The 60948-nt window shown below is 35.0% G+C and overlaps 2 protein-coding genes and 1 long non-coding RNA gene across 3 annotated transcripts; 2 read left to right on the forward strand and 1 right to left on the reverse strand.

Annotated features, from left to right (window-relative positions):
• The first annotated feature begins 21458 nt into the window (after positions 1–21458).
• Positions 21459–31435, forward strand: LOC132280970 (probable leucine-rich repeat receptor-like protein kinase At1g35710). Its single transcript, XM_059782715.1, has 2 exons — positions 21459–21528; positions 29547–31435. Exons 1-2 carry the CDS (start codon positions 21459–21461, stop codon positions 31433–31435), a joined length of 1959 nt encoding a protein of 652 aa, XP_059638698.1.
• A 433-nt stretch (positions 31436–31868) lies between these two features.
• On the forward strand, positions 31869–33378 carry LOC132280971 (MDIS1-interacting receptor like kinase 2-like). The gene is made up of 3 exons (XM_059782716.1): positions 31869–31892; positions 32009–32798; positions 32915–33378. The coding sequence occupies exons 1-3, from the start codon at positions 31869–31871 to the stop codon at positions 33283–33285; spliced, it is 1185 nt and encodes a 394-aa protein (XP_059638699.1). The 3' UTR covers positions 33286–33378.
• A 4610-nt stretch (positions 33379–37988) lies between these two features.
• On the reverse strand, positions 37989–48281 carry LOC132281547 (uncharacterized). The gene is made up of 2 exons (XR_009471727.1): positions 40753–48281; positions 37989–39303 (listed from the first exon to the last, which is right to left on the reverse strand). It is a non-coding gene; the product is annotated as an uncharacterized LOC132281547 (long non-coding RNA).
• Between the last annotated feature and the right edge of the window lie 12667 nt (positions 48282–60948).

The following is a 60948-nucleotide window of genomic DNA, read 5'->3' on the forward strand; positions in this document are numbered from 1 at the left end:
AATCAACAAGTGACACCATAGGAATGTGACACTTATCACATTTTTCAAAAATTGCAAAAAGGTACTTTTTGAAAATATCTTGGTCCCTAAGATGAAAAATAATTACTTTACTTAATTACCCAAAAACCCCTCGAGTTATGGATAATTACAAAAAATCTTGTTTTCATGCCTTTTACAAAGAAAGTAAGCATTTAAAATGCATTTCTACAAAAGTAAAAATGTAGATGTCATGGAATTTAAATATCATGGATGTATGCAAAACCGGAATCAAATCCGAGCACAAAAAATGAGGTTATGCAAGTAAAAGTGAAAAACGAGAAGAGGACGAAATAAGGAAAAGACGAAAAAATGAATAGTGTCAAAAAAATAAAAATAAAATGTGGAAATGACTCGGTCCTCAAAAGAAGTTGTCAATCCAAAGGAAAGAGTCTCAGAAACTATTTTCGAGTACTTGAGACGACACTAAGAGGCAGGAAATCGAACCCGAAAAGGAAAAGACAATGAAAAAAAATTTATCCACAAAATTTGAAGAAAGGGAAAGAAATGAAAATGACCGGGTCATTATAACCTTCCCACCTTAAAGGGATTTCGTCCCCGAAATCCAGCCCCAAGAAACTAAAGGTGAGACCAGGATAACTACGGAGTACATCTCCGAGTACCCCACACAACATGCTATAAAAGCAATCCCAAAGCTGAAAGACAACATACAAACTAATGTCATTCGCACCCACGTGCTTACGACAGGACAACCTCTCAAAAGGAAATTGACCACACGGTCACACGATAAGTCAAAAGTCACACACAAATAACCCAATGTTGGACAAAGGAACGGAAGACAACAACCATAAGCATTCCTCCTGATGAACTATCATACCGATCCAAAAATAACCACCAAAAGAACTCCAAGATAACCACGTATCAAATCAGGGTACAGAATAAAGACAATGTGGCAGTACGAATAGCGACCATAACCCGCCCACACTTACTCGTCAGTAAGGTAGCATGACGGTACTGGGTACTAATTCATGACCTACCTCCCACTAGGTCTACCCATGAAACCTCTCGATACAAATGACATTAATGTCGGGAAAAGATCATCATCAAATGCACTCGGAAACCAGGCATCGTGTGAGAGTTGGGGTAGCCAATCCAAAAACTCTAACAACAATGTCATAGGCACCACTACGCTTAAGGTCTTAAATCCTCAATACAACAAAACCAACAACTCCAATGTCTCAAAACACTCATATTAACAACATCAATCAAAAATTTAAAGCCTGCCAGATAAATCAACACCACCATGAATCAAAACGAACCTCAATACAAGACATTTCAATTAAAGTCCCACATATCTCCCTGAAACAGATTAACTACAAAACTACACCGAAATCAAACATCAGATCCACATCCCTATCATGGATAACTAAGTCCTCGAAAAACAAGTCCACCACGTGGCTTACACATCAAAATTATCACAGCCATGGTCATAAAAAAAAGAGTATCTCAAAACCGTGCTTGGCAATACTAGGCTAAATCAAAATTCCTCAATTTCATTCCATACCCAATCACTGGAATTACAATTCCTCAAAATGATGCCTAGCCATAACTAGGACGAGAAAACTTCACAAACAAGCCAAATCCAACCGCGATCCTTCAAAACCTCTCCTAAGGGTCAACCACATCCAGGTCTCCAAAATCGAAACAAGTCTCCAAAAGACATCCTCAAAAGAGCATCAAGCTCCCCTCACGAATCAAAAAGATCTTCAATAATATGGACACAAGTCCTCGTAAAATGATCTCACACAAATCAACTCACCCTGAGCACCATAACTCCATCAACAAACACGGTAAAAACTCCCCAAGGGAAGACATGAAAGAAAGAAAACCACTAGTCCTAAGAAGGACAACACCACGACTCCACCTCTGAAACAAAAGACAACAAGGTCAAAGACTTCACCCCCTTCTTGGAAGTAAGTCGACCAAAATCCCCAAACCCTCAGCAAGGACTCAAGACAACCACGGTGATCCTCACGGACCAACCAACCCCAAAACTGTGCACGAGGCGATGAAGAAAAGAGACAACTAAGAAAAGAGGAGGAACCCTATCCCCCCACTAGCGTTAACACAACGAACACAAAAAATGGAGCGTTCTTCCCACCATAGGGAAGCGAATAGCTCAAAACAAAACAAATGTGAAAACTCCTCCACAAGGAATCTCACAATGGAACCATTAAAAAAACCCACATACACACTAAGTGCGACCGGAGGAAGCAAAAGGGAAAACTAAACATGAAAGTCATGCATATGATAAGGAATGCAACTAAGTAAGCAAATCTACTCACATAGATAAAATCAAATGTACATGCAGCATGTCTCCAAGTAACGCAAAAGCATATTATTAAAGCATAGTAACAATATGGCATCTCTAAGCATGTAAATAAGGCATGCTAATGTCATACAACAAGAAAAAAATTTTGGATAGACCTCCACCTACTCATGCATCGCAATAACATAAATCATACTACTAACATGGTAGTAAACGAAACTGTAAAAGATAAGATGATGCAACAATGAACCCCTATGGACATCATGTCCTAGAGTGTCTAGGTAAAAGGAAAACAAGTCCTAGCTATAATCTGACTCCAAAAACCAATATAACAACAACCTGTCTCAAAACAAACGTGATCCCTCACCACATTGGTAAGACTCTAACAATCCATCTCTAAATCTAAAGGTGACACTATGAGCGACACTAACAATGCAATGCTCTCACTAACCTAAAACATTGATCAATCGACTCGACCACAAAAGCGTCATCATGCAAGGAGAACTCAAAGTAAATGGCAACTATAGCCATACCATCAACAACCAAATCAATCTCAAGAATCGTCCTTAAAACAACCATCAAACACTGACCAAAAGGTCTACGTCTATCAGAACAAAAACCAACGCTGATCCCATCCGAACTGTACTCGTAGCTAACTAGTACGGTAGCATGACAGTGCCATGCACCCGCCCGCAAACGTACTCGCCCATGAAAATTGCAATCTTAGAGGAAACTTCCTAAACAACCAAGGATCCTAAGAGGTCCACAACTTCATCATGGCCCAAAACCAACAAATCTAGCACTACGGCTATGCCTAATGGCTCACTCTATGAGAGCCTAAACAAAAGGTGACCATCCATCTATCCAAAGCCAACGCTAGGTCAACAACAACCTAAACTACCATGAAACCAAACTGAAAATTGCTAACAACATCTAAGAAGAGTGCCTAAAAATAACCAAAACACACCAAACATTGCACTAAGTGCAAACTCACCAAACAATCTAACCTCGAGTCAAACATCCGTGACTAATCCCAAGTCCTATCAAATACGCAAAACAATATGCATATACAAATCTAACCTAGCATACATCATATGTCATGCTTCTTATACTAGAATAAAATCAGGCTTTAACCAAACGATATACTACATATAGCACCTAGGCACATAAACGTGTTATCAAACCAAAACATGTTATCATAAAGCATATAAACAAATAGGGCATGGCAACACAAGCATGATATGCGCCCAAAACCCGTCGTCCAAGGTATTCAAACCTAGGAGCTCTGATACCACTTGTGACAGCCCAAGTTTTGTAAACCCGGTGCGACCAAAAGATAACCCGATAACGGATCCGAAATGTGGAAGCGAAAGGTGAAACAACGATCTCTAATGATACAATACGTCTCTAAGACACCAATGTGACCCTCAATGAGGTCATGGAACCCAAAGGAAAACAAATGCGGAAGTGTCGTTTCAAAAACGGACAAAAAGGAACCTAGGGGTAAAATGGTCATTTTACAAAAAAAAATGGATTCAAATGCTATCGAGCACACCACTGGGAAGACAATGAAAAACTAATCAATTTCAAAAAAAAAAATTCACTTGATTTGGAGTCCGGATGAGGGAGAAAGGTTAAAAACAAAATCGACGCCGCGGCGGCCCGACGAAGGCCGTGACAGCTACAGTGTCATCAACCCACTACTGTTGCAACTGAGAGTAAAAACGGGCATCTAAAGGGACTTTTCTGGAAAAACTCAAAGAAGAAACCCCCCCTAAAATCAAGTTTCCTACCCCGATTGCAGATGGAAACAAAAAAAAAATGCATTGTAAAATATCCAAAATACCCTCAAGAAAATCAGGTCTAGAGGTCAAAAATCGTTCCAAGCTACTGCCCAAAGAAAGGAAATGGGGCTTCGGAAGGTTTTTAAATTGCCTAAATTGAAATTGCAATCTTAAAATACACCCACAAGACCCCCGGAAGTTTCGGATTGGTCGTCACACTTTTCAAAAAAAAGTCGATGAATAGTATAAGTACATTTGCACTAAAGTCGGCAAAAACCTGGCAGCAATGATTTTTTGGAAAAAAAAAAAAAAAAAAAAAAAAAAAAAAAGATTTTTGAGGGCCAAGATGGAATTTTCTGGAAAAACACAAAGAAGAAACCCCCCTCAAAATTGAGCTTTCAACATGACTCGTGAAGAAAAATGAAAAAAATGCATTTTAAAATACTTGAAATGCCCCTAGAACAGAATAGGGTAAAACTCCCTAAAAATGCTACTTAGAGTCTTTGTTTCATCAAGGATGGTGTTGTTTGCCAAAGTGAGCATGCAAGCATATGTAATATGATAAAATAAATGTGTTGTAATAGCCTATGGCCTCATGTCATATGCAAAATAGAACCCTTCAATGCATTAATCCATATATCTTCCATAGGCAACAATGAAGTTTAAAGTTAGCATACATTTCACATAAGTGTCTTTGACCCTTGGCCTCATTACAACCACATTCTAAGAGTGTCAAAAGGTGCACTTAAGTACACATTACATAACTTAGACAATAAGTACAAGTTTTATCAAAATAAGCAAAAGTAGGACAAGATATGCTAACATATGCATATTCTATGTCATCAAAATACTTCAAAAACTCTAGTAAGTCTAAGAATGTTGTGCATCCCACACTAAGGCTTCTTTACCTGCAAAACACCCATTAACTTAGGGGTGAGTAAATAAGTTTACTCCTAGGGAATGCATGGGTTTATCTTTGTACCAAGTTACAATCCAATACCATTTAATTCATGCTATCAAGTGATAATAGAACTTTCAACATGATACAATGGGATGTAATTTCACAAAGTTAACAACTTGGAATTTAAATGCGAAATCAAACCAAAGTGGTTACTTGGACGTCACGCTGGATCAAACCGACAATGTGGTTACTTTAGGGTTACTAGCCCATGGGTAACTTCCCTATGTGCGCATTAGACTATATAGAGGGACAATCCCCCGTACTAGAACCAAGTCCTAGCCGTAACCAAACAACGACATCCCCAAGTTTCCAAAATCAACAAATTGTGCAACAACATATATATATCAACATGTATATACAAGATATCAACTATTTACCAAGCACAATCCAATTTTGGAAACTTATACAATACATGCTCAAAGTCTACAACTACTATGGCATAAAAGATGTCAAATACAAAGTATGCAATTCCTTACACATAGCAACAATATATTCAATAAGGAAAAACATATTCTCATGAATATAAAAGTAACAACTATGTTATCCAATACTCAAAAGTAATCAAGTGAACATACACCAAATCCAAATCCATGATTTAAATATAAAAACAACTTCCAAAATGCAATTAAATCCATGAAGTAATAAAATAGAATTTAATTAAATATAAATAGTTAAATTCTCTAAATTCCAAGTTAACCCCAAATAACCTCAATTTAATATATATTGAAGGACATGTCATGGTCATCACATATATAACATCAAATGACAAGTTAAGTGATTAAAACACTTAACACAAAATTAATCAAACTAATTAATTAATTCACTCTAAATTTTTAAACAATTCCAAATCCCCTCAATTTAATCTATGTTAGAGAGCATGCCAAGACCTATCCAAATATCACATTATATCATGATTTCATGCTTGCTATCACCATGTGAATTAAACTTTCACAAAAGATCAATATTAAATAAATTTTGCAATTCTTATCCAAATGCCCCAAATTTAATATATGTTGTAGTACATGTCATGGTTATTATATAAATCACTTCAAAACTTGATTTAAGTCATAGGAGCATATAAATAAAAATTAATTAAATTAATTCATTAATCCCTCTAGATTTTAAAACAACTCTAAATGACCTCAAATTAACATAAGTTATAAATCAAACCATGGTCATGTTATTTATCAAGTCTAAAGTGAATTACATACAAGTTACAATTAATCATTTATTTCTCATTTTAATACAAGACAAACATATAACCTAGATATCACTATAGGAACAAATAAAATCACTTGGAAGATAAATGATAACACCCCCTACCTCACAAGAGGATTGTTCCTCTTGAATCCAAGGGAAACAAGCTTAAAAATGGAAAACCAAACAAGGGTTTTGTAGAAGAAGAGGAGAGGAATAAAAAATATTCCAAGGTCAATGATCTAAGGTGAGTGGAAGGGCCTCAAAATTTAAAATCAAAGCTTAAGGTTTTAAGCTTTCTTCAATGGAGTCTAGGGTTCTTATGTGTAGGATAATGCGAAAATGAAAAAGATGAAATGTGAGTGGAGGATTTAGAGGTCCTCCACTCACTAGGTGAACCTACACCATGGTCAACACACACACAAAATGCAAGACTAATTGTGAGCCCTACATTTGTCATCATCCTAAGGTTCCCTTCTAGAATTAATCCTAAGCCTACACTTGTCAACCATCCAAGCCAACTAGTGTCCAATCCTAGGTCAACACGTGGATGAATCTCCACCCTCCATGTGTCATGAGATTAAGCCTTCAAGTGGTTCCCCCACAAAATCAACAAGTGACACCATAGGAATGTGACACTTGTCACATTTTCTGGAAATTGTAAAAAGGTCCTTTTTGAAAATATCTTCCAATTTAATTTGAAAAATGGTCCCTAAGACGAAAAATAATACTTTACTTAATTACCCAAAAACCCCTCAAGTTATGGATAATTACAAAAAGTCTTGTTTTCATGACTTTTACAAAGAAAGTAAGCATTTAATTCGCATTTCTACAAAAGTAAAAATGTAGATGTCATGGAATTTAAATATCATGAATGTATGCAAAACCGGAATCAAATCCAAGCACAAAAAATGAGGTTATGCAAGTAAAAGTGAAAAACGAAAAGAGGACGAAATAAGGAAAAGACGAAAAAATGGATAGTGTCAAAAAAAAAAAAACAAAAAAAATGTGAAAATGAGTCGGTCCTCAAAGGAAGTTATCAATCCAGAAGAAAGAGTCTCAAAAACCATTTCCGAGTACTCGAGACGACACTAAGACGCGGGAAATCGAACTCGAAAAGGAAAAGACAATGAAAAAAAAATTTATCCACAAAATTTGGAGAAAGGGAAAGAAATGAAAATGACCGGGTCATTACAGCCATGGACCGCCAAAACTCCTTTTGGATCTTCTTCTTCAAAACCCTAAAAGCTGCCGTGAGAGAGAGGAATAATAACTAGAAAATAGATGATTTTCTGTGGCCTTCTCCTCTTCTATTATAGTGGAGAACAAGTCCCAATCCCTTTTGGATTGATTTTATAGCTTTTGGTAACAATTGGGCCCATATGAAAATAAAGAGAGGTGAAAATATATAATTCCCGCATGTATTTTTTAACTTCCAGGATGTCAAGGCTCGAGCTCTAGAGTCCCAGGCATGAGCTTCAGGTACAAGGCTTGAGCTTTCAAGAACATACCTTGAGCCTAAGCGATTTTGACCCATTTAGAATGCGAATCTCGAGATGGCTATTAGAGATAAAAATATCGAGCTTCGTGTCTTCTTTCTAGAGTCATTGTATTTACTCAATTTGGAGTTCCGAGTCAAAAGTTATACCGAAAATACTAAAGTGGGTTCAGAGTTTTCAGCAATGCTCGAGCCCAGAGTGGTTGTGCTCGAGCTTTCTGAGTCAAGCTCGAGCTTTAAAGCTCAGGTTCGAGCTCTAAGAGCAAAATTGTTCCGAAACGTCTTTTTATTGATGGTGCTCGATCCTCTCTTCATGGTGCTCGATCCCAAGGTGTTGGGCTCGAGCTTTGGAGCTATAGGCTCGAGCTTTAGGTGTTAGTGCTCGATCCCTGAGGCTTGGCATGAGATCTTGGGAGCTTGGATCTAATTTTCATATTCCGACACATCATGTGCTCAAGTTCTTAGGCAAAGGCACGAACACCCTGTGGTTAGGCTCGAGCTCTGAAGGTCAGGGCTCAAGCTTTCTTGCCTTTGGAATTTTTTGTCTTTTTCTGCGGAGCTTGAGCCAAAGAACTGAGGCTCGAGCTTTTAAACTTGAAACTCCCCAAAATTCACCATTTTGACTCTCGGCTTGATTTGGATGACTGGCAACGACGCGGTAAACTTCATTATCAATCTTTTCAACATAAAAGCTCGGTTTTAACTACTTCTTTGGGAAAACACCTAAAAACATGAAATAAACATAAATCTATTGGAAACAGGGCATTAAAAACATAAACTTTGGATGAGATTTGGAATAGATTCTGCTAATAATTTTTTGCGGATCTCTAGACGAGCGCGTTTCTCTCCGTAAGGAGATGAACTTGGTATATTTACTTTCTCAAATCCGTTTCCGGGTAAATGAGAAATTAGCTCTAAATTGTGGTATTTTGATAAGCCTAAATAGGTATGCAAAATGTGGGAAGTGTTTGTCCCACATGGGAAAAATGTTGAAACCAATTGAAATTTAAATAAGCCAAATTTGGGCTTAGGCTTGGGCTTGGGCTTAGGCTTAGGCCTAATTGTAAAGTCTAATTATTCTTTTTACTAAATGGAATCTTGGATTGGGCCATTAATTTGGTTGGTTTTTGAATTTAAATTAAAAGTTAGTTCTTTTTCCAAAGGGTTGCATATATTTCTAAAGGGTTGCATATGTTTTTCAAAGAGTTGCATCTATTTCTAAAGGGTTACAACTCAAAACCAACAGACATAACTATTCATGTGAACCATTGCAACCTATTAGAGTGGATGTATCTATTGGTGAACAGACACCATGTGAACCATTGCAACCAATTGGAGTAGATGTGTCCAGTGTGAAGAGACATATATATATATGATTGTGTCCAATAATGAAGAGACACACCCACCCGAAAAGGCACCTTGTTGCCTATAAATACCCCCCTTTGGATCATTTGCAAATCATTCATTTCATTTTCTTCTATCTCCCTCTCTAGACTTGAACCCAACCCAAGTGGGTTCAAACCATAGGTTAAGTGATCTGAACCACTTAGACCCTAATCCAATTTCATCGAGCCATAGTAAGATTGGTCCAAACCATTTGGTTCGGATTACAACCAATTCAGCATTTATATAGTATAGATGTATTTTTGAGTTAGATAGAGTATTACATAGAGGAGGTGTGCCGTATCCAAGAATTTGTAGTGCTACTACTGGTGGATGTAGACCATTATATCCTGGGAGATAGACGCCACTGAGTCCGTTAACACCATAGCAGGGCGAATCTGTCTTAAGGACATAATATCCAATACTAGCCTCGGTCCAGGTTCTTTATTTATTATTATTATTTTATTACTTTAATTTGCATGTTTAGTTAAATATCTAGTTGAATATTTAATTAGTTATTTTTAGTATATTATAAATATCTTATGGCATATTAGTATATGGTTAGTTATATCTTAAATGTCGCATGAAACATATTATATTTACCAACAATCTTAAGACAGATTCTTCCTTGCGTAGAATTTATTATATGCTTCTATTTTAGATATAAAAAAGTAGATATTATACTAATAATTAAGATATAATAAAATAATGTTATATACATTATTATTTGATAATATGCTAAATATTGATGTGTTCAATATTATATGAAATTGAAGCATGTTATATAAGATAATTCAATATTGGTTGAATTATTTTAATTTTGTAATATGATGTAGTATATTATATTATCTTAAATTTGTATCAATAAGAGGTCGAAAAGGGTATTTTGTTAGTTTTATTAGTGATTGCATATGATATTGTTATGTATATTTGCTACGAAGCAAAAATAAAACCTTAGAAATGTTTTAAACATTACAAAAATGAGGTTAAGAATCAACTTAGCAAAAAGATCAAAACACTTGTGCTAATATTGGTTTAGAACATGATATCATGATGAATGCTATATTAATAAATTTTGGTTTAACTCAGAATTTGTGGGGGGAAGTTTTGCTTTCCACAAATTATTTTCTCAATAAAATACCTTAAACTAGTGTGACACCATATGAATTATGGAAAGGTCAAAAACATTCCTATAAATTCTTAAAAGTGTAGGGGGGTCTAGCTAAGATTGCAGTTCCTACTCCTAAGAAAGTTAAAGTAGAACCTAAAATGTGGCAACCTTGTGGGTGGGTGTGTCATGGGTGAGTGCAAGAGGCACTAGGCTACCACACTGGGCGAACTATAGGTGTACAGTCCCACATCACTTAGGGAAGGAAAATGTGAAGTACTTTTATGTGGTAATGTTATCTCCAATTGGTATGAGGCCTTCTGGGATAAAACCCAAGAATAAAACCATGCAGGCTCGAGCCCAAACCGGATAATATTATACAATGTGGTGGAGTGAATCGTTACATAAAATATTTGATAGGTTATGCTCATAACAGTATTGCATATCATTTTCTTGTGCATACAATGAAAATAAGGATGAGCTTAGACGTAGCAAGAGGGCTAGAACGTCTAAATCTTTTGGTCCTAGTTTTCTAGCATGTTTATTAGAGAATGAGCCACAAATCTTTTTTCTTAAATTAATCATGTGATATAATATGAAACTATATTGTTATGCAATTTCAATATTATTTTTATAAATGTTTACTTTTATTTGATATTATAATATTGACTATGTAGTTGAATTACTTAATGTGCATTGTAATTCAAATTTACAACATAATTTATTTAATATGTGATATTATTGAATTTGTATGAATTCATAACTGGTTTGTGTATGTAATACAACAAATAAAAATTGACTAGTCCAACTATGTCAATTCTCCCGATAGTCAAAGGAAAAAGATCTATACTGGTGTTTAAGACACGTATAAATGGGCTGAATAAGAGAAGATTTTCCAATAACTCGAAAGAGTTTAATGAAAAATATTATGAATACACTAAACAAGTGCACCGAGACAAGCTAAATCAAACTAGTTAGCTATAATGTACAATTTAGGTAAAAGCTAAAATATTATTGAGTTGCAAACTAGTTAGCTTAGCTATAAGCTAAAATGATTAATGAGGTGTACAGAACCTTAGAGGAAGATGAAAAACTATTAGTTGGTTTTAGCTCTCAATTTCATAGTAAAAAACATGAGGGTGATGAGTAGCCATTTTAGCTATAAGCTATTTGAGCTATACATCATATCTGCTCATGTAAGAGGGAATAATACTACTTATAAAGTAGTAGTTTTTGAAGAATATTCTTCAAAACAAATTACTCTACTACCAAGCTACTTAGATAAGTGTGTACTAAAGTTATAAGCTACTAGAATTGATAGCTAAACAAACTTAACTTCAAGCTAGCCGTAATAGCTGAGAAGTGGGTCCTCATCATAACCTAGTAGTGAGATATGAGAAGAGCGTACTTAATCTAAGCTAGTAATAATAGCTATGAACTCACTTTTAACTAGGAACTATAGCTAAGAAGTGAGTGCTCACTCTGTGGTGATTGTATCCAAAGCTTAAATAATAAGATAATTATTTGCTGAAATGATTAATGAGGTGTACAGAACCTTAGAGGAAGATGAAAAACTATTAGTTGGTTTTAGCTCTCAATTTCATAGTAAAAAACATGAGGGTAATGAGTAGTCATTTTAGCTATAAGCTATTTGAGCTATACATCATATCTGCTCATGTAAGAGGGAATAATACTACTTATAAAGTAGTAGTTTTTGAAGAATATTCTTCAAAACAAATTACTCTAATACCAAGCTACTTAGATAAGTGATACTAAAGTTATGAGCTACTAGAATTGATAGCTAAACAAACTTAACTTCAAGCTAGCCGTAATAACTGAGAAGTGGGTCCTCATCATAACCTAGTAGTGAGATATGAGAAGAGCGTACTTAATCTAAGCTAGTAATAATAGCTATGAACTCACTTTTAACTAGGAACTATAGCTAAGAAGTGAGTGCTCACTCTGTGGTGATTGTATCCAAAGCTTAAATAATAAGATAATTATTTGCTGAAATGACTGACTTAACATGAACCTAAACATGAATAACTCAATTCATAAATACAAGAGATGTAGAAGCAAATATTAATTAAAGCCCATTGCAATTAATATCTCTAGCATTAATTCACAGTAATGTTAGTGACATATTATAAGAATAAGTTAGAGATAAAGTGAATACATATGCACTAGAGACTGTTATACATGCTTGTTGAGAAGCGAATATAGAACCTTGGAAAGGTAGATGAGGTGAAATATTTAATATATAGTATTTCAAGAGTTGGAAAACCATAAAAAATACTCCCTTTGTCCCAAAATAAGTGTCATACTTTCCTTTTTTGTCTGTCCCAAAATAAGTGTCCACCTTCCTTTTTTAAACAATATATTTTACATCTTTCCATATATGCCCTTTGAGTTTTAAATTTCAAACTTGAACATTCAAAACTTAAAAGGGAAATTTAGTAACTTTCTAGGGAGACAATGCATGTCCCACATGTCCCCTTAAAAATTACTACTCCCCAAATATGATACTAAAATTGGGACGGAGGGAGTATATCATATAAAAAATTTTAGGATTATCCCAAAGTTGTGGGAGGATATTGTCCATAGATGAAATTTGTTATTAGTTACCTCACCAGATAAAAAAAATTATAAATGTATGGTTCTTAATCCTAAGAGATTTTGGAAAGAACCAAAAATCATTTATAGTATTATAACAATAATGCATGTTGTTTCCTATGAGGAAAATATTATGGAACAACTAGAATAGTTCTTTTTCCAGCGGAAGAGCTATGTTATTAGTTCTAGTTGAAGAGTAAAGTGTGCAAGCTTATAAGTCCTTGAGTGGATTAAAACTGGTACCAAAACAATGACATAAATGTGAAGTATAATTCATTGTATGCCTTAAAAAAAATTAATGATATTCTAATTAGTATATTTGATATGAAAAATTTAACATCTGATAACATAGTATATTCTCAATAGAGTGATATTGAGATAATACTAGTTATGATAACAAAAGCCTAACTAACTTTTGTAGATGTAAATCTCAAATATAAATACTAGTCAAAGTATATCATTTGTTGAGATTGCAAGGCATCTTAATAACTGTGTTTAATTGCACATTTTCAATCCAGGATCGGATCATTGAAAAACAATAAATTGGGTAGTTGAGATACACCCTAAATCCAATATTTCATAGATCGAGGTATCTAACTAAATTGGAGGTGTAACAGTGATGCAATCTAGATATGAGATATTAAAGACTTCAAATCCAAGATTGGATATGTCTTTTATCTTAATGGTGTAATTGTATGTTCTTAATATAACTCAAAGTTAGAAACTTTGAATAAATCAAATAGGAAAGTCAATAGACTTCACCTAGAGGACATTTCAAAGTAAGTCTACACCTGTGCAACTAAAAAAAAAGATATTGCTAACAATAAGCAATTTTAGGGCATAAAGTATACAGTTACTCTCACCTGGAGAAATCTCTGCAGAGTGTAATATTTCTAAACACAACCTTGCTGCCACATATAAAATTGAGGGTTGTACTAGAGAACAATTATACAGATCATCGAGGGGAATGGGATTAAAAGTGGAAAGCTAATGAGTCATCTTAATGGAAACCCAACCTAGTTGACTGGAGATCCCAAGATTTAGGTTCAAAGGGACAACAAAAATTCTGAATGACTCACCAGAAGCACTGGGAAGATATAAATCTTCTGCCCATTTCTATAATGAGATAGTGCTACCTACAGCGAGAATTAGGATAAGCTACACTTTTAATGACTCTTATACCTTGAAAATTTAAATGGGGTATGGTAGGATACTCTTAATAAGAAGTCACCTATATGAGTGTGAAGTGGGGCCTATTCTATGAGAACTATAAAGGCTAAGTTTCTGGAGCACTCATTGAATACCAGGACTTGTTCAGGGCCAAAATAAATACAACAATGAGAACCAACTTTGTGAGGAAAGGTACTGTGTGTTTGTTATTGTCTTGGTTTACACAAACTGCTGAACAGTTGAAGACATCGCGTTCACTGGTTAGCCAGTAAATCCAATAGCAATACACTAAGGAAGGTTCAAAGCCAAAAGCTACCTATCCTGATGCAGTAACTTTTCGACTATACTCTCTCTAGTGTCTGCACGATCATCTTTTGCATTTTACGCAAATTTCCATTCATGTGGGGGATTGTTGGAAACGGGGGCATTAAAAACATAAACTTTGAATGAGATTTGGAATAGATTCCGCTAATAATTTTTTGCGGATCTCTAGACGAGCGCATTTCTTTCCGCAAGGAGATGAACGTAATACATTTACTTTCTCAAATCCGTTTCCGGGTTAATAAGAAATTAGCTCCAAAGTGTGGTGTTTTGATAAGCCTAAATGAGTATGCAAAATGTGGGAAGTGTTTGTTCCACATGGAAAAAATGTTGAAACCAATTGAAATTTAAATAAGCCAAATTTGGGCTTGGGCTTAGGCCTAATTGTAAAGTCCAATTATTCTTTTTACTAAATGGAATCTTGGATTGGGCCTTTAATTTTGGGCTAGGCTTATTTAAATGGGTGGTTAATTTTTGAATTTAAATTAAAAGTTAGTTTTTTTTCCAAAGGGTTGCATCTATTTCTAAAGGGTTGCATCTATTTTTCAAAGGGTTGCATCTATTTCTAAAGGGTTGTAACTCAAAACCAACAGATATAACTATTCATGTGAACCATTGCAACCTATTAGAGTGGATGTGTCTATTGGTGAACAAGCACCATGTGAACCATTGCAATCAATTGGAGTGGATGTGTCCAGTGTGAAGAGACACATATATATATGGTTGTGTCCAATGATGAAGAGACACACCCACCCGAAAAGGCACCTTGTTGCCAATAAATACCCCCCTTTGGATCATTTGCAAATCATTCATTTCATTTTCCTCTATCTCCCTCTCTAGACTTGAACCCAACTCAAGTGGGTTCAAACCATAGGTTAAGTGGTTCGAACCACTTAGACCCTAATCCAATTTTATCGAGCCATATTAAGATTGGTCAAAACCATTTGGTTCGAATTGCAACCAATTCAGCATTTATATAGTATAGATGCATTTTTGAGTTAGAAAGAGTATTACACGGAGGAGGTTCGCCATATCCAGGAGTTTGTAGTGCTGCTACTGGTGGATGTAGACCGTTGTATCTTGGGAGATAGACGCCACTGAGTCCGTTAGCACCATAGGGGAACGAATCTGTCTTAAAGACATAGTACCCAATACTAGCCTCGGTCCAGGTTCTTTATTTATTATTATTATTTTATTACTTTAATTTGCATGTTTAGTTAAATATCTAGTTGAATATGGAATTTGTGAGGTGTTCTGGATTAATAGACTATTAGAAGCTTAAAGGTCTCTAGTCCGTTGCCTATGAAATTGTACTGTGACAATAAAGCTGCTATTTCGATCGCTCACAATCCAGTGCTTCATGACAAAACAAAGCACGTGGAGGTAGACAAACACTTTATCAAGGAAAAGCTCGAAAACAGATTGATCTGTATGCCGTACATTCCTACTACCAAACAAGTTGCAGATGTGCTTACAAAGGGACTTCCTACAAGACAGTTCGACAGACTAATTGGCAAGCTGGCTATGGAGGATATCTTCAAACTAGCTTGAGGGGAAGTGTTGAAAAAGAAAGATTCAGTAGTAATACTACCAAATATTATTAGCTATAAATATAATACTTGGGGGATATTTGCTGTAAATTAGGAAATTATTAATCGGGCCAGCTAGCTATTATAATCAGTTTTCTGATTTTGTGCTTGTATTCTCTCCTATAAAGAGAACCCGTATAAACTTGTGAATATTATGAGCTACTACAGAAAAAGATTTATTCCATATTTCTTTCCCTTTCAAGTTTATAATAAGAAAGGCAAAAAAGAGACGGTGAAACAATGAGGAGAGGGACAAGGAGAATAGCATACAAATAAAAAGGTTTTCATTTTTTCCTGTGATGGGGTGAGGTGCAATTGTTTTCAATAATTTGATCATATCATAATTAATTTGATGAAATTAGTTAGCCATATTGATAGAAATTGTTTTTAACAATATGTTATGGTCTATTCTCATTAAGTGGGCACACCAATAACCTTGATATGCACAACTCTAATATCAATCGACTCACAACCCCTAATATCTTATCAGTCCATGCAAAATCTCCTTTTGTTATTTTCTTTTTTTAAATAGACAGCACTAGAAGTGAACAACTTAATTCATCACCTTAAAAAATGATATGCACCTAGTGATATTGGAGTCCTCCAAAAAAAAAAAAAAACGTATAAGTAAATAGAGTTTATTGAAATTTCTGTTTTAAACGCCTTTTCTGGCACTAATCCTGATGAAGTGATGAGTAGTCACTTTATATAAATAATGACAAAGATTGAGCATGTATAAATTTACCATTAAATTGATATATCGTATAAATGACAGACACCCTTAAGTCTATAAATTTCTTTGATAAATTTCTGTAAAACTAATAGAGGGCTTTTAAAATATCTGTCTTTTTTCTTATTTATTTTCTGGTGTGGTGATATTACTTTTGGCTCAACGTGTATTAATGTTTCGTTTGATTCAATGCCCTTTCTTTTTTGTACACTCATAACCATCGTTGCATTTAGATCCCAATATCAATATTGGTTCACATAATATTGGTTTTTTTTTTTTGGTTTGAAGTTTATACAAATTGTATAAATGTAAGGTAAATACAGTGGTTATGTATCCAAAAAAAAAAAGAGAGTACAGTGGGTTATAGCTTGGACTGAAGAGCAAGGCCCAATAGGCATGGGCGGGGCCTTGCTAGGCCCAGTGAGGGCAATTGCTCCCATTGGACTTTTCCATTTTTGGTAAATTTCTTATTTAAATTTTAATAATTCTAAAAATGCCACAAATAGTCCTTTAAAAAACTTTTAAAATTAAAAAAATCCCTCAGTTTTTAACTCACTAGCCAACAAAATTTTTAAAAATTAAAAAATGATCAATTTTTTCCTCCTCAATTGAGTGTCACAAATGTTTTAAAATCAAAATTCAGAACATGGTCTCCTTTTTCTATGGCTTTTCAAACATCTACATCTATGCCTCTTAAGAATGCTCTCATTTTGATTTTCCAATAGTTGTAGTCACTTCCATCAAACCAAGGGGGTCTATTGTTAGATTGACCTTCTTGATGAAAGTTTGTATTGGCCATGATCGTTCTCTAAGATGATTAATCTTTTTCTAGAGATTAGGCTCTGATACCAATTGTTAACCACTAATTGACTCTAGAGGGGGGTGAATAGAGTCAATGGCCAATTTTCGCAATTTTATGAAATTTGTTTTACAACAACTATTATGCAATGATTAATTGGAAAAATTAAGCAATATATAGCACAAGTAAAGAAGAGATAGAGATAGGAAGATGCAAACAATGAACTCGGTGATTTAGCGAGGTTCAGAAACTCCTACTCCTCGGCTCAAGATCCCCCTTGAGACTTCCCAAATTCACTAGAGCTTCTCCTTAATGGTGGAGAGCAAACCTTCAAATTTGAAGCAAGACCTTGCTTCTTTTCCTTGCTAGGAGAATACCCTTCTCCTAAGCTTCTTTTGGGTCACACCAACCCTTACAAGATTGTAGCAAAGTTTGTAAATGAAATACAAGAATCTCTCTCAATAGATATACAAGTGTAAGCTCACAACTAGAGAATATCAGAATATTAATGAAGCTCAAGTTCTAGGATGAGAAAATGTAGTGATGGTTGAAAGTGAAAGCTCAGAGAAGAAATTGAATAGCTTATTTGAATGCTCTTGAATGCTCTCTTGAATGTATTATTCAGTGGTGTCACTACTTCAGTAAATGAGCCTTCCTTATATAGACAACCGTAGTTTAATATGTCTGTTAGAAGTAGTTGGAAGACTTAAATGCAGAAAAGTGCCGTTGTAGATTCAAATAACTTAGAAGAGCCGGCTCTACAAAAAATTGGAGGAGGCTCCAATAAATGGGAGGCGGCTCCAATAACTGGGAGGCGGCTCCAATTCACAAAATGCATTCTACGACACACAATTTGGCTACTGGAGTGCAAAGAGCAGGCTCCTACATTTGGGAGGCGGCTCCAATCCTTGTGTAAGACTAAGAATGAAACACATCTTGTTCTGTGCACTTCCTATTATGAGAGCATGCATAAGTAAAGTTCATGGAAAGATTTTAGGCCTTCTAAAAACTGATTTTTAAAGAAAATATGCATGAACCTAAAAACTTGAGCTTCAGAAGATATTCAAATATGCTTTAACATTTAAATCTAAAGCTCTCACCATCCTATCTACCCTTTTCTCCATTCCCTGACCATGATCTTTTGAGCTTGATGAAGACTTGCTTTCTTCCTTGAAATTGTTTGATTGATCTTTGAAGTTTGAGTCTTTCTTTGATTTCTTGCAATCTTTGAGGCTTCATTGAGTCCATAGCTTGAGTACTTGAATGCTTGAAATGACTCATCTAGCTCATCATATAAGATATGAACTATATATAACTCAATGAAAATATTAGTACATAAACATCATTAATGGTTTGTAATCATCAAAACCTTTAGATAAAAATCCTTAGGCCAACAATCTCCCCCTTTTTGATGATGACAAAACATTGATGTGTTTATTGACAAAGTAGAGTTGCATTTGAAAGAGAGCTCCCCCTATCAATAAGTATATCTAAAGTATCATATCATGCTTGATTTCATTTAACTTTTTACAGAAATTTTTATAAGTCTCCCCCTATCAATATGCATCAATCAAGATATATATAAAAAGTAGAGTAGACACATAGCATAGTAGACACATAGCATAATAACACATCTTTCTCCCCCTTTGTCATCTCAAAAAGTCTACTTCTATGAAAGAGAAAATACATGCCAATTCATGAACTATTAGAGAATGAGAATTTAAAGGGCAATAAAATAGGAAATATGTCATTTTATAGATGACAGAAGTCAAAACAGTAGATACAAAAAATATGAACATAACTAGCAGATGTTAGACAAAAGCATAGATCATGATAAAGACTTCAAAAGAAAAACGATATAAGTAAAAACATAGCTAAAAGAGGCTTCTTCAAAGCAGATAAAACAAGTGAGTGCACAAGAAGAGTTTTTAGACGAGGTGATATTGTTCTAAGTAGAAGGAGGAGGGGGTTCAAGGCCTTTTCAAAAGGCTTCAAAGTCTTCACTGATATGAGTGACAGTCATAAGCACTTCGTCAAGTTGTTGTTGTTGGTGTTCAAGAGTGGTTTGTTGTTCTTGAAGAGTGGCTTGATTTTAACGAGAAACAGTTAGAAGTTCCAATAAAATATCATGATTTGAGCGATGTGCAACTGGAACATCCTCATCTTCAGCACTGTCATTGCTTTCATGTTCTTCCTCATCCCCATCATCAACATCATCAATCTCTTCTCCACGAGCTCTAGCCTCTTTGAATCTTCTCTGCCTAGGATAAAACCACATACCATCGGGATCCCTTTTTAGCCCCATTGTGTCTAGATTGAAAGCATCAAGGATATCTCTTGGGCCTAGTTTGGCTGATTCTCTTTTGTCAAGTGGAATTTTGTTAGCCATGAAAATGTGAGTGAGAACCATGGCATAGTGGAGTGGAGTGTTTTTCTTTTTCTTGCATGCCAACATGTGATGAAAGATAATGTAGGCCAAGTCAAAATCTTTTCCATTTAAGACACACCAAATCAGAAAGATTTCCATGCGAGAGACTTTTGAGCAACTGCCGGTTTTAGGAAGAATGGAGTATGTAATAATCTTGTGGATCAATCGAGCTTCCATAGTCAATTGTTTGGATTTGACTTCTTTGATATTGGTAGTGCGGGAATCATAGCTCATTTGGCGAATGGCCGCTAGTTTGTCAAAATCTTTCCCAGTGAACCATTTTTTAGGAGAGTAAAATTGAATACCATCATCCATAAAATGAAAGATTTTGGAAATGCTTCTAACATCAAGATCGAATTCCACTCCAGCCACATAGCATTGTAACTTCTCTACACCAGGCACTTTCTCAAGGTGGGTGTAGAATAACTGAACAAGTCTTGGATAATACTTGTTTTTCATCCCAACAAATGACCCAAGGCCAATAGCATTAAAGAGTTTGTAGGTGTTGAGGTTGAGGTCATCACAAATTGTGTGTGACAGAACCTTTCCTTTGGCCACTTTCCTATGAAGAAATTCTTTCTCATATAGCCTCTTGTGAGTAGGAGTTCTATATAACTTTGTGGCAGAAATTTGAATTGCACTTGGAGGAGGAGTTTGTTCATTTGGGATAGAGTCATGAGATTGAGTGATCCTAGTTTTGCCACGAGAAGGATTCCTTCTACGGGAGGATGATGCCATGGAAACTCAGTAGGGACCTAAACAAGTCACAATTTAAAAACTAAACTTATATTAATTTTGAAAGATATGGAGGCATTTTCAAAAGACTTTGAAAAAAAAAATTTCATATCTAGACAATTTGGAGAACAAAACAATAAAATAAACTATGTTTGAAAACCCAAAAAAAATTGTGAGCAACAATGTGATTTTCGTTGGATTTTGAAAAATGAATTTTGAAATGTAGACTTAAAATGGAATTTTAATGGAATAAAATTAAAAAGAAATGAATTCACAAAGCAACCCCCCAAAAAAAATTTGCTGAAAGTATTAAATTTCTAGGGTTTGATAGAAAATTAAGTCTTGAGAAATGTTGAATCAATTATGACAATTCATGTGGAATTGGTAAAATATTATGGAAATGTAAACCCAAGAGGGAAATTCAACATAATCCACAAGAAAATGCTTAGATTCATGAAGCAAGACCAAAATTTTGGATCAAAATATGACATTTCTAGGGTTTGAACATGTAATGTAAAGGAGATTAAACCAAAATTTTGTTCAAAATTGAAAGGAATTCATGCAACAAAATTCAATTTAAGATGAGTTTAAAGCAATTCATCGAGTATTACATCAAAGCATGGATCAATACATAGATATGATAGACGAAATAATGAAGAAAGGAGAACAAATGAGGTTGAAGTTTTTACCTAAGATGGAGAAATTTTCGCACAACAGTGAGAGGAGAATAAATCAAGATGCAGAATAAAGGCCACTAGACATTTACATGATGGATGGAATCATTGTGAAACCTTATAAGTGGAAGCACCCATACTCATGGTGAAGAAGCTCTCACGGTTTATGCTCTCTGGAATGGTGGATTGTTTCAAAATGACTACTGCCCGAGGTAATAAAAAGAGAGACACTTGATTGGAGCTGGCTCATGGGAAATTGGAGCCGGCTCAAGAGCTTTTTGGAGCCGGCTCTTGATTTTTGGAGCCGGCTCTTGATTTTTTTGGAGCCGGCTCTTGATGAGTTTTGAGAGACCCCGAGAGTTTGGACATGGATGCAGGTTTTGGGGAGCCGGCTCATGAAATTTTGTGATCCGGCTCTAGAGATACCGAGAGTTAGGATTTGTGATTTTCTTGGATGCAGGTTGTAGAGGCGGCTCTTGAATGAGATGATCCGGCTCTTGTTTTCTATAGAGGCGACTCTTATTTAGATTGGAGCCGGCTCTGCTGCTGCTACTTCACTGCATGACATTCTGCTCTGTGATCATTCCAATTTCTCTTCTGAGTAGACAGAATCTCTCCTCTTGGAGTGGTTTTGTGAAGATGTCAGCTAATTGCTTTTCAGTAGTCACAAAAATAAGATCAATATCACCCTTAGAAACATGATCCCTAAGAAAATGGTATCTAATTTCTATATGCTTTGTTCTTGAATGCTGAATAGGATTTTTAGAGATGCATATTGCACTTGTATTATAACACATAATAGGAATGTGATCAAAATAGAGTCCAAAGTCTTCTAGTTGTTGTTTAAAGTAAAGTGTTTGAGCGCAACAACTACCGGCTACAATATACTCGGCTTCCGCCGTTGATAGAGCTATGGAATTTTGTTTCTTGCAAGACCAAGATACTAATGATTGTCCAATGAAGTGACAAGTCCCGCTAGTACTTTTTCTATCAACTTTGCATCCACCAAAATCAGCGTCCGAGTAACCAACAAGGTCAAATGATGTATGTCTAGGATACCAAAGTCCCAAGAATGTGGTATAGCTCAAATAGCGAAAGATTCGTTTAACGGCAGATAAATGAGATTCTTTAGGACAAGATTGAAAACAAGCACATAAACATACACTAAACATGATATCCGGTCTACTTGCGGTTAGATATAAGAGACTACCAATCATACCTCTGTATTTTTTAATATCTACATCAGTGCCTTTTTCATCTTTATCAAGTTTCAAAGATGAGCTCATTGGAGTATGGGCATGTTTGACTTCCTCCAAGCCAAATTTCTTTAGCAAATCTTTAACATACTTAGATTGGCAAACAAAAATGCCATCAAGTGTTTGTTTGATTTGCAATCCTAGGAAAAAAGTAAGTTCACCCATCATGCTCATTTCGAATTCATTCTGCATACTAGAAACAAACTTTTCACATATCACACTATTGGTTGATCCAAAGATAATATCATCAACGTAAATTTAAATGACCAATAAGTTGTTATCGATGGTTTTAGTGAAAAGAGTATTATCAATTTTACCTCTAATAAAACCATTAACGAGTATAAAACCACTTAGTCTTTCATACCAAGCTCTTGGAGCTTGTTTTAAACCATACAAGGCTTTTGATAATTTGAAAACATGGTTTGGGTAATTATAGCTTTCAAAGACCGATGGTTGATCAACATATACTTCTTCTTCGATGATACCATTTAAGAAAGCACTTTTTACATCCATTTGATATAACTTGAAGTTCTTATGGGATGCAAAAGCAAGGAGCATTCTTATAGCTTCAAGTCTAGCTATGGGGGCAAAGGATTCCTCATAATCAATTCCTTCTTCTTGATTATATCCTTGAGCAACAAGCCTTGCCTTGTTTCTTACTATGATTCCCGATTCATCCTTTTTATTCCTAAATACCCATTTTGGGCCAATGATAGTTTTGTCTTTAGGCCTTGGAACCAAAAACCAAACTTTCTTTCTTTTGAATTGGTTAAGTTCTTCTTGCATGGCCAAAAGCCAAGATTCATCATTTTCGGCTTCATGAATATTTTTTGGTTCAAGTTGGGAAACAAAAGTTACATAATTGCAAATATTACTTATTTGAGATCTAGTTCTTACACCTTTAGATGGATCACCGATAATTTGATTTATTGGATGATTAAGCACTTGCTTCCAAGCCTTAGGAGGAGTGTCTTCATGAGAGTGACTTTCTTTTGGAACATCTTTGGAGAGATCTTTATGAGAAGGACCATTTAAATCAAGATTTTCAACATTCTTTTCAATCTCAATCACATCTTCATTTTCATCCAATGAGCATCTAAGAGGGGATAATGGTGATTCATCAAATACAACATGTATTGATTCCACAACCACTCGTGTTCTTTTGTTAAACACTCTAAATGCTTTGCTACGAGAAGAGTATCCTAGGAAAATACCTTCATCTGATTTAGGTTCAAATTTTCCTAGATTATCTTTGTCATTTAACACGAAGCATTTACACCCAAAGACTTTAAAGTATCCAATATTTGGTTTCCTTTTATTCCAAAGATCATAAGGAGTCTTATTAAGGAGTTTTCTAATGATGACTCTATTTATGACATAGCATGAGGTACTAACAGCTTCGGCCCATAGAGATTTAGGAGAATTATGTTCATTTAACATAGTCCTAGCCATTTCTTGGAGAAACCTATTTTTCCTTTCAACAACTCCATTTTGTTGAGGAGTTCTAAGAGCCGAAAGATTATGATTGTATCCATTTTCATCACAAAATCTTTCCACATCTTGGTTGTCGAACTCTCTACCTCTATCACTTCTAATGGACTTGATCTTACATTCTTTTTCGTTTTCAACTCTTTTACAAAATTTAGTAAAGATTGTATGAACCTCATTTTTATGTGTAAGGAAAAATACCCAAGTGAATCTAGAGAAGTCATCCACAATGACAAATGCATAGAGTTTTCCACCAAGACTAGCAATTCTCTCCGGACCGAATAAGTCCATATGAATTAATTCTAGTGGTCTTGAAGTTGTTATATCCTTTTTCCTTTTAAATGATGACTTGATTTGCTTGCCTATTTGGCATGCGCTACAAGTTTTATCTTTAGAAAAATTAGTCTTTGGGAGGCCTTTGACCAATTCATTCTTAGATAGTTTTGAAATCAAATCCATACTAGCATGACCTAACCTTCTATGCCACAACCAACTATCCTCATTTGAGGATACAAGACACTTGACATCTTGATCGTGTAGTTCACATAAAAGCAAAGAATATACATTACCATTTCTTAGAGCATGGAAAACTTCAACATTATCCTTTTTGACAATGCATTTGTCCGATTTAAACAAAACATCATATCCTTTATCACATAATTGGCTAATACTAAATAGGTTATGTTTTAAGCCCTTAACAAGTAACACATCATCAATAGATAAGGAGGAGGAGATACCAATAGTTCCAATGCCAATGACCTTGCCTTTTGAGTTGTCACCGAATGTGACGCTTCCTCCTTTATGAGGTTTGATGGAGTGAAATTTTGATTGATCTCCCGTCATATGCCTTGAACATCCGCTATCAAGAAACCATTTGTCCTTGGATAAATATGGAGACTTCAAGCAAACCTACAAAAGGAATTTGAATAATCTTCTTTTGGTACCCACATTCTCTTGGGTCCATGAGAGTTAGGAAGAGGTGTATAAGTCCCTTTAATAACCCAAACTTCTTTTGTCCAACATGGCCTAATAGGACAATGATTGATCTTATGTCCTATTTTTTTACAATAATTACATTGTGGACTAAAAGAGGAATTTTTAACAAAGTAATTATTCAAAGGTTCTCTTTTTTTCAATAAACAAGAATTTTTGTTGTGAGGATCAAATCCAAGTCCATCCTTGGCATAAGCATTTCTTTGCTTTCCAAGTATGAGACCCAAATTTTCTCTACCTTTTGTGAATTTTGCTAAAGTCTCAATTTGATCTTCAATCATAATTTTTAATGATTTATTTTCAGAAATTAAATCTATTGAAATCGATTCTTTAGCTAATTCTTTTTCCTTTTTCAAAGCTTCATTTTTAAGTTGAAATTTTTCAAGGTTTTGAGAGATGATATTCTTTTCCCTTTTTAGAGTAGCACATTTTTGAACCATTTTGCCTAATTCATCATGCAATTCTCTAAAGGCATCTAGTAAGTAATTGTGTGCATCAACCAATTCATCATAAGTAGTTTCCAAATTAAATGAGTCATGATTAGAAATTACCTCATCGTCATCAGCCATGAGGCAAAGATTAACCAATTCATTGAGTTCATCGTCACTTTCAGATCCATTTGAATCATCATCCTCCCATGTAGCTTGCATGGCCTTTCCTTTCTTTTTCCTTTCCTTTTCATTTTTATAGGCATAGCAATCGGATTTGAAATGCCCCGGTTTTCCACAATGGAAGCAAGTAGGTGCTTCTCTTTTTCCTTGCTCACTAGATGACCCATTTCTTTTGAAGTTGTTGCTCTTTTGGAACTTCTTCATTTGAAGGATTCTTCTCACGATTTTGGTAATGAGAGCAACTTCTTCTTCTTCTTCATCATGAGGAGCCTTATCAATTGCAACTTCTTTGGTAGTAGCTTGTAGAGCTATATCCTTCTTTTGAGTTTCTTCATCTCTATCATTCATTTCTAGCTCGTAAGCCATTAATGAACCAATGAGTTCGTCAATGGGAAGTGTGTTAAGATCTTTGGCTTCTTGGATGGCGGTCTTCTTTGCTTCCCAATTCTTTGGCAAAGATCTAAGGATTTTTCTTACATTGTCGGATGATGTATATTTTCTTCCAAGAGCTTTCAAAGGATTAACAATGTTAGTAAAACGAGAGTACATTTCACTAATAGTTTCTTTGTTATTCATGGTAAAAAGTTCATATTTATAGACAAGCATATTCATTTTGGATTCCTTAACATGACTAGTACCTATATAGGTAACTTCAAGTTTATCCCAAATTTCTTTAGCCGTTTCGCAATCCGAAATTCTATTGAATTCGTCTTTGCTTAAGGCACAATAGAGATTAGTGATAGCCTTGACATTACATTGTATAAGCCTACGGTCATTTAGGGTCCATTCAATATCGGGTGTTGGAACATTTTCACCCTCTACTATCTTGGTTGGAACATGGTCTCCTTTTTCTATGGCTTTTCAAACATCTACATCTATGCCTCTTAAGAATGCTCTCATTTTGATTTTCCAATAGTTGTAGTCACTTCCATCAAACCAATGGGGTCTATTGTTAGATTGACCTTCTTGATAAAAGTTTGTATTAGCCATGATCGTTCTCTAAGATGATTAATCTTTTTCTAGAGATTAGGCTCTGATACCAATTGTTAACCACTAATTGACTCTAGAGGGGAGGTGAATAGAGTCAATGGCCAATTTTCGCAATTTTATGAAATTTGTTTTACAACAACTATTATGCAATGATTAATTGGAAAAATTAAGCAATATATAGCACAAGTAAAGAAGAGATAGAGATAGGAAGATGCAAACAATGAACTCGGTGATTTAGCGAGGTTCGGAAACTCCTACTCCTCGGCTCAAGATCCCCCTTGAGACTTCCCAAATTCACTAGAGCTTCTCCTTAATGGTGCAGAGCAAACCTTCAAATTTGAAGCAAGACCTTGCTTCTTTTCCTTGCTAGGAGAACACCCTTCTCCTAAGCTTCTTTTGGGTCACACCAACCCTTACAAGATTGTAGCAAAGTTTGAAATGAAATACAAGAATCTCTCTCAATAGATATACAAGTGTAAGCTCACAACTAGAGAATATCAGAATATTAATGAAGCTCAAGTTCTAGGATGAGAGAATGTAGTGATGGTTGAAAGTGAAAGCTCAGAGAAGAAATTGAATAGCTTATTTGAATGCTCTTGAATGCTCTCTTGAATGTATTATTCAGTGGTGTCACTACTTCAGTAAATGAGCCTTCCTTATATAGACAACCGTAGTTTAATATGTCTGTTAGAAGTAGTTGGAAGACTTAAATGCAGAAAAGTGCCGTTGTAGATTCAAATAACTTAGAAGAGCCGGCTCTACAAAAAATTGGAGGAGGCTCCAATAAATGGGAGGCGGCTCCAATAACTGGGAGGCGGCTCTAATTCACAAAATGCATTCTACGACACACAATTTGGCTACTGGAGTGCAAAGAGCAGGCTCCTACATTTGGGAGGCGGCTCCAATCCTTGTGTAAGACTAAGAATGAAACACATCTTGTTCTGTGCACTTCCTATTATGAGAGCATGCATAAGTAAAGTTCATGGAAAGATTTTAGGCCTTCTAAAAACTGATTTTTAGAGAAAATATGCATGAACCTAAAAACTTGAGCTTCAGAAGATATTCAAATATGCTTTAACATTTAAATCTAAAGCTCTCACCATCCTATCTACCCTTTTCTCCATTCCCTGACCATGATCTTTTGAGCTTGATGAAGACTTGCTTTCTTCCTTGAAATTGTTTGATTGATCTTTGAAGTTTGAGTCTTTCTTTGATTTCTTGCAATCTTTGAGGCTTCATTGAGTCCATAGCTTGAGTACTTGAATGCTTAGCTCATCATATAAGATATGAACTATATATAACTCAATGAAAATATTAGTACATAAAAATCATTAATGGTTTGTAATCATCAAAACCTTTAGATAAAAATCCTTAGGCCAACATATATATATAACCATCAAAGACCGCACTCCACAAGCGATTCACATTAACATTTTCTACAAATTCTTCACCCTACCTATATTACTACCAGCAAAGAAAGAATAGTCAAAAACTTTGAATGATGTCTTAAATTGGTGATGACAACATCTACGAAGTTTAGCATGAAACTTGGCAGAAGTTGCTGGGCTTGACTCCCTTTGACTGTGTCCGTGTGGACCTTAATTACAAGTCTCCTCAGCTTTGATCCTAGCCTTAAGTAAAATTAATATATATATTCTATATACAAGTATTTATTTTGTTTTAAATTTTCTTACTATAATCTTGAAAAAAAAAAAATTGTGTACATAAATGGATTAAATGCATAACACCTCCCTTTTCATTATAGAATATAGATATTCTACATGTAGCACTCTCAAATTTTCTATTTTACTTTGCTACTTTCAAAATTCCTTCTTTTTATTTTTATTTTTATTTTCTTTCTTTCTTTCTTTCTTTGGTATTTACTTAGAATTAAGTCTGTTAAATATATAACTCTAATACCAATTATAATCAATCGGTGCTTCATAATCCGAATTAAAATTTTAAGTTATTAGGTGTAATTTCAGCACCAAAAACCACACTCCACAGGGCTTTCACATTAGTGTTTTCTACAAATTCTTCTCCCACGAAGTTTCGCATTAATTCTATATTAGTACCAGGAAAGAAAGAATAGTCAAAAACTTTGAATGATGACTTAAATTGGTGATGACAACACCCACAAAGTTTAGCATGAAACTTGGCAGAAGTTTCTGGGCTTGACTCCCTTTGACTGTGTCCGAAATAGACCAAAAAAGACATGGCCAAAGGCAACATGGAGTTGTGTAACTTTTTGGTGCTCGCATGTGTACATAAATCTTGAAAATAAAATAAAATAAATAAATTATGTACATAAATGGATTAAATGCATAACACAACCCCTTTTTACTATAGATATTATACATATAACACTTTCAAAATTCCTATTTTACTTTGCTACTTTCAAAATTCTTTTTTTTTTTTTTTTTTTCTTTAGTATCTACTTAGAATTGAGTCTGTTAAATATATAACTCTGATACCAATTACAACCGATTGGATACTTAATAATCCGAATTAAAATTTTAAGTTATTAGGTGTAATTTCAGCACCAAAAACCACACTCCCATGGCATTCACATTAGTATTTTCTACAAACACCGGTGAACTACTTTTCAAACTTATTAAACATGAAGCTTCGCAGAAGTTTCTGGGCTTGACTTCCTTTGCCTGTGCCTGGTGTGGTTGTGGACCTTAATTACAAGTCTCCTAAGCTTTGATCCTAGCCTTTTTTAATATATATATTCTATATACAACCACCAAATGCATCCATCCATTGATCCATTTGTGAAAAATAAGCATGGTTTCCTTCAAATATTGTGCAGTTGTAGTCATCGTTTGGATAGCAACTAATATTATCTTAACGCATCACCTATTTTATCAAAATCTTCATCATCAACAGAGGAGGCAGAGGCTCTTCTCCGCACTGGTTGGTGGGGAAGCACTAGTATTCCAGTTTACAATTCCAGAAGTCACTATGAGTGGGTAGGAATATCTTGCAATGAGCTTGGAAATGTCATTGGGATACACCTTTCTTTGTACTACCTGCGGGGAGGGCTCGAGAAATTGAACATGTCTTCCTTTCCAAACTTACAAAGTCTCGCTCTTGGCAACTGTAGTCTCAATGGAAGCATCCCGCATGAAATCGGAAGGTTGTCGAAGCTCAAATACCTTCAACTTTCTTACAATGAGCTTAAAGGTATACTGCCTTTTTCCATGGTTAATCTCACCCAATTACTGGAGCTTGACATTTCTCACAATTCTATCAGCGGATCCATCCCCCCAGAAATTGGAAGGATGTGGAAGCTTACCACTCTCCGACTTTCTGAGAATAATCTTACAGGGATGCTGCCTCTTTCCATGGCTAATCTCACCCAACTACTCGAGCTTGACTTTTCTCACAATTCTATCAGCGGCTCTATCCCCACAGAAATTGGAAGGATGTGGAACCTTACCTCACTCCAACTTTATGAGAATAATCTTACAGGTATGCTGCCTCTTTCCATGGCTAATCTCACCCAACTACTCGAGCTTGACTTTTCTCACAATTCTATCAACGGCTCTATCCCCACAAAAATTGGAAGGATGTGGAAGCTTACCTCTCTCGGACTTTCTGAGAATAATCTTACAGGTAGGCTGCCTCCTTCCATTGGTAAGATCACCCAGCTATCCATCCTTAACATTGCTTCCAATCATATCAGCGGCTCCATCCCCCCAGAAATAAGGAATCTTGAAAATCTAGAGTACTTAGACCTAAGTGATAACAATTTCACTGGTCCCATTTTTTCATATATTGCTAATCTCACCAGGCTACGATTTATATACCTTAATTCAAATCATTTTGACGGTTCCATCTCAATTAGCATTGCTTATTTGAAGAGTCTTGTTGATCTAAAACTTGCTCGTAACAACTTCACCAGTGAAATCCCTTCAACATCAATGGACGAGGCAGAGGCTCTCCTCCGCACTCGTTGGTGGTTGAACCTTAGAATTCCAGTCGACATAGCAGTTGAATGGAATATCTGTGAGTGGGATGGAATATCTTGCAATAAGCTTGGAAATGTCATTGGAATACACCGGTACTACGTGGGGGGAGAGCTGGAGAAATTGAACATGTCTTCCTTTCCACACTTACTAAGTCTCGATCTCAGTTACTGTGGCCTCAATGGAAACATCCCATATGAAATCGGAAGGTTGTCGAAACTCAAATACCTTCGACTTTCTTACAATGAGCTTACAGGTATGCTGCCTCTTTCCATGGCTAATCTCACCCAACTACTGGAGCTTGACATTTCTCACAATTCTATCAGCGGCTCTATCCCCACAGAAATTGGAAGGATGTGGAACCTTACCTCTCTCCAACTTTCTTACAATTATCTTGCAGGTAGGCTGCCTCCTTGCATTTGTAAGATCACCCAGCTATCCCACCTTGACATTTCTTCCAATCATATCAACGGCTCCATCCCCTCAGAAATTGGAAGTTTGTTAGAACTAAATTACCTTGACATTTCTTCCAATCATATCAATGGCTCCATCCCCTCGAAAATTGGAAGTTTATTAGAACTCAATTACCTTGACATTTCTTCCAATCATATCAACGGCTCCATTCCCTCGAAAATTGGAAGTTTGTTAAAACTCAATTACCTTGACATTTCTTCCAATCATATCAATGGCTCCATCCCCTCGGAAATTGGAAGTTTGTTAAAACTTAATTACCTTGACATTTCTTCCAATCATATCAACGGCTCACCCCTCGGAAATTGGAAGTTTGTTAAAACTCAATTACCTTGACATTTCTTCCAATCATATCAACGGCTCCATCCCCTCGGAAATTGGAAGTTTGTTAAAACTCAATTACCTTGACATTGCTTCCAATCATATCAACGGCTCCATCCCCTCGGAAATTGGAAGTTTGTTAAAACTCAATTACCTTGACATTTCTTCCAATCATATCAACGGCTCCATTCCCTCGAAAATTGGAAGTTTGTTAAAACTCAATTACCTTGACATTTCTTCCAATCATATCAACGGCTCCATCCCCTCGGAAATTGGAAGTTTGGAAGTTTGTTAAAACTCAATTACCTTGACATTTCTTCCAATCATATCAGCAGATCCATTCCCTCAAAAATTGGAAGGTTGTTAAAACTCAAATTTCTGAACCTTAGTCATAACTTCATCAGCGGCCCAGTGACAACAATTCCACTAGATTATTTTGAATACTCGAATGTCTCTCACAATCATCTCTCCGGCACTATTCCCATTTCGTTTAACTCTACCTATAATTGGCGGTCCATTGACTTGTCATACAATGATTTGGAGGGAGAAATCCCACAAGGTTTTCAATTTCGAAGCAACTCATTCTAGGAATTAAGGGGAAATAAAGGTTTATGTGGTTCAGTCGAAGGTTTCCCTCCTTGTAGAAAGAGAAACAGATTCGTGCACTTGGGCACCATTTTGTTTGTCATCATCATTTCCCTTGCCTTCTTAATCCTTGGAACTGTTTTCTTCTGCTGTAAAAAGGTTAGAAAAAATACGGAAGTTGAAGAAAGGGCAATCAAGAAGGGAAATCTATTCTCAGTGTGGAATTATAATGGACGCATTGTGTATGAAGATATAATTAAAGCAACTGATAACTTCGACATTAGACACTGCATAGGGACCGGTGGTTATGGCAGTGTTTATAAGGCACAACTACCGAGTGGTGAAGTTGTTGCATTGAAGAAACTTCATAAGCTGGAAGCCGAGGAACCAGCTTTCGACAGGAGTTTTAAGAATGAGGTGCAGATGTTAACAGAAATAAGGCATCGGAACATAGTCAAGCTTTACGGATTCTGTTTGCACAACCGTTGCATGTTCCTAATTTACGAGTACATGGAAAGAGGCAGCATATTCTATGCCCTAAGATATGATGATGAAGCAGTGGAATTGAATTGGACCAGGAGGGTGAACATTATTAAAGGTATTACACATGCTTTGTCTTACATGCATCATGATTGCAATCCACCAATTATTCACCGCGACATATCAAGTAGCAACATCCTGTTGGACTCGGAATCGGAGGCATTTGTCTCTGATTTTGGCACTACTAGATGGCTATATCCGAATTCATCAAACCAAACTGTACTTGCAGGCACTTTTGGATATATCGCTCCAGGTGAACTATTCTTCATATGCAATTCTTGAACTATTTTTTTTCGTTTTCTTTCCAAAAACTACATGTCCATGAATAATATTCTAACAGTTGATTAATTATCTTTATTGTTTGCATAGAACTTGCCTACACCATGGAAGTGAATGAAATGTGCGATGTTTATAGCTTTGGGGTTGTGGCGCTAGAAACACTCATGGGAAGGCATTCGGGAGAACTTCTCCAATCACTTGCATTAGCATCTACTCAAAATATAATGCTAAATGACGTGTTAGATGAGCGCCTCCCAGCTCCAGAGCGTGGAGTAATTGCACGGGATGTTGTTCTGGCTACTACCTTGACATTTTCTTGTTTGCGTTCTGAACCAAAGTATCGTCCAACAATGTTGCGCGTCTCTCAGGAGTTTCTTGCTTGCAAATATTCACTAACTAAACCTCTACATAAAATTTTACTGGGGCAGTTGATGAATCAAGATATATGTTTGATCAAATAATCCTATAATCTTTGTATTAGTGACTACAAAATATAGAATGATAGGGTTCATTTTTTGCTTGTTGGATTTCGAATCCTAGGCTAGTTATTTGACTTCGTGCATTTTTATTACAATTGTCTATTAAATCAAGATTTTCATCTGTTCAATTAATTCATTAAATTTGATGCATGTTAATAAAAGTACGAAATGATACATAAAAATTAAATGTTTTCCTCAAGGAAAATGGATGATAATCTTAATAGGGCAATAATGGTACTATTTATATATATATATATATATATATAATAATAGGCAATTTTTACCCTGGGTGTGTCGGTTACATAATAATTTAGATGATTTTTAAAGTGAACTTTTCCAGGTAACTACTGTACATGAAACTTCTTATTTTGGTAGGGCCAAACATTATGCTTATGCGTCAAAGGATAGAGACTTCAATGGATTTATGGAAAATTTACCCTATAGTGTGGACTGGCTTGAGCTTGACTTGTGGAAAATTATGAAGTTTATAAATTGTGGCCTACTTCACGAAATGGCATGGCAATGGACCAGGAGGAGGTCCCCAACAATAAACCATTTTTTCATAATCAAAATTAGAACATTAATTTCTCTATTTGAATAGATTCATGATATCATTAAAAGCAGTGATAGCTTTGACTCAACAAACAAATAGGCCAAACCTGAATATATAATTTGTGGTGTTTAATTAATAGAGAAAAATAAAATTAGCAAACAAGAATATTTATCGGAGAGCAATTGAACATTATTGTATGTATGTATGTGTGTGTGTGTGTGTGTATATATATATAACATATATATATACATACACACATTCGGAAAACTGAAGGTGCAGTGCACGTGTTCAAAATCTTACAATAAAAAATATTTTTTTTATTACACAAATTATAAAGAATGAAATAATAGGAAAATAGAAAAATAATACTTAGACATTTATAAATAAAAAAAAAAAAAAAAAAAAAAAAAAAAAAAAAAACAACGTACTTGGACATTGTTGAGAATTGAGAACAACCACGAGAATAGAATAAGAACATAAAGTGATTCACCTAAAATCTGATTGCATCTTCATAGTTGTAGGGATTTTAGGAGAGAAATAACATTATAAAGCAATTTAGCAAGTACAAATAAAATGTATGCTTGAAAATTAATTTTCTTTTAATTCACTTTACTTTTCTTTCCAATTTTCATTTCGTTTTGTTTCTTTTCTTTTTATTTTTTTATTTTTATCATTTTTCATTTCTTTTTTTTCTTCTTGTTATTTCTATCCAACCAAACAAGATTGTTGTCTAAGTTCAACAACCTTAAATTCTACATAACAAGTAAGATATATCTCCAATCTTCTTCTTTTTTACTATATATTTTTTGGTGAATACTATATATTTTCTGGTGATTTCAATTTTGGTAAATTTACATTAAAATGATACGTCTAAATTATGAACATTTTAGGGTGTGTTTGTTTAGATGGAAGTAGCAAGAAAGATAAAATAATAATAATAATAAATAAATAAATTTTTTAAGATTTCAATTAGAAAGAAAGTGAAAATTTGAGGATAGTTAGTTTCACGCAAATTGTTGATTTTTCTCAAAATCTTTCCCATAGAGTTTGTTTGGTTAGCATGAAATAGATAGAAAGGAAAAGAAAAGAAAAACATTTAACTTTTTTAGGAGTTTGGTTAGCGTGAAAGAGAAAATTTTCACGAAAGTAATTTTCTTGCAACTGCTTAATTTTCCTCAAAAATTTTCTGACATAAAACACAGGGAAATTTTACTTTCCCGTGAAAATGGTGACTTCACATCTTAGTTTCCTATTATGCCCATGTCACCCTCTTCACTTTCTCCACAAACTTCTATAACAAATGAGTTTCATTCTTTTGTAAATTGCTTATAAGATCATGTAAATACTAATTTAATTGTATATAATTTTATATCAAAATTAAATTTTTTTTTTTTTTTTTTTTTTCCTTCCACAATTAATAATGATTGAGAATGATATATATATATATATATATATATATATATATATATATATATATATGAGTATTTAGTAACAAAGTGTTGGGTAAAAAACTAAGTTAGTATCTTTAGGTATACAAGTTTTTAAATTATAACTTAATTCATATATATATATTTTTATACATAGACTTCTTATAACTTTAGGACTCAACTACTGAAATGTACCAAACTCATTTAATTTTAACTTTACGTATATTAGATATACCAAATTAATTTAGTTTTAACTCTACGTATATTATATGTACCAAACTAATTTAGTTACAAGTATTTTATTTCTATTATACTGAAGGTTTATTTTATTTTTTTTTTAATGATTAAAAGTATATATATTAACTTCAACCTTTTATCCTCAAGAATTTTCGGATCAAAATTTTTTATTAATTAAACTTGTACCTATAATCACATATATCTAATTATTAAACATCAGAAGACAAATACTATAATGTCCATTAATTTATCTTTGAACTTAAAATTTTAATTTTGTTCGTAATTCTAGAGATACGATACTATCTCAAAAGAGTACAAAGTAATCTTATAATTAAAAGGGTAGTTTTGGGAACTAGAATCACTTTCTTTTCACTTTCATTCTTTTCAAACTCACAAAACAATATTTTCTCACAACTTTCTTAAAAAAATTTCTTACTAACCAAATACATAATAGAAACTCGACTTTCTTTTCCTTTCCTCTACTTTCTTTTACATTCACTTTCCATCAATAATTTCTATCTAACCAAACGGACCCATATAAAATAAGAAAATTTCAGTTTCTTGTGAAAGTTGTGACTCTTATTTTAGTTACCTATTAAATCCTCATCAATTAGTGATTTGTATATGTGATTAACACTCAATATGGAAGAAAATTTGTCACCTAACTTTCCAAGTATTTGCGTGTTACTATATATTTTGGGAGTAAGCCTCTATATTAATGGCTAAAACTTTTCTCACATAATTAATAAAAACAATTATATTTTTTATATTTTATAATTTAGTATATTATTATCATTATTTATTTATTTGTTTTTAAAAAATGGATATAAATAATTGGGTGTACAAATGGAGCTGGTGTAATATAAATTTATTTATTTCGTGTATTTGAAATCACAATTGTAGTTTTGATAGGTACAATCATTTTCTTTTCTATTTCATGCTTTCCAAACTAACAAAATAATATTTTCCCACACCTTTCTTGAAACAATTTCTTCCTAACGCCCTAATCCTCACAAGTAAAATTTGTTGTCCTTAAATAATACTGTAATACAAACCAATGGGTCACTGATCCAGTGCTACCAAACTCTTATTTCCAAAGGAAGGTCGATGCCGTAGGATTTTGTTTCATGTTTTAGGCTTCGGTTTTATTTCCAGTCATTTAAGTTCAGTGGGATATTTTAGGGTCCACTAAATGGATTCCCGAGTTGTATAATTTGGAGAACGATTTGTATTCGTGGAGGATCAGTTGTAACAGAATAGTTTTATTTATCAATGGAAATATTTATTCTAAGGTTTCAATTATTGGATTGTCATTTTAGTTTTCATTTCAGCAAATTTTATTTATCTCTTTTGGTTTTAATTGTATTCTGTGTTCGATTATTACTAATTGGTTTGATATCCTCGAGTAATTAGGCGTGGGCCTGGCCAACCCGCATCCGGAGATCCGAGGGTATCACAGTTGGTATCAGAGTACTCCAGGTTCTAGTATCCTTAGAAGTGTTTTCGTTATAGAACTTCCGCGTTGCGTCTCTTAAAACTTAGAGCCATATTAGGATTCGTAGTACTCTATCTACGGTTCGTTATGAGGAGCTGATGTCAACTATATTCTATAGTTACAGAAGGGTTGACACTAGAAAGGAGGATTTGGTCCAAGGCGAAATCGATAGAGACCCAAAGAAGTAAAGGAGTATGTGATCGAGTTCCTTGTCGACGCAGAACTTGGGATCAAAGATTTAATTTCGGAGTTGGCATTACTTAGAAAGTATAAGTCAAGAAGGAATTCAAGTGTACGTGTTAGGTCGCCGCCTATCGAGATCAACACGACTTCAGCTATTCTCAAAAAGGAGACAAGCGAAGAGTAGGAGTCCGAAGGGGGATTCCAAGGGAGGAGATTTCAACGTATCCAAGAAAGAGGATACTAAATCTTGAGGATGAATGATGGCACGACGATGAATTTTATTTCGTTCATAGTGTCATGAATGAAAAAGTAGAGTTAGTGTGGACCAATCTGAATATGGTTAAATTTACGTAACATCTCTAAGAGAAAGGTGTAGAAAGTACTCTTCAGAAGTATAGGGATCGGATGGAGTTATTCGCAGAACGAAATACATGATTATATACCACGTTCCGGAGAGTATGGGGATTAGGTCGTGACGTTCTAAGTTGCTTATCAAAGCCACGTTAAATGGTTTGTATTCTGCGTATAAGGAAGAGGAGAGTAAAGTTCTTTGGATTTTGCTTAGTGAAACAATTATTGATATTAAGCTATGTTAACGGATAGGTTTCGAGGACGGATGATTACCTACGAAACTATAAAATGAAAGTGTGAACCATTTTGGTAAGGTTGAGTCCAAATGAGACCTTTTTTTCTAGAAGGAACAATGATTTAAGTAGCGTTATATTTTTATTTTATAGTATGTGAAGATACCAAGAGGGGGGTGAATTGGTATCTTATGAGATTTCCGCAATTTTTTTTTTTTTTTTTTTTTTTTTTTTAATCTTAATGCATGATGATAGAATATCAAATGAAATGCTACGATTGTCTTACACCAGATATGCGAGGTAAAACCCCTAGTGTGGGGGAAACGTCCTCGGGGCTGTGAAACCCAACTCAAAATCCACTATAAATGAAATAGAGTACACCAACTCTCAATCTCACTCACCAACCTCACATATAAGTCACTATTGCACTCTCCCGTGTCCACAACACCCTTGTGCTGTCCACAACACCCTTGTGCTAGGACCACTCACCAATCTCACAACAATCACTCAAGCACTCCCCCTATTCACAGCATCCCAATGCTTGAACCAAGTGCTCACCAAGTCACTCAGCAAGAAAATATAATACAATGATGGTGTTCTTCCAAGTTTTACAAGATACGATTTAAATAAAACTTGAAATATAGATTTCACAGCCCATACAAGATAAACATTGCACTCCGCTTCTGGATTTGATCTTTTCAACTTCAAAGCTTCAACCGGAGATGGTGTTTGTTTGAACAGAACTGGACTGAAGCTCGCTTGAAATATTTCTGTAAGATGAAACTGCACCGGAGCTTTGATACAAGCTTAGAGATTTTTGCCGTCCTGGTATGCTGCTATTTTAGCTCGCTGGACTGAGATTGAAAATCACCGGAATGAGGTCTTCTCACCGATAGAGATTTTAGCTCGCTGAAATGAAGTCTTCACGCAGGTGTGGTCGCTGTGGCTCTCCGGTGTGGTCGCTGTAGCTCTCCGGTGTGGTTGCTGTAGCTCTCCGGTGATGGGTTCTTCAATGGAGTGTCACCTATTTATCTTCAACAGGACTTCGGCCAAAATGGGTCTTCATGGTTGCTCTAAATTCGTCTGCAATCAGGCTCACTCTTTGGTCTTCAATAGATGAACGTCACAGGTTGTCTCAGATTGTCAATAAAGCACAGACCCACTTAATCTTTCTTGATTCTTCCTTGCGCATTGCTATGTCACTCTGATTTTTCTCTGGATCTCACAATGTGTCTTCATCTTTAAGCACTCTGATAGTTTTTCTGTTCAGTTTTTGTGCTTTTCCTAACAGACGCACACTTGATTTGTATATGTATCTCTAAACTATGAAGCCGTTAGAGAAAGAACGCACCAGCTCCTTACAGCCACACAAAAGCTATCCAATCATGAATTAATCACAGCCCTTGACTTCAAATAAAAGCTGACCAGATAACTTAAGGCCGTTGGATCACTTTAGATAGCAAATCATATACTATTCTATAATAAGCTTCATTTAAGCACAGCTAGCAAACATTCCATGACCTGGATGTTGAAGTATGAGGAATTAATGGATATAGAAGACACTTAGTTATCCTTGCAATATATTTGTATACACGCATATAGACTAAAAAAATATTGAAAGAATTGTTAGTGCACACCTAATAATGACATATAAATATAACTAAAATAGTACCCAACAATACTTAAGATTAAAAATGAGATGTTCGCTAAAATTGATTTTACATTAAATAAGCAAACATGATAAACCAATGGATCAACAATCTCCCCCTTTTGCCTTTTAATGTCAAAAATCAATATAGAATGCAGACAAGAAATATAAGGCAAATAGTGACCAATTACTGCTCTAATACACTCCACACCAACTCTAGCTGCCATATTTCAGGCACTCTCGATCTATTTTCTCACCCTTTTTTACAGAAAAAGTCAAAAGGCAAGGAATAGACCATAAACATTCTTACTAGAGAGAGGGGGCATGAATGCCCAGTGCAGCTCGTAGGGTGGCAAACCTAGCTGCAGGTAATGGTTTGGTCATAATATCCGCTAATTGGACATCAGTTGAGACATACGCCATCTTAATAGATCCTTTTTGCACATTATCTCATAAGAAATGATATTTGATGTCAATATGCTTGCTGCAACAGTGAAGTGTGTGATTTTTGCTAATGGCAATAGCACTTTGATTGTCACACAAAATGGTTGTAGGATTGGTAAAAGATATTCCTAAATCAGTCAAGGTGGACCTCATCCACAGTGCTTGGGAGCATACCTAAGCAGCTGAGCTATACTCAGCTTCTGAAGTGGATAGAGCAACACTATCTTGTTTCTTGCTTAACCAAGAAACCAAATTGTTTCCCAACAAATAACTACACCCAGAAGTGCTTTTTCTATCAGGTAATGACCCTCCCCAATCGGCATCAGAATAAGCAAGAATATCAAGGTTTGGTGAAGGTGTATAATGTAGTCCATAATTAAGTGTCCCTTTGATATATCGCATTATTCTTTTAGCAGCAACTAAATGAGATGCTTTAGGAGCACTTTGAAATCTAGCAACTAAACCAACAGCATGCATGATATCAGGCCTGGAAGCAGTTAAGTACAAGAAGCTACCTACGATAGACCTATAAAGAGTAGAATTCACTATTTCACTAGTGCATTCTGTGGTTAATTTAGTGGATGTGCACATAGGCGTAGTCACGGGTTTATAATCATGCATATTAAATTTTATTAGGAGCTCTTTAGCATACTTTTCTTGGGAAATGAATATGCCTTTCTTAGATTGACAGATTTAAAAGCCTAAAAAATACTTTAGGGTGCCGAGCATAGACATTTCAAACATGGTTTTCATAAGATCAGCAAAGTGTGCAGTTAAGCTAGTATTTGAGCCACAAAACATGATATCATCAACATAAACCTGTAAAATAAGAAAATTTGAATTAAAAAGTTTCACATACAGTGTGCTATCTACTTTACCTCTCGTGAACCCTTGTTCAATGAGAATGAGTGAAGCTTATCATACCAGGCTCGAGGTGCTTGCTTGAGACCATAAAGAGCTTTCCTAAGTTTGTAGACATGTTTTGGATGCACTGAATTTTCAAATCCTTTAGGCTGCTCAATGTACACTTCTTCATGGAGATCACCATTCAAGAAAGCTGATTTTACATCCATCTAATAAACCATGACTCTTTTGTAGCAAGTAAATGAGAGAAGCATTCTAATGGATTCCAGTCGTGCCACTGGAGCAAAAGTTTCATCATAATCAAGTCCAGCTATTTGAGCAAAACCTTTGCAAACCAATCTTGCTTTGTTTCTAATCACAATGCCCTTCTCATTTAACTTGTTTCTGAAGATCCATTTTGAGCCAATAACATTCTTGTTTTCTGGTCTAGGAATAAGGATCCAAGTATCATTTTTCTCAATCTGTTCCAGCTCTTCTTTCATAACAATGATCCAGTATTTATCATCATTGGCATCTTGGTAGTGTTTCGGCTCAATAGAGAACAACATAGCTATATGACTATATTCATCTTTCTCAAATGTTTCAGCGGCATTCTTCTTAGATCTGGTCATGACACCTGTATCTTTGTCACCAATGATGTTGTGTTGTTGCACATGCTTTTGAAGAGTGGGATACAAAGTTTCTCTTTTATCTTGCTGAATCTCTGTTGAAGTGCTAGCACCATCATTTTCCAAAATAGGTTACTTTGTTGCAGTGATAGTCTCATCGCCTTCATCTATTTTGACATCACCCCCTTCATCAACCTTTACATGAATTGATTCCACCATCTTCTTTGTTCTCAAGTTGTAGCATCTGTAAGCTTTGTTCTTTGTGGAGTAACCTAGTAAAATTCCTTCATCTGACTTGGCATCAAATTTTCCAAGATTGTCGAGATGATTAAAAATGTAGCACTTGCTTCCAAAGACTTTGAAGTAATGAACTGTTACAGGCCTTCCATACCACAACTCAAAAGGAGTTTTTGTAGATTTTGGTCTCAGAAGTACTCTGTTTATGATATAGATAGTTGTGTTTATAGATTCAGCCCAGAAGCCTTTTGAGAGGCCTCTTTCCAACATTAAAGTCCTGCCCATTTCTTGAACGGTCCTGTTCTTTCTTTCAACAACCCCGTTTTGTTGTGGAGTAGCAACTGCTGAGAATTCTTTCTTTATGCCTCTTGAATCATAGAAGCCTCAAACTCATTCATTGTGAATTCAGTGCCAAAGTCTGATCTTAGTCTTTTGACCCTGCAATTTTTCTCATTTTGTACAATGTTGACAAACTTGATAAAATGGTTAATGGCATCAGATTTTTCTTTCAGAAAATATATCCATGTCATTCTACTAAAATCATCAATAAGAAGCATGAAATATCTACTTCCACCTATGCTTGTGGTCCTAGTAGGTCCACATAAATCCATATGAATAATCTCAAATGGTTGTGAAGTATTGATTTCTTTAGATTTAAATGAAGCTTTAGTTTGTTTACCAAATTGACATGTTTTGCATACATGATTTTCATCAATTTTTAACTCAGGTATGCCTCTAACAGCTTTATACTTAACTACATTCATGATATTCTTAGCATGCACATGACCAAGCCTTTTATGCTATAAAATGCTATCTTCAGATTTAGACAAATTACACACATTTAAAGACGTGTCCTCAGCAATGGTGTACACATTTGTAGGGGATCTGCTTGCAGAAAATAAAGCTTTTCCAGATTGTTCATCAATGACTTTACAGTCATTCTTATCAAAACATACCATACATCCAGTGTCACACAATTGACTAATACTGAGCAAATTGTGTTTAAGGCCCTCAACATATAAAACATCTTTAATTTTAGGGATGTCAGCAGCTTTAGAAATGATTCATTTTCCCACAATTTTGGTCTTTTTGTTATCTCCAAAGATAACTGTGCCACCATTATACTTTTCAAGTTTTTCAAATTTTGACATATCACCTGTCATGTGTCTAGAGCAGCCACTATCAACATACCATTTATTGTTAATATTGCATGCTTTAAAAGCAGTGTAAATTAGAAAACTAACAGCATTTTGTTTCTTAGGTATCCACATCATTCTAGTTTTCACAAATGACTTGTTTATCTTAGATACACTACCATGCTTCAATTCAGATTTCTATACATATGCAAGTTTACCTTTAGAGTTTCTATTTGCATATGATTCAACATCTAAGTGATCATGCTTTAAATTGAAGTGAGTGGACTGAAGCAATTCATACTTGGGTCTACATGCACTGATAGTAGTAGGATAGGCAGCATAAATTTCACCACTTTCAGATTTAACAAAGATAGAGTGTGATGAGGTTTGTTTTACCTTTTCAAGCGAATTTAGATCATAGCCAATACCTATCCTCCCAATTTGCTTAGTTGAGTTAGTCCAGACCTCAATCATCTTTTTAGACCTTTCTTCTAATGCCATTGCCAATTCCTCTTTACATCTTTTAATGCTCCATTTTATATCACCTATCCTGTCTTTGGTACACTGACACACAATTAAGGAAGTGGAACAGAAAAGAGAGAGTTTTACCTTGATGTGTTTCATGAGTAGCTCTTTAGTTGTTTCTAACTTATGGCTGATCAGCTTCAATTCTTTCTTCTGTGAATTACATTTTCTAGCAAGCCTTTCACATTCAGTAAGGACTTCATCAAGATCATCTTCTTCATCTTCATTTACCTCTTCATTAATTTGAAATGAGGAAGGCTCATGAATAACCATGAATAGACAGGTTCCTTTATCCCCTGAAACTATTTTTTCTTCTTCTTCTTCAGAGCTTGATTTCCAACCAGTGGGGAAGGCCTTCTTCTTGCCTTTGTTTCTGTTGTTGAAATTCTATGGTTTTCTATAAGTTTGAGCCCTTGTGTTACTTGGACAACTTGCAATAAAGTGACCAGATTTTCCACATCCAAAACAAGTCTAACCCTGTGACTGTCCTCTTTTCTTGAACCTGAACTTCTTGAATTTCTTAGTTAGATAAGCTACTTCATCATCAGATAAGTCACCATCAGATTTTTGAACTTCTTCTTCCACAGTTTCCTTAGCCTTTAGAGCAGCTTCTCTTCTATATTGAGTCTGAACACCAATCCTCATCTCATAGGCAGTCAAAGAGGTTTGCAAATCATCAATAGTCATTTTGGATATGTCTTTATCTTCAAGAAGAGTCACTTTTGGATTGAATCTAGGTGTTAGTGACCTGAGTATCTTTTTGGACACTTCTGAGTCCTTCATGTCTTCACCAAGAGCTCTAATGTTGTTGACAATCTTATTAATTCTGAACATGTATTCTGCCACATTCTCCTTCTCTTCCATTTTGCATCATTCGTATTGAACCTTAAGAAGCTGAATCTTGTTCTCCTTAATAATATTGTTTCCCTCATGAGCAGCTCTTAAAGAATCCCATATTTCTTTTGCAGTTTTACAATTTTTCACTCTGGTGAATTCATGTTGCTTCAATGCACAATACAGATCATGGTTCGTTCTGCCATCATTTGACATAGCTGTTTTGTCTGTGGTTGAGGGGTTATCAGGATTGAGGACAACAATTCCTATGGTAGCAGCTTGCCAAACCTCATAGGCTTGAGACATTAGAAATGCCTCCATCCTAATCTTCCATGAGTCGTAGTCTATCCCATCAAATCCTGGAGCTTTGTTAATAACCTGACCTTCATCTGCCATGATTTATGACCTTTTTCTACAGGTGGTGAAACTTGACATAAAAAGACCTTGGCTCTGATACCAATTGAAGATACCAAGAGAGGGTTGAATTGGTATCTTATGAGATTTCTGCAATTTTTTTTTAATTTTATCTTAATGCATGATGATAGAACATCAAATGAAATGCTACGATTGTCTTACACCCGATATACGAGGTAAAACCCCCAGTGTGGGGGAAACGTCCTCGGGGCTGTGAAACCGAACTCCAAATCCACTACAAATGAAATAGAGTACACCAACTCTCAATCTCACTCACCAACCTCACATATAAGTCACTATTGCACTCTCCCGTGTCTACAACACCCTTGTGCTAAGACCACTCACCAATCTCACAACAATCACTCAAGCACTCCCCCTGTTCACAGCATCCCAATGCATGAACCAAATGCTCACCAAGTCACTCAGCAAGAAAATATAATACAATGATGGTGTTCTTCCAAGTTTTACAAGATACGATTTAAATAAGCATAAAACTTGAAATATAGATTTCACAGCCCATACAAGATAAACATTGCACTCCGCTTCTGGATTTGATCTTTTCAACTTCAAAGCTTCAACCGGAGATGGTGTTTGTTTGAACGGAGCTGGACTGAAGCTCGCTTGAAATATTTCTGTAAGATGAAACTGCACCGGAGCTTTGATACAAGCTTAGAGATTTTTGCCGTCCTGGTATGCTGCTATTTTAGCTCGCTGGACTGAGATTGAAAATCACCAGAATGAGGTCTTCTCGCCGATAGAGATTTTAGCTCGCTGAAATGAAGTCTTCACGCAGGTGTGGTCGCTGTGGCTCTCCGGTATGGTCGCTGTAGCTCTCCGGTGTGGTTGCTGTAGCTCTCCGGTGATGGGTTCTTCAATGGAGTGTCACCTATTTATCTTCAACAGCACTTCGGCCAAAATGGGTCTTCATGGTTGCTCTAAATTCGTCTGCAATCAAGCTCACTCTTTGGTCTTCAATAGATGCCCATCACAGGTTGTCTCAGATTGTTAATAAAACACAGACTCACTTAATCCTTCTTGATTCTTCCTTGTGCCCTGCTATGTCATTCTGATTTTTCTCTGGAGCTCACAATGTATCTTCATCTTTAAGCACTCTGATAGTTTTTCTGTTCAGTTTTTATGCTTTTCCTAATAGATGCACGCTTGATCTGTATATGTATCTCTAAACTATGAAGCCATTAGAGAGAGAATGCACCAGCTCCTTACAGCCACACAAAAGCTATCCAATTAATGAATTAATCACAGCCCTTGACTTCAAATAAAAGCTGACCGGATAACTTAAGGCCGTTGGATCACTTTAGATAGCAAATCATATACTATTCTATAATAACCTTCATTTAAGCACAACTAGCAAACATTCCATGACCTAGATGTTGAAGTATGAGGAATTAATAGACATAGAAGACACTCGGTTATCCTTGCAATATATCTGTATACACGCACATGGACTAAAAAAATATTGAAAGAATTGTTAGTGCACACCTGATAATGACATATAAATATAACTAAAATAGTACCCAACAATACTAAAGATTAAAAATGAGATGTCCAGGAAAATTGATTTTACATTAAATGAGCAAACATGATAAACCAATGGATCAACAGTATGTGTTTTATGTGGTTCATTTTCATTATTGTATGTAATTTATATGTTTTATTTGTTTTTTTTTTATTAATTAGTTCGGATTGGAAATATGGTTTAGTTGGGGGCACATGTATGTGATTAGCCAACTATTGTTTTAATAACATGGACTAATAGCGCTATGTGCGCTAGGATTGTGAGCATGTGGTCATAAAATTTGGTAGATATACATGAGTCCAGCCAATCTATTCGACCTGAACATGTATAATTATGGTATGTTACTTGGGATGGAATAGTTAACCTAACAGTACGCGTCAACTAATCTAAAATGATTCGGTTGATATGCTTTACACTAGATAGGGATTCGTTTTTATAACACCCTAAGATTGGTGGATGTTATTATGATTGTGTTCATGGGGTTGTGGTAGATAAAGACCACTATAATGCCACCATGGTTTGTGAAAGGCGTCGGAGGTGCAGAATATCTTCAGGGAAATTTCTGAAGTGACCACCATGACGAAAGGAGGATTTCATGCTGGTAGGTATTTATTAGAATGTCGTTAAGAGAGGATGGTGGACTGATTAAATATTCATCAGTTAATTTGTAACCAAGACACTACTCACGAGGGTGTCATTTGAAGAGGTTACTGGTGTTGCACTTGGAGGAGGAATCAAAGTTTCCACAATGTATAAAATGTGGAATTATTTTATGGATAAAAATTTTCCATATTGGTTTGAAGCGTGACAAGGGGTTAATTGACACTTAATTATATTAGAGAAGTAAGGTGTGTCAAGGACAGGAAGGTGAGACCGAACGCCTATATAAGGAAGCGGAGCGCAGTGTATGTGAAAAGTCATAGTGAGTTGATTTTCAATGAATAGAATTACCGGTTGATTTTATTATAAGTAAGTCTGTCACGGATCAGTGGTGCATAGACTTAAGTTGTAGAGTTAGCTTTTGACGATGCTCCAAGTTACATAATGGGTGCAGTCGAAAGACAGATTGAGAAGAGGATGCGCAGAGAGATATAGTGATTTTGACTTCATTTTTAATGTTTATTTGGATGATCAAGCTGGACCGTTCGAGATTACTGGATCCTTGCAGCCATTTTCCATACCGTAGTGGAAATGATTGAGCATCATTACAGATTTAGTTGAGGGTTGATTTCTAAATTAAATCAGCTCAGATCTTGTTTATTTCGAACTAGTGAAATATTAGTTCATATGAATAGAGGGGATTACAAGACGACTTAGATGCATCAACGTGGTGATTCGCACTTTGCGTTAAGTTCTGTCTGGTGGAAGGGAACATGGATGAGGACGCTCGCAACAACCGATAGGAGTTGTCGGTTAGTTGTTACATTAGGAGTTAGGGTCTTAGTTTATATACTAATGACACTTACTTTTACCAAGGAAATTAAGGGGGTCAAATTCAAATATCGGAGCTGACCGTGGAGGTGGTGTTACCTTACTTGGATAGAGTTTAAGGTACTAGAGGATTAATTTCTATTAAGGTTGTCGGAGTGAGTGTGATGTAAATTTTCGTCGCTTCTTCTCAATTGCACTCGGATGATTAAGGAACATCAGGACATCAAATGTCCATTCTAGTGAACAGGTTTAGAAAGAGACATGTATATAACTGTCTAAATGAGTAACACCAGTTAGAAAGATAACCGGCGATCATTGGGGATTTTTGCCACTGCCTAAATTAAAGTGGGAGTAAGACTAATCAGGACTGGGTGGTTGGTAGAACTTGTCGATATTTATTGGAATTTTCATTCTATACGGATTAAGAGTAGTGGATTAAGCAAGTTTGCTGCTCGACCTAATTCTCGTAATGTTCACTTTTGGACTTCGCATTAGTTCTACATTGCACTGATAACGGAGGTATAGCTGTGCTTCATATCTCTCGACAGATGATTGGATTGAGAATGTACGTTTAATCATGGGGGAGATACTTAGGATAAATATCCTAGTTTTTATGGAAAGTTGAAATGGATTGCGTACGGTTTGGCGGCGGCAGTACGATTTTGTAAATTGTTACACTCATCCACTAGAGTTTTTCTATCAGGAAACAGTTGATTGGGATGTCTTCTGTAGCGGAAGCAAAGTGTTTTTGAGGAAGGTCAGTTTTTATGTCTTAAAATTGACTTTTCAAGGATGGTATTTCCCCATTTAGGCGGTAGTCTATCGATTAGTTTTATTAAAACATTGGGATTGGTTGCATAAGGGTTTTGTAAATCTATGCTGTCGAACTTGGAGGAGTGTGGAACTTTACCCTATATAAAAACATTGGGTAAGAATGAATAGTTGTTCAATACAACTTACGTATTAAAAATTTGTGTGTCCTTTATATCGGACCTTTATTTTTTTTTTTTAAGGATTTGGAAATTAGTGGAGCCTATACACAGAGGCATAATCCACAACGGAACGGAACAAAAGACTTATACAAATAATTCAGAGTTTCGTGAATTCCGAGGACAGAATTCCTTTTGTTAGGGGGAAAGAATGTAATACCCCTAATTTTTAAAAGGATAAAATTGGGATTTAAATTTCATTCTATGTGCATTTTTGTCTATTGATTTTTTGATTTTATGTTTATGTGTCAAATTGTTATTTTAATTAATTATTGTATTTAAATGGCTTGTTGTCTTTAATTGTATTTTTGTTTTTCTGTAATTATTAATTATTTTTCTAGCATGGACGTAACTATTTTAATAAATTAAGTGTGTGATTATCATATAGGGTTTTGTTTTAATTCGTTTGAGATTTACGTTGGGCTGACCAGGGTTGAGTTAGGATTTCTGGTTCTCCTTATAATTGGAATTAGGTTTTGAGTAAAGTCTCTAAATATATATCATACGTCTCCCTAGGGTTTGATAACCCTATTCACGGCACAGTGAAAATACAGAGAGTTTTGAGAGAAACTGAGAGGCACAGTTGGGAGTTTTTGGCCAAGGATTGTAAGCTGGACCAAGGAGGAAGGTTGAGGGCTGTTCGTAGGTTAAAACAAGAGGGGCAAAGGAGGTTCAATGGAAACTAAGGTCAACAGAAAAACCTAGGAGGAAGACGGTGAAAGGTTTTAGACTGAAACCTTAAAAGGCAAGTTCTTTTTCTTTCTCCTTCCCTTTGGCTCATGTTCTGTGCACCTAGATAAGTGTTGTGAGTCAATTCATGCACAATCCCAAAGAATCACATCTCAAAGCTGTGTATAGAATTCTGCAGTACTTGAAGGGTACACCAGGAAGAGGAATTCTGTTTAAGAAAGGGGAAGGACTGACTCTTGAAGCCTACACAGATGCGGATTATGCAGGATCCGTGATTGACAGAAGATTAACCTCGGGTTATTGCACCTTCTTAGGTGGTAACCTTGTTACTTGGAGAAGCAAAAAACAGAATGTGGTTGCAAGGTCCAGCGCGGAAGCTGAATTTAGAGCGATGGCACTCGGGATATGTGAACTACTATGGCTAAGGATAATCTTGGAAGATCTAAGAGTCAGATAGGAAGGTCCAATGAAGCTTTACTGTGATAATAAATCAACCATCAATATTGCACACAATCCTGTGCAACATGACTGCACAAAACACATTGAAGTGGACAGGCATTTTATTAAAGAGAAGTTGGATAGTGGCCTCATTTGTACTCCTTTTGTTCCTACTGGAGAACAGCTAGCAGACGTGCTTACCAAAGGATTGTATGGTACCATTTTTCAGAGAGTAACCAGCAAGCTTAGAATGGATGACATCCATTCACCAGCTTGAGGGGGAGTGTGGGAAAATACGATTCTTTCCTTATATAGCTAGGGATTTATTAGTTATTATAATCCCTGATTTCTAGGGATCAGTTTTTTATATGTATTAATGTGTATCTCCAAAATTAGTTAGTTTCCTAGAATAGCATTATTCTAATGTACATATAACAGTGTATTCCCAATTCTTTAATCAATTGATTCGATTACCAATTTCAGTAATTTTGTCAATATCCTCTCAAGGAAAATTCAGTTTTGAAAATCCTGGCCAATTACCAGGTTGAGAAGAAAAAACACTTAAATATATAATCTCCTTAAAATACCTTATCGACTTTGTTTCCGACAAGCATCTTGATTAGTTGAGTAGAGGCCAATCTCCTTGGCCCAGACATCAAAGAGATTTGTAAATGTTTTTCGCCGTGTTACATCATAAACTGTTACAATTACAACCACCAAAATCAAGTTTTTAGTAAGATGAAGAAAATAACTAGTCAATAGCATATAATTAGCAGGAATAAGAATAAAACATAACAAAAGAATCATGTATGCCATACCATATCTTTGAACTTGATGGGTTGGCATGCAAAAATCTTTTCAAAAACTAATTATTGTCTTGATCCTAGACTTTTGAAGATGTCCACACGTCAACTCAACAGTTCTTAGCACACATATGATGTTGCTTTGTTGCAAATTATGTATTGCACAGAGGAACAAAAAAATAAAAAATGCAAATCATTAGCTTAAAAAATCATGAAGGCAATTCACCGATGCAGAGATAGTTATTTCAAGAATTTAAGCATGTAAATCAGTGGCTTAAGGAATCATGGAAGGAAATTCACCAACGTAGAAATGGCTATTTCAAGAAGCCAACAACAGATTGGTCTGTGAGATATCAAATACTAGCGAACAAAGGTCAAAGTGAAGGATCGTGGAATACTAAATAGAAAAGAAAGGAAGTTTAAGAAAATTTTGAACTTAACACTTTGACTATAAAATGATGTCTCCAACAACAACGATACAAGTAATCGACACTCAATACTCATTATGTTGTTCCACATCTCTACATTATAATCAGCAGATTCCAGTAAAGGAGATGTGGATCAAATCATGAGCTTTCTGATGCCACATTTCTAAGCAATAATTATCTCTAGTGAATAAAATGAATGAACGTCAATAAATTAGGTTATTTACTGAATGTTCATAAATGTCTACCATGAGGGGGGAAAAGTTTTATCTTCATTAAAAAAAAAATATGGAATGCTTATAATGTCGAGCAAAATCAGCACATCAACGCAGCCAGTACATTTTTAGCTATTCAACATTTTTTAATTTTTATTTTTTTGGTAAGAAAATTCTATTTTTTAACATATATCTCGTTTCAACCAAAATTATTTTAGAATATTCTTCTTCTTTTAAAAGGCTTTGATTGTTGTAATTGTTGTAACAACGATAGAAAGGTCTATTTTTTCACATGTTTCACTAACCATCATGAATACTCTTGTTCTAAATTTAGTCCGGGTAACATAGAAAAGGTTTCCTAAAAAAGTTATCCTCCCCACAACTCTATAATAGGCCATAATTTGCAATTTTTCTTTAAAGAAAATATCAAACAATAGTGGTCGAAAAAAATAAAAATAAATTAATGAACAGAAATCACCCATAATGATCCTTTAAGCTCCTCTGTAGTACGAACTAGTCAATGTTCTGAATCTTTCTTGACCAGCTGCAAGATAGAACATTCAGCATCAGTAATATCATTGGAATCAATGAAACCTTTCTTGCTTCTCCTTCATTCCGATAGATGAACAAAGCCATCTTTCATGAGACTAGTAAACTGTAATACCCCTAATTTTAAAAGGATAGTCTCGATATTTATTTATTTGTTTTAATTGTATTTTTAATTATTTAATTGATTATTTGACTAATTATTTATGGGTTTAATTGAATTAAGTATTACTTGAGTATTTGATTATGTGTCTATGTGTTATTAGTTATTGTCTATGTATTAATTGTTTAATTAGATTATGTGCTTAAATGGTGTTTTGATTCATTGTAAATTAAATATTTTCTTTTATTTTTCTTTTATGGTTATGGTTAGTAGTAATGAGCCAACCAATTGGGTCCTATGTACTACTTGAATAGGAAGTTGGATGGAAACAGATTAGTACCCATGGATAGTTGTGTGTGTATATATATATATAGATATATATTATATACATATATAAAAGGGAAAGTAATTTATTAATTACTTTTATGGTAACTTGGGTAGTAATATTTAATCTGATGTATATGTTTTATATTTAAATAATAAAAATATATATAGATTTGATACATGTTATGTTTTAAGTTACTTTATAATATTATGGTAACTTAAGTATTATTGGATAATCCATCAATAAATAATGGGTATTTTATTAATTACTTTTATAGTAACTTAAGTAGTAATATTTAATCTGATGTATATGTTTTATATTTAAATAATAAAAATATACATAGATTTGATACGTATTATGTTTTAAGTTACTTTATAATATTATAGTAACTTAGGTATTATTGGATAATCCATTAATAAATAATGGGATGTTTATTTATTTAATAAAGATATACATAAATTATATATGTAACATATTTTACTTACCTTTTTAAGATTTTTATTTTTATTTTTTAAGTTGACTTGGATTGGGAAAAGGGTTAGGGTTATTTTATTTAGCCTATAAATATATAGCTATAGGTTGTAAAATGGGGTTAGAAATATTCACGTGATATATTATAGAGAAAGAGTTAGAGAAGGAAGGATGAGAAAAACCCTGTAGAGAGAAGATCAAGGAAGAAGAAGTTTAACTTTCGATCTGAAAGTTTAAGGCAAGTTCTTCTTCTCTCTCTTTCCCTTTGATTCGTGTTTCTGTACATGCCTAGAAAATTCTAGAATTTATTAAACACATAAAATTAAATAATTATGCATGCTTAATTGGATTAGAACATATGTTTTATGAAATTGGTTCATATATGTTCTTGTGTTATGAATTGATAAATGCAAGATTTTGATTTGATTTCTGGTGTGAATTTTTATATGTTTAAATTATGTATTTTTTATATTTGTGGAATGATGGAACGTAGAAACATGTCTAGGATTCTTGAACATTAAATAGGAACTAGGTTTGGGTTTAAATAAATTTAAATAAACTCAATCGTAATGATGCTTGCTATTTGATATCATATTATCATAGTTATTTTTGAATTGTTTGATGTATTTCCTTAATCGTTACATCAATTGTTGGATTGTGCGGTTTAATGCACCTGTATGGGATGGTGACATTCTAGGAACGGATTAACTTATCAGTTAAGTCCTACCAATTTTATATAAGGGAATGGATTAATTAAAATGTTAAGTCCTACTTATATTCAAGTCAAATCAGCTAAACAAGTTGAATGACTTATGGAGGATTAATTTATTATATAAGGGAATGGATTAACTAAAATGTTAAGTCTTACTTATATTCAAGTCAGGTCAGCTGAATAAGTTGAATGACTTATGGAGGATTAATTTATACTGGATAGGATGGTTACTAGATTTTATATATATATAAGTATGGTGCCATGATATGAGCTTGAGTCTCAGGATCAGTGGTTAGGGCGCGTATATCGCCAAGGATGTGTAGCTAGATATAGTGTAGTTGTGTACCCTGGTAAGTCTAGGTACTCATGCCCACTATATTTGTATTTTGTATGTTGCCTACTATTCAGGTTGAGACAACCCTATAGTCTAGTGAGGTTCCTTTAATGTGTGTGTGTGTGTGTGTGTGTGTGTGTGTGTGTGTGTGTATATATATATATATATATATACAGACTACTAGTTACTATTGGATTGACTAGGATGTATACGTGTATCGGATCTCTGCTTGGACTGTAGTAGAGTATAACTTGTTTGTGGCCCTGACCCACCATTATTTTTTAGGTGTTCGTCAAGAGTAGAGGTTTTCGTGTTGAGCGGGGATCAGTCTACTTCATTCTTCTGATTCTACATAGGAGATTCTTTTATGCCTCGTTCTTCAGTTGTAGACAGTTATTGCTGTCACTTGTTCAGATTGGTTTTTAGGGGTCCACCTAGTATGGATTCCCAAGTTGTATTAATGGAGGATTTATTGTATCAAAATGATTTTATTATTAATAGAAATTTATTAAGAGGTTTTATTATTGGATTTTTCTTTTAGTTTTCTTTCAGCAAATTATTTATTCCTATTTATTCTTTTATACTCTGTGTTCGTTTATTACTGATTTTGTTTTTGATATCCTTAGGTATTCGAGCGTAGGCCTGGCCAACCCGCATTCGGAAATCCGGGGGTATCTCAGATGGTATCAGAGCCGTTCCAGGTTCAAGTGTCCTTAGGAGTGTCTTTCGTTATGTGACTTCCGCATTGCATCTCTTAAAACTTAGAGCCCGTATTAGGATTCGTTGTACTCTATTTACGGTTTGTTAAGAGGAGCTGATGTCAATTATATTCTGTAGTCATAAAATGGTTGGCACTAGGAAAAGGATGGGTTCAAGGTGAAAGCAATAAAGACCCAAAGGAGTAAAGGAGTATGTTATCGATTTTGTTTCAAGAAGGCAGAGTTAGGGATCGATGGTTTAGGTTCGTGGCGTTACTTTAAAAGTATAAGCCAATGAAGGATTTAGATGTACGTGATAGGTCACCGCCTATCGGGGCCAATACGACTTCAGTTGATCTCAAAAAGGTGACAAGCGAGGAGTAGGAACCGAAGAGGATCCTAATGGAGGAGATTTATGTGTTTCCAATAGAAAGGGTACTAAATCTTGAAGATGGATGATCGCGCGAGGTGATCTGAATTGCTAGTAGTATAGCGAATGTTATTAGTAGAATTGGGGTTGATCAATCTACAAATAATTAAGCTTTCTTATCATCTCTAAAAGAGGTATATAAGAACTATTGTTCAGAAGTTTGGGAATTGGATGTGTTTTTATCATAACGAAATACATAATTTTTAAATCACATATAAGAGGGCATTGGTATTATGTTGTGATGTTCTAATTCGCTTTATAAAGTCAAGTTAGACAGTTTATATTCCGCATATAAGAAGGATGAGGGTTAAGCCCTTAGTATTTATTTAGGCAAACATTTGTATTTTTAAGCGATGCTTTAAAGGATATGTTTCAAGGTTGGATGATTATTTACGAAACTATAAAAGGAAATTTTGAAACAATCTAGTAAGGTTGATTTTAAAGGAGATTTTCTTTTCCAGAAAGAACTATGTCCTAAGTAGGAGTATATTTTGTTTTATTATATTTATCATACGTGTTTTTTTTTTTTTTAGTTAATTACTCAGGATTTAGTATGTGGTTTAGTTAGGGACACAAGTGTGTGATCAGCCAACTATTGTTTTAATAACATGGACTAATGGCGTTATTTACGCTAAATTTGTGAGCATACGGTCGTAGGATTTGGTAAATACACATAAATCTAGCCAATCTATTGGACCTGGATATGTGTCATTATGGTGTGTTTTGGGATAAGATAGTTAAATCATCACTACAAGTCAAACAATTTAATACGATTAGTTTGATATACTTTACGTTAGGTATGGATTCGTATCATATTACAATGCCATGATATTGGTGGTTATTAATGTTTCGGTATGTGTGAGGTGGTGGTAAATAAAGATCACTATAACGCCATGATGATTTATCAGAGGTGCTGGATTTGCTGAACATCTTCTTGAAAATTTAAGAAGTTGTTACCAAGTTGGAAGGAGGATTTAGTATTGGATTAAGTACTTATTGGAATGACACCAAGTGAGGATGGAAGACTGAATAAATATTTATCAGTAAATTCTTAATCAAGAATTTATTCACGAGGGTGTGTCATTAGGAGGAATTTGCTAGTGTTGCACATGGAGGAGGAAACTAAGTTTCTTCATTTCCATAAATAATATGGAATTATTTTTTTTAGTCACAATTTGTAACAATTAGCTGTTGCTAGAAAATTGATGACTTATGTGGAGGATGGAAAGATTTTATATTCTTTTGAAGTTAGACAAGAAAGTCGGATTGACATTAATTTGTCTTAAAGAAGTAGGGTGTGTCAAAGACAAGATGGTGAGACTAAAAACCTATATAAAGATGAGGTGCATGGTATGTATGGAAAGATCGTAATTTGTTAACTTTTGTTGAGTTAAAGTCATAGTTGACTATTGATAAATGAAATTACCGATTGACTTTCAATATCAGTAAGTTTATCACAAATCAGTGGTGGATAGATTTAGTTGCAGAATTTACTTTTGAAGATACTCCAATTTAAACAATGGGTACAGACGAAAGCTGGTGGTACCGGATTAACGGTATTTTCTACAGACAAATTGGATGGAGGATGCAAGGACTGAGTTTCACAACTCTTAGTTCTTTATTTATCCTAGTGGAAATATGATGTTTCACGGTATGAAGCAGACGTTTGGAGGATAGGCAGGAGGGGGGACATAGTGATTTTGTCTCCCAGTGTAATATTTATTAGATAGTCGAGATGGACCATCAGAAATCACTAGATCATTTATAACCATTCCCTATATTGAAGTGGAAATGAGAGAGCATTTTTCATGGATTTAGTTGAGGGATTACTGACTTCGCATAAGGGTCATGATTCTAGATAGGATATTGGTTAACTGATAAGTTAGGTCAGCTTAGTTCTTGTCTATTTCGAACTGGTAGGACTTCAGTGTATATGAATAGAATGGATCACGATACGGTTTAGATGGATAGAAGTTGTGATTCAAAATTTATATCAAGTTCCGTCTGGTGGAAGCAATTATGGAAGTGGATGTTCTCAACAACTGATAAGATATTTGTGATACACCTGAATTTTCGGATGCGGGTTGGCCAGGCCCACGCCCGATTACCCGAGGATATCAAACCAATTAGTAATAAACGAACACAGAATACAATTAAGGAAACAGGAATAAATAAAAATTTGCTGAAAAGAAACTAGAATGATAAACCAAATACTGAAACCTCAGAATAAAATTAAATTAATAAAGAATTATTCTGATACATCCAAATTCTCCATTTCTAATACAACTTGGAAATCCATCTGGTGGACCCCTAATAAAATCATCACTGAGAAATGAACCACCGAAAAAGAATCCAATGCTAAACCATACAGGAACCGCCTACGTCGTCGGAAGAATGAGAAGTCGTCTCTGCTTAGCACGAACAAGATCTAAGACCTGGAACCGTCCGTTACCTGAAAAATAATAGTGGGTCAAGCCCACGAACAAGTTCTATCCTAACTACAATCCAAACAGAGACCCGATACGCAGATACATCCTAGATGTCCCAACCATATCTATATAGTCCGTAAATAGATATATACATATAACCACACTACATGACTCTCACTAGACTATACTGAGGGTCTCAACCTGAATAGAAGGCAACATGCAAAAACGCACCTGAGTGGGCATGACTACCTAAGCCTAACAGGGTATACCTCAACCAACATAGCTAGCTATGCATCCTACTGCATATACGCTCCCTAACCATCGACTATGAGACTCAAGCTCAGATCGCGGTACCATGATTATATATATAAAGTCCGATCTTATCCAACCATAAGAAATCTAGTTAGTCGTTCAGCTTATTCAGCCATACAGACTAACATAAATTAAGTGTATATACAACCCATCCAAATACAATGTTGAGCCGGTCAACTATTCGTCGCCAAAACACAACATATAATTAGGATTTAAATATTTTAATTAAATCCCTATCATTCCTATTAACAGAAAATATAAATAACCATCAAATATGTCGTTCAACTATTTTAGTTGACAGGACATGAAATCATGTAGGATTTAACTGTTTTAGTTAATCCATTCCGTATGTATGAATAGGTAGGAATTAGCGTTGTGACCTAATCCATCTCTCCGTATGCCACCGTCCCATACCGGTGCATGTAAATGATGCAACATTTTAAGCAGTACATCAAATAAAGTCCACATTATCCATATAGTTGATAAACACAGAATTTAAACAAGTTATCAACTACAAATCCAGAATCCATCCATGTAATCAAACGAGACAAAGTTTACTAATTCGTCAAGTTAAATTCCAGCATTCATCCAGGTAATTGATAGAAAATATATTTAATTCTTCAATTAATTCCAAGCCAACATCCAATTGAAGTCCAAACTCTAATCCAAATAATTGCAGTGTAATGCTTAAAATTACCGCAACTAAAGTTCCAAGCTTAAATCCATGCATTGCAGAAAAATATTTAGTATTTCAACAATTAACATCCAGAATATGCATAGATCACACTTGTTAATTAAATAATCCTAGCATGCCACCAGAACAAGATTTTTAAATATAAATATACTCCGTTAAATTACTGAAATTAAACTAGGCAATTACATTCGGTCCTTCCATTAACAGCTTGCACCGCTGCACTTTCCCTCTTACTGTTAAATCCAATAGTACTAAGACAATAATTTATTATGTGAGGCTCTAATATAACATGGTAATATTGTTTGGAATCCATGTTCCAACCCTTTTTAATTCCTAGACAAAGTTTGTATAATTAAATCATTCCGGTCCGTTAAGTCCTTAAACAGCCTGCGACTTACTTAAGATTTTCCTACTGTTTAAAACATTAGCATAAAAACAAATTAATGCATCTTAGGGCTTTAATACCCCATGAATTAGTGTTTAAAATCATCACAGTAGCCCAGACATTGTTCAAAAACCCACAGTTGGACCAAACAAGGCGCAACTGCTTCAATGTACGCACAAAAAGAAAAAGCCTGCTCCCAAAACAAGTGGAGCAGGCTCCACTTTACCTAGAGCCGGCTCTCCCACAAGGGGGAGCCGACTCTCTTTGCCTAGAGCCCCAGTTTGTTCCTTCGCCGTCTCCGACGATCTGCTCCATCTCTGACCCTTTCCTACCCCTCTGTTGCTTCTTAAATCTGGTCTTAAGAGTCCTAGAAACGTCCAACAACAACCCTATGCCTTGTTCACAATAGTTCAATTCAAATACAGTATTTAAAACCTTAACCGATTAAACATGCTTCCACTCCAAACTAGAAACCAGAGGTACAAGAACTAAAACAGATTACTTCCACATATACAGACATCTGATTTAGCATATAACAAGCATGTATAAATTAACTAATGATCAATCAAAACCCTAGAGACAGTCTAAGGATGCACAGAACACAGGCAACGGGAGAGAGAAAAGAAAGAACTTGCCGTTACAGTTTTGGATTCAAAACTCTGTTGCCGTCGTTCTAAGTTTTTCCGGCGATCCCATTCACTGTTAAATCTCCTATTGCTCCATCTTCCCTTCTCCTACGTCCGTCCTGTAAGCCACGGCCAAACCCTCACCAAAGTAGCTCTGTTTGTTTCTCACGACCCCTCTCTGTTCCTCTCTGTTGTTCTCTCAATACTCTGAACGTAACTAAGGTCTGTGATTGCTAAAACCCTAAGGTGACATACTGCTCTATATATATATATAGACTTAATTGAAACCCTATTCCCTGTAGGATTAAAAACAGAGCCCTAATCTAAATACTAGTCAGCCCGTAAACAGAGCCTACGTTTAAAATCTATGTCGGCTACACTTAGGTGACGTCTAAAAACTCACTAAACTTAATTACAATAATTGAAACCCAATAATGAAATTAACGCAACCAATACCAATAATTACCAATAAATCCATTCAGTCAAATAATAATATCATTAACGCAAATAATTCAAATAATTACAAATAGGTCCAACAATTCAAATAATAAAATAAAAATCCAATTAATTTAAATATCACAATTACCAATTAAACCAAGGAAAAATAAAACAACTAACAAATCAATTTAATGTATAACTATTTAAATTCACCCAACACTTAATTTAATTCAAAAAAGCCTAACCACATAAATACCAAAAATAAATAAAATAAATAATAAAAACAATAAAAGGAATATTAAAATTCCAATTATAACCCTTTTAAAACTAGGGGTCTTACAATATTTAAATCTTTCGGTTAATTGATGAGTTATCAGTTGAATTTATAGCATGTGTAATAATAACACTTGTTATTACCAAGGTAATTTAGGAGGTCAACTTTGAATATCGGAGTTGACCCTAGAGAAGGTGTTACCTTACTCAGATGGAGTTTAAGGTACTGGAGAAGGATTTAGTAGTTTCTGTAAATAGTGTTATGACGGTCGAGTGACTGAGATGGAAAACTTATACTTTTTCTCAGTGCACTTAGACGGTTAGAAGGTACAACATGACATCAAATGTCGATTTTGGTGAACAAGTACAGATAGGGACGTGTATATAATTGACCTAAGTGTAACACCTGTTAGAAGGGTGGAAAGTTGATCATTGGATATCATAGGAATCTTTAGCCACTTCCTATAACGAATATGGAAGTAGGACTAAACAGGAGTGGACGGTCGGTGAGAATTATCGACATTGATTTGGAATTTCAATTTTCCATATGGAATAAGAGTAGTGGATTGAGAAAGCTCACTTGAGGATATTAATTGGAGTGATGTTCATTTTAGAGCTTCATAGTAGTTCTATAGTACAGTGATAGTGGTGTTATAACATGTGGATGTCCATTATAGTGGATGCAAAGTGTTATTTTGAAGGAGCTTTATAACGATTTTGGAGCAGTAGTTTTGTTTCATATCTATAGACGGAGGAATTAATCGAGAGATTGAATTAGACCATAAAGGATATACTTGAGGCATATATCTTATGTTTTCATAGACAATTGAAAGCATTTACTTCGCTTTTTAGTTTTTGTCTGTGGTATTGTTGGCACAAGGAGGTTAGGGTGACAACGTTTGAGGTTTTGTATGTTACCTCGTGTATACCTCTCATTTATTGGTTTGCAATGGCAGCAAGGGTTGTACAATCAGACCTTGACTTCATTTAAAAATACATTGGAGAAAAATACTCCCATTTGTAGTGGACTGCGCACAAGTTGGAGGCAGCAGTGGGATGTTGTAAATAGTCGACCTCGTATACTAGATTTTTCTATCTTGGAGTAGTTTGCTCGTTATGTCTTCCATGTAGGAAGAAAGACAATTTTTGGAG

This window comes from Cornus florida, unplaced genomic scaffold, assembly GCF_030987335.1.
Source record: "Cornus florida cultivar Cherokee Brave unplaced genomic scaffold, ASM3098733v1 CherokeeBrave_3.0.0_Hap2_Chr11, whole genome shotgun sequence".
Taxonomy (NCBI): Eukaryota; Viridiplantae; Streptophyta; class Magnoliopsida; order Cornales; family Cornaceae; genus Cornus; species Cornus florida.

What these genes read in the sequence shown, in the direction of transcription:
- LOC132280970 (XM_059782715.1), top strand. Translation starts at nt 21,459, where the DNA reads ATGGTGAAGAAGCTCTCACGGTTTATGCTCTCTGGAATGGTGGATTGT. An exon ending in CAAAATGACTACTGCCCGAG is followed by an intron (nt 21,529 to 29,546) that starts GTAATAAAAAGA and finishes CATCATCAACAG; the next exon opens with AGGAGGCAGAGGCTCTTCTC.
- LOC132280971 (XM_059782716.1), top strand. Translation starts at nt 31,869, where the DNA reads ATGTCTCTCACAATCATCTCTCCG. An exon ending in CTCTCACAATCATCTCTCCG is followed by an intron (nt 31,893 to 32,008) that starts GCACTATTCCCA and finishes AACTCATTCTAG; the next exon opens with GAATTAAGGGGAAATAAAGG. An exon ending in TTTTGGATATATCGCTCCAG is followed by an intron (nt 32,799 to 32,914) that starts GTGAACTATTCT and finishes TTGTTTGCATAG; the next exon opens with AACTTGCCTACACCATGGAA.